The sequence below is a fragment of the Cetorhinus maximus genome, chromosome 3 (genome assembly GCF_964194155.1).
Source record: "Cetorhinus maximus chromosome 3, sCetMax3.hap1.1, whole genome shotgun sequence".
NCBI classification, from domain to species: domain Eukaryota; kingdom Metazoa; phylum Chordata; class Chondrichthyes; order Lamniformes; family Cetorhinidae; genus Cetorhinus; species Cetorhinus maximus.
In genome coordinates this window covers 51,186,740-51,247,687 of record NC_135881.1, presented here as the reverse complement: position 1 = coordinate 51,247,687, position 60,948 = coordinate 51,186,740, and the positions used below count along the sequence as shown (strand labels likewise).

At 42.6% G+C, this 60,948-nt stretch overlaps 1 protein-coding gene, 1 long non-coding RNA gene and 1 pseudogene across 2 annotated transcripts; 2 read left to right on the top strand and 1 right to left on the bottom strand.

Annotated features, from left to right (window-relative positions):
* Positions 1–6,074: 6,074 nt before the first annotated feature.
* Positions 6,075–53,199, top strand: msrb2 (methionine sulfoxide reductase B2). The gene is made up of 5 exons (XM_078538223.1): positions 6,075–6,240; positions 25,539–25,645; positions 48,085–48,161; positions 51,427–51,574; positions 52,194–53,199. The coding sequence occupies exons 1-5, from the start codon at positions 6,129–6,131 to the stop codon at positions 52,299–52,301; spliced, it is 552 nt and encodes a 183-aa protein (XP_078394349.1). The 5' UTR covers positions 6,075–6,128; the 3' UTR covers positions 52,302–53,199.
* LOC144678452 (uncharacterized) lies at positions 6,523–16,222 on the top strand. Its single transcript, XR_013576100.1, has 3 exons — positions 6,523–6,692; positions 14,408–14,548; positions 16,090–16,222. It is a non-coding gene; the product is annotated as an uncharacterized LOC144678452 (long non-coding RNA).
* LOC144679222 (U11 spliceosomal RNA) lies at positions 29,456–29,601 on the bottom strand (annotated as a pseudogene).
* Positions 53,200–60,948: the final 7,749 nt, after the last annotated feature.

Sequence of the window (60,948 nt, the reverse complement as noted above, 5' to 3'; positions counted from 1 at the left end):
TTTGAACAAGCAATTGAAATGAAAAAAATTGAACTAGAGGCAGCAGGAAAAGAAAGGGAGGAAGTGAGATTATTTCAAAGAGAAATGGAAATGTGAAAACTTGACCTGCAGAGGGAAAAGTTAGCAATGGAAGAGGAGGAGAAGAAAAGAGACAGAGAGTACCAACTTAAAAAACTGGACTTTAAAAAAAGACCTCAGATGCCGAGGAGAGTTCTGATGATGAAAAAACCTTTAACCTAAAACCCAGTGGGGAAATGTTTAAATTTGTGCAAACTCTTCCGAAGTTCGAAGAGAGGGATCTAGAGGCGTTCTTTATGTCATTTGAGAAGATAGCTAAACAGATGAAATGGCCACAAGAAAACTGGACATTGCTTTTACAGTCTAGGTTAGTGGGTAGAGCTCATGAGGTTAACGCTTCACTGTCAGAGGAAGCGTCAGTGGATTATGAAGTGGTTATAAAGGCTATTTTGAGTGTATATGAGTTGGCTCCTGAGGCATACAGGCAGAAATTTAGGTATATAAGGAAACAGCCTGGTCAGGCTTATATTGCGTTTGAGAGAGTAAAATAAAGTGAATACAAGCATCAAAGGTAGAGACAACATATGCAGCTCTTAGAGAAGTAATTCTTTTGGAAGAATCTAAAGATTCAATTCCTTCAGTAGTGAGAACTCATGTGAAAGAACAGAGAGTTAAAACGGTAAGACAAGCAGCAGAGATAGCTGATGACTATGAGTTAGTTCATATATCTAAACCTTTTTTTTGTCACCCTTTTAAATCAGAAGAGGGTAGAAAGTGGGAAGGTGAAAGGAAGGTAGGTAGTTAGGGAAGAGAAGATTATAGTTGGATATTCCCAGGAAGTTTTTTTTCTCAGACTAAAAAGGAAAGTGCTGAGGGTAGAAGTGACATTCAAAAATTGAGGCGCTTTCATCATAATAAAGTTAGGCACACAAAGTCAATGTGGTGGAAATTGCAGGGAAAATCTGTTATTATTGGGATGCGGAAAGGTTCTGGAAGTAAAAGTACTGTGGGTTCTTAGGTTCAGACACAGGAGAAACCAGTGGTTTGTGTACAAGTAAAAGCAGGAAGAATCAGTGATAGGTAAAGAGGTGGGAATGTGTTCATAATTTACCAAAGGGAGTTCCAAGGACCAGGTTGCAGAAATGTTTAAAGATTTTGTATGTGAAGGGAAGGTCTTTTGATATGTACAGGGTGGAACAGAAAGATATTAAAATTTTAAGAGACACAAGGGCTATTCAATCTTTAATGTTATGGGGTAGTGATATTTCTTGTTCAGAAGGAGTATTGCAGGGACAGGTGATAATAAGTGGGATTCATAGAGATGCTAAACCTATTCCATTGTGGAAAGTAAATTTAAAGAGTGAGTGGAAAACAGGTGAAATGATTGTTGAAGTAGTGGAAAAATTGCCCATTGCAGGGGTTCAATTCATTTTAGGTAATGATATAGCTGGGTCACAAATGTGGATGATGCCTGTGGTAATTGAGCAGCCTGTAGAGGCATTTTCAACAGAATTGTTGCAGAAAGAGCATCCTGGATTGTTTCCAAACTGTGAGATAATGATATCACAAGCTCACAGGTTGAAACAGGAAGAAGAGGAAGTTAAAAGGCAGGAAAAAGGTGTTGAAGTTCAATCTTTGATAAGATTGTTCAGGAAGAGAGAATGGAAAAGAATGCAGCTGAAGTGTTTAGCTCAAGGCAGTTGGTAGAGTTACAGCAAAAGGATCCATGATCTGGTTAAGAAGAAGAGAGAGGTGTATAGCAGGTATAGGCAACAAGGAGCAAATGAGGTACTTGTAGAGTATAGAAAATGTAAGAAAATACTAAAGAAGGAAATCAGGAAGGCAAAAAGACATGAGGTTGCTTTGGCAGATAATGTGAAGGTAAACCCGAAGGGTTTCTACAAGTATATTAAAAGTAAAAGGATAGTAAGGGACACAATTGGTCCCCTTGAAGATCAGAGTGGTCGTCTATGTGTGGAGCCTCACGAGATGGGGGAGATCTTAAACAGTTTTTTTGCATCAGTATTTACTCAGGAAACTGGCATAGTATATAAGGAAGGAAGGGAAACAAGCAGTAGCGTCATGGAGATTAAAGAAGTGGAGGTGCTTGCTGCCTTACAGTGAATAAAGGTAGATAAATCCCCCGGGCCTGACATGATATTCCCTTGGACCTTGAGGGCGACTAGTGTAGGAATTGCAGGGACCCTGGCAGAAATATTTAAAATGTCCTTAGCCACGGGTGAGGTGCCAGAGGATTGAAGGGTAGCTCATGTTGTTCCGTTGTTTAAAAAAGGCTCCAAAAATAAACCAGGTAATTACAGGCCAGTGAGCCTGACGTCAGTAGTAGGTAAATTATTGGAAGGTGTTCTGAGAGATCGGATATACAATTATTTGGATAACCAAGGGCTGATTAAGGATAGTCAGCATGGCTTTGTGCGCGGTAGGTTGTGTTTAACGAACCTTGTAGAGTTTTTCGAGGAGGTTACCAAGAAAGTAAATGAAGGAAAGGCTGTGGATATTGTCTACATGGACTTTAGTTAGGCCTTTGACAAGGTCCCACATGGGAGGTTAGTTCAGAAGGTTCAGACACTTGGTATCCATGGAGAGGTTGTAAACTGGATTCGAAATTGGCAGTGTGGGAGAAGACAGAGAGTGGTAGTGGATGATTTCTTCTCAGACTGGAGGTCTGTGACTAGTGGTGTGCCTCAGGGATCTGTGCTGGGACCATTGTTGTTTGTTGTTTATATCAATGATTTGGATGATAATGTGGTAAATTGGATCAGCAAGTTTGCTGATGACACTAAGATTGGAGGCGTTGAGGACAGCAAGAAAGGCTTTCAAAGCTTGCAGAGGGATCTGGACCATCTGGAAAAATGGGCCAGAAAATGGCAGATGGAATTTAATGCAGAAAAGTGTGAGGTGTTGCATTTTGGAAGGACAAACCAAGGTAGGACATACGCAGTAAATGGTGGGGCACTGAGGAGTGCGGAGGAACAAAGGGATCTGGGAGTTCAGACACATAATTCCCTGAAAGTGGTGTCACAGGTGGACAGGGTTGTAAAGAAAGCTTTTGGCATACTGGCCTTCATTAATCAAAGTATTGAGTATAGGAGTTGGGATGTTATGGTGAGGTTGTATAAGACATTGGTGAGTCCAACTTTGGAGTATTATGTGCAGTTCTGGTCATCTAACTACAGGAAGAATATCAGTAAGATTGAAAGAGTGCAGAGAAGATTTACTAGGATGTTGCCGGGTCTTCTGGAGTTGAGTTACAGGGAAAGATTAAACAGGTTAGGACTTTATTCCTTGGAACGTAGAAGGATGAGGGGCGATTTGATAGAAGTTTACAAAATGATGAGGGGTATAGACAGAGTAAATGCGAGTAGGCTCTTTCCACTTAGATTAGGAGAGATAAACACGAGAGGACATGGCTTTAGGGTGAAAGGGGAAAGGTTTAGGGGGAACATTAGGGGGAACTTCTTCACTCAGAGAGTGGTGAAAGTGTGGAACGAGCTGCCATCTGACGTGGTAAATGCGGGCTCACTCTTAAGTTTTAAGAATAAATTGGATAGATACATGGATGGGAGAGGTCTGGAGGGTTATGGACTGGGTGCAGGCCAATGGGATTAGCGGAATAATATTTTGGCACAGACTAGAAGGGCCGAATGGCCTGTTTTCTGTGCTGTAGTGTTCTATGGTTTCTATGGTTCTAAAGCAGTTATATCAGACTGCTTACTCAGAAACAGAAGTAGAGTGTATTCGAGAATGTTATTACCGTAAGGGTAATGTGTTAATGAGAAAGTGGTGACCGTACCAAGTTTCAGCAGTTGAAAAATGGATGGAAGTGCATCAGGTTGTTATACCATCTGGATATAAAAATGAAATACAAAGAATAGCTCATGAAATTCCAATAGGGGGCCATTTAGGAATTAAAAAGACACAGGCAAAAATACAAAAATATCTTTATTGGCCTGGATTGCATTGAGATATAGTCAAACTCTGTAGAACATGTCACACATGTCAGGTGATAGGGAAACCATAAGCAGTGATTAACCTGGCACCAAATCAAACATTTGAGGAGCCTTTTACTAGGATCTCCCTAAGACTAAAATTAGTACTTGTTGACAATAATGGATGTGTCTACATGGTTTCCTGAAGCGATATCTTTGATAAATATTACAGCAAAGAGAATTGTGGAAGAGTTGACTAATGGACATGCAAGCACCTGAATTGAGAGATACTCAGGGCAGGAAAAGGATGAGTGAGCTATCAGGCTGGGAAATGCTCAAGATTGTTAGGAGAAAAGCAGGTAGAACTGAGAAGGTGGACAGAACTGGAGTGGATAGGTGACTGGGTAGAAGATTGGGAAGCATATGGGTGGTAGGCTAGCAAGTAAAAATGGAAAAAATGCATTCATATACACCTTTCATGGCCACAGGGTGTCCCAAAGCACCAGTGAAGTAATTTTGAAATGTAGTCTTCCTTTCCATCATAAGGTCTGAAGTGGAGATGTTCGCTGAAGATTGCACAATGTTCAGCACCATCCACAAATGGTGGAAACAGACCATATCCATATGCAATAAGATCGGGACAAAATTCAGGCTTGGTAAGTGATAAGTGGCAAGTAACATTCACGCCACACAAGCGCCAGGCAATGACCACCTCCCATTGACATTCAATGGCATTGCCATTGTGTTGTGAATCCCCCACCATCAACATCCTGGGGGTTACCATTGCCCAGAAACTGAACTCGACCAGCCATATAAATATCGTGGCGCAGGTCAGAGGCTGGGAATTCTTCGGCAAGTAACTCACCTCTGGACTCCCCAAAAACTGTCCACCATTTACAAGGCTCAAGTCAGGAGTGTGATGGAATACTTTCCACTTGCCTAGATAAGTGCAGCCCTAACAACACAAGAAGCTTGACAACATCCAGGACAAGGCAGCCCACTTGATCCACCATTGACGCACAGTTGCAGCAGTGTGTACTGTCTACAAGAGGCACTGCACCAAGACTGCTTCACCAGCAACTTCCAAACTTGTGACCTCTGCCATCTAGAAGGACAAGAGCAGCAGCCACATGGGAACACCGCCACAAAATTTTAGCCAATCAACCATTTGTGCCTCATGATCGTGCCCTGAAGTAGGCCACTTTGAGATGCCAGACCCAGAAATGTGACACTTTCAGGTGTGACATCTTCAAAGGCATGAAGCAATGGCTGAGCGCCAGATGGAGAGTTAACAACTCAGGTGGTCAACTTTTTTCCTACAGCTCTCACCTTTTGCCTTACATAGTCTATTCACTACAGAAGAAATCAATGTTTACATTCATATATCATATTATCCTAAAATTAATAGCACAACATGCCAACCCAACAGTAATTGTTGTTCTCATTTTTCTAATTACAGCCATAAAATGGAGGCATTGCTGACAATGATTAACTAAGACAAAGCTTAGTTTGATTTAAGTAACACTGTATATCACTTTCAGTGTAGAGTGGGTCTAAGTTACTTATAAGTACGGTTTTATATTCCAATTCAATTTCGATAAGCAGACTTTCCCATTCATTGAACCACTCGAATACTAAAGCATTGTTAAATTGCTGTGCTTGGCTAAAATGAATACTGACGAAAACAAGCACAGAAGTAAAAATCCCCTTAATTTATCTTCGTCATGCACCTGGAAAACCCCCAAGGATTGTCCAACAAGACCTCAAACAGGGTTATCAGAGATAAAGCAAACTCAAGTCTTTCTTTGTTCACAGGATCATTCCTTTTCTGAAACAACAGTTATAATTAGAGCAAAGGGGATATACACATTTGAAGGCAATACACGTTTAAACATGCACACTGAAACAAACGCCACTCTATTTCGGCCTGGGAATGAGGTAAAGAAATGATAATCCAATGTTTAAAAAGCACCATCATCCAGCCCTTTCGCTTGCCTCTCTGCACCCAGTGGGGAATCTTGCTGTATTCCCCTTTGACACTGACAAATATGGTAAAAAATGCTAATAAGCTGACGACGTCAGCGAGGCCGCGGGGGGCGAGGGGGAGGGGCTGAGTGGTTTCTGAGGCTCCAGTGACTGGGGAAGGAGACTGTGAGAATCATGGCTGGGGTTGTTGCTCGTTTTTCCAAAGTTTTCTTCAGGGAAAACTTTTCCAAAGCCCTCATTGCATCGAAGAGTTTTCAGTGGCCACGACATGTTTATACAATGACGGGTAGGTGGAGCTGATGTTGGTTTGTTGGGATCTGACCATCAGTTAAAAGCTGGATACGCTGCAGCAGGTTGGAGTGGAAATTTCCACTCTGCGATTCTGGGGTTTTGCGGGGAGGAGCTGCTTTTGAGTAGAAAGATAAACAGCTGGTCCGCATATTGATGTGAATGCGTTTACCAAGTGATTTGAAACACTACGCTGGATGTTGGTTGGAAATGTGACGGAATGTGAAATTTTAATCCTCTCGAGCGAGTCATGCAACATATCTTCAGGGAGGGCAACATATTGCCGTTTCACTGGTCATAAAGTTAAAATGTCAAAACGAAAACATCGGGACAATGCATTCCCCGGCTCTTATTTTTAAAGCGATCGTATATGAGCTTTTCCTGCCGGCTCGAACGGAGTGAGCGGTCAGGAATTATTTGGGACTAACTCGAGAGGAGGGATTGGCAAATGTAGGATTTTTTTTTTATTTTTGTTTACTTTGAAGCGACATTCTTCTGAGCTGGTCTGGGTCAAAGCAGAGAACAAATGTATCTGTCTGTACTTAAAAGTTGAAATCCTTGGATGCTCGCGCTAATCCTCGGATGCTCGCGCTGCTTGAAAGATGCCTGGGAAGATTTGGTTTGACATACGGGATGGTCAGATCAGATCAGATCACTGTTTCCCATTCAACCTTATCTTTATATTGTTGGGTAGAAACCCTCCTCACGGCCACACCTCATAAATAGGGAGGAGAAGGTACCTGCAGCCGTCATGTGTTTTGATCGTAAATCCAAAACTTTTATTGTTTGACAAAAGTATAGTGGGAGTTGAAGTTCCTAATTAGCCCTGTATGATGTGATCAACAATAGCTCCCCCAATATACACAGCACAGCTATCAGCCTTGGCCCTTGGTCGGCGGTAGCGTTCGCACCCCTGTCCCTGAGTCAGAAAGCTGAGATCCAGTTCAACTCCAGAAAATGGAGCACATAATCTAGGCTAGTAAGGGGAAGGCGGTGGTATAGTGGCATTGTCATTGGACTAATATTCCACAGACCCAGGGTAACGCTCTGGGGACCCGGGTTTGAATCCCACCACTACAGATGGTGAAATTTGAATTGAATAAAAATCTGGAATTAAGAGGCTGATGATAACCATGAAACCATTGGTTTGGTTCACTAATGCCCTTTAGGGAAGGGAATCTGCTGTTCTTACCTAGTCTGGCCTACATGTGTGACTCCAGACCCACAGGAATGTGGTTGACTCTTAAATGCCCTCTGAAGGGCAATTAGGCCAGCGATGCCACATCCCATGAACAAAAAAAAAGGCACTGTACACTGTCAACCCTGCTGTCTTGCAAGTATTAAACCAAAACACGATCTGACCTCTGACCTCCAAAAGAACATTAAAAATAGGAACTGGAGTAGACCATTCAGCCCTTTGAGCCTGCTCCACCATTCAATAAGATCATGGCTGATCTTCTTGTGTTTCGATTTCCACATTCCCAGCTAACCCCGATAACCTTTGATTCCCTCGCCTAACAAGAATCTATCTACCTCTGTCTTAAAAACATTCAATGTCCCCGACTCCACCATCAGAAGCAGAGAGTTCCAAAGTCGCACAATCCTTTCAGAGAAAAAAATTCTCCTCATCTCTCTCCTAAAAGGGTGATCCCTAATTTTAAAACAGTGCCCCCTAGTCCTGGACTCACCCACAAGAGGAAACATTCTTTTGACGTCCACCTTGTCAAGGCCTTTCAGGTTCTTGTATCAAATCAAATCACCCCTCACTCTTCTAAACTCCAATGGAAACAAGTCCAGTCTGAACCTCCTCCAATACATTTACATCCTTCCTCAAATACGGAGACCAAAACTACACACTCTATTCATGGTGCGGTCTCGCCAATGCCCTGTATAACTGAAGCATAACACCCTTACTTTTATGTTCAATCTCTCTCGCAATAAAGGATAGCATTCCATTAACCGCCTTAATTACTTGCTGTACCTGCATATACTAATTTTTTGTGACTCATGTACTAGAACACCTAGATCCCTCTGCACCTCAGAATTTTGCAGCCATTCTCCGTTTAAGTAATACTCTGCTTTTTTGTTCTTCCTGCCAAAGCGAACAACTTCACATTTTTCCCACATTAAACTCCATTTTCCAGATCTGTGCCCACTCACTCAACCTTTCTATATCCATCTGCAACCTCATGTCCTCTTCACAACATACTTTCCTACCTATCTTTGTGTCATCTGCAAATTTAGCTACCATGCCTTCACTCCCCTCATTTAAGTAATTGATGTAAATCGTAAAAAGTTGAGGCCCCAGCGCAGACTGCTGTGGGACTCCACTCGTCATATCCCGCCACTCCGAAAAAGACCCATTTTTGCATACTCTCTGCTTTCTGCCAGCCAGCCAATCGTCTATCCATGCTAATACGTTACCCCCTACACCATGCACTTTTATTTTCCGTAATAACCTTTGATGTGGCACCTTATCAAATGCCTTCTGGAAATCCACGTACAGTATGTCTACAGGCTCCCCTTTATCCACCACATATGTTGCTCCTTCAAAAAGCTCCACTAAATTAGTTGAACATGATTTTCCTTTCACAAAACCATGCTGACTCTTCCTGATTGCCTTGAGCTCTTCTAAGTGCCCAGCTATAACCTCCTTTAATGAAGCTAACTGGCCTATAGTTTCCGGTTTTCTGCCTCCCTTCTTGAATAGAGGGGTTATATTTGCTACTTTCCAATCTGATGGAACCTTTCCAGAATCTAGCGAATTTTGGAAAACACCAGCGCATCAACTACCTCATTAGCCACCTCTTTTAAGACCCTAGAGACCCGGAGACTTGCCAGCCTGCAGCTCCATCAAATTGCTCAGTACCGTTTCCCTAGTAATTTCAATTTCACCAAGTTCCTCTCTCCTTTTCACGTCCTGATTTGCAGCTATTACTGGAATGTTTTTTGTATCCTCTATAGTGAACACAGAAGCAAAATATTTGTTCATTTCTTCTGCCATTTCCTTATTATCTACTGTTAGTTCCCCACTGTCACTCTCTAGAGGACCAACACTCACTTTACTTACTCTTTTCCTTTTTAAATACCTGTAGAAACTCTTGCTATCCATTTTTACATTTCTAGCTAGCCTTCCCTCTTCCTCTAATTTCTTTCTCCTGGCTAACCTTTTAGTCATTCTCTGCCATTCTTTATATTCTGACCAATCATCTGTCCTGTCACTCATTTTTACAAAGTCGTATCTTTTCTACTTAAGTTTGATGCTTTCCTTAACTTCTTTAGTTAACCACGGATGGTGGGCCCTCCCCTTAGAATTGTTCCCTATAGTAGGAATGTACTTATTCTGAATACTCTGAAATACCCCCTTAAATGTCCTCCACTGCTTCTCTATTGATCTATCCTATAGCCTAGTTTCCCAGTTCACTTCAGCTAGCTCAGCTTTCATCCCCACATAGTTGCCCTTATTTAAGTTTAAGATACAAGTCTTAGAGCCACTCTTCTCCCTTTCAAACAAAATGTAAAATTCAATCATTGTGTTTGCTGCTACCTAGGGGTGCCTTTACTCTGAGGTCATTAATTAACCCTGTCACATTACACAATACCAAGTCTAATATAACCAGCTCTCTGGTTGGTTCCAGAACATGCTGCTCGAAGAAATTATCTCGAAAGCATTCTAAGAACTCCTCATCCAGGCTACTACTGCCAATCTGATTCTTCCAATTTATATGTAGATTAAAATCACCCATGGTTATTGCCGTCCCTTTATCACAAACACACAATATTTTCTCTCCAGTACTTTGTCCTACACTGTGGCTACTGTTAGGGGGCCTGTAGACCACTACCGCTAATGACTTTTTTCCCCTACTATTCCTCATTTCCACCCAAAGCGATTCCACATCCTGATCTCCTGAACTAAGGTCATCTCTAACAATTGCACCAATGCGCTCTTTGATTAACAGTGTTACCCCTCCATCTTTACCTAACTTCCTATTCTTCTTGAATGCCATATACCCCTCAATATTAAGGACCCAATCTTTGTCTTCGTGCAGCCACGTCTATGTGGTTGCTATCAGATCATATTTATTTACTTCAATGTAGGCCATCAATTAATTTAATTTGTTATGAATGCTACGCACATTCAGATAGAGAGCCTTCAGTTTTGTCTTTTTGTTACCTTTGTAACATCTAGTCTTGACAGTTGATGTATTCTTAGGTTTTTTCTCTCTGTTCCTTCCTGTCACTCTCTGACCCTAATTTCTAACGTTACTATTTTGCTGTCCTGTCTTGACTCTACACCTTGAATTGTTACCTCTACCCAAGCTTAATCCCTCACCACTCTTATTTAGTTTAAAGCCCTCTCTACTTCCCTCGTTATGCGATTTGCGAGGACATTTGTCCCAGCATGGTTCAGGTGCAGACTGTCCCAACTGTAATGCCCCCACTTTCCCCAGTACTGATGCCAGTGCCCCATAAACTGGCACCCAGTTCTCCCACACCAGTCTTTGAGCCACACATTCATCTCTCTAATCTTATTTGCCCTATGCCAATTTGCACATGGCTCAGGTAATAATCCAGAGATTATTACCTTTGATGTTCTGCATTTCACTTTGGTACCCAGCTCCTCATACTGGCTTTGCAGAACCCCTTTCCATGTTCCACCTATGTCATTGGTACCTACATGGACCACAACATCTGGATCCTCCCCATTCCACTGCAATTTCCTTTCCAGCCCTGAGCAGATGTCCCAAACCTGGCACTGGGCAGGCAACATAGCCAACTGGAATCTTGCTCTTTGCTGCAGAGAACAGTGTCAATCCCCCTACTACTCATACATTCCTTTTTGACTAAGATCAAACAAGGTGTTTTGTGAAAATTGGCTATGCTACCTTTCCCTACATTACAATAGTGACAATGCTTCAAAATACCACCCCTTCCTGTCCCTCGGACCCCATCCTTTCTGCTAATCCCAGCCTTGCCGTGTATTCACCATACCCTCTGACCTTCCCCTCTCTGATACTGAATGTTCTATACTCAGCAAAGGACTCAGTTTCACCCCCTTACACCCTCACCTCAATGAATTTCAGGCTCGGCATGACCCAGAACTCTTCTTCTCCGTGCTCACTTCTTTGGGCAGCGGCATAATGGTATTATCACTGGACTAGTATTTCAGAGACCTACAGTAATTCTCTGGGGACCCGGGTTTGAATCCCACCATGGCAGATGGTGAAATTTGAACCCAGTAAATATCTGGAATTAAAAGTTGGATGATGACCATGAAACCATTGCCGATTTACGTAAAAACCCATCTTGTTCACTAATGTCTTTTAGAGAAGGAAATCTGCTGTCCTTACCTGGTCTGGGCCTACCTGTGACTCCAAACCCACAACAATGTTGTTGACTCTTAGATGCCCTCTGAACAAGGGCAATTAGGGATGGGCAATAAATGCTGGCCTAGCCAGTGATGCCCATATCCCATGAACGAATAAAGAAAATGTGTCCTCCCCCGGTTCAATGGATCCTTTCACCCGCCTCCAATATTCTCCCTCTACCTGGACCCATCCCTCTAGCCTCTTACCTGCTCTTGATCTTTTAATTAAGAACTGTCGGCATGACATCGGCCTCTCAATTTCTCTGCTCCCCTCACCGACTCCAACCTGTCTCCTTCTGAACTTGCTGCACTCCGTTCTCTTAGATCCAACCCTGACTTTGTTATCAAACCCGCCAACAAGGGTGGTGCTGTTGTCTGATGTACTGACCTCTACCTCGCAGAGGCTGAGCGCCAACTCTTAGACACTTCTTCCTACCTTCCCCTGGACCGTGACCCCACCACCGAACATCAAGCTATTGTTTCCAGGACTGTCACTGGCCTCATCTCCTCTGCAGATCTTCCCTCCACAGCTTCCAACCTCATAGTCTCCCAACCCCTGACAGCCTGCTTCTACCTCCTCCCCAAAATCCACAAACAGGACTGTCCCCGGTAGACTGATCGTTTCGGCCTGTTCCTGCCCCATGGAGCTCAATTCTTCCTATGTTGACTCCATTCTCTCTCCCTTGCCCAGTCTCTTCCCATCTACATTCGCGATTCCTCTGATGCTCGTCCCAACCGCCACCTCTTCCCCATGGATGTCCAATCCCTCTACACCTCCATCTCCTACCAGGATAGTCTGTGGGCTCTCCGCTTCTTCCTCGAACAGAGGCCCAAACAATCCCCATCCACCACCACCACTCCTCTGTCTGGCTGAGCTTGTTCTTTCACTGAACAATTTTTCCTTTAACCTGTCTCACTTCCTCCAAATAAAAGGTGTGGCTATGGGCACCCACATGGACTCAGTTATGCCTGTCTTCTTGTGGGGTACGTGGAACGTTCCTTGTGGGGTACGTGGAACATTCCTTGTTCCAGTCCTACTCAGGCCCCCTCCCACAATTCTTTCGGCACATCGATGACTGTATTGGTGCCACTTCATGCTCTCACCTGGACCTGCAAAAATTTATCCATTTTGCTTCCAATTTCCACCCTTTTATCACCTTCATATGGTCCATCTCCGACACTTCCCTTCCCTTCCTTGACCACTCTGTCTCCATTTCTGGTGATAGACTGTCTACCAATATTCATTACAAGCCCACCGACTCCCACAGCTATCTCGAATACAGCTGCTCACGCCCTGCTTCCTGTAAGGACTCCATCCCATTCTCTCAGTTCCTTCACCTTTGTCGCATCTGTCCTAATGATGCCACTTTCCAAAGTAGTGCTTTTGGCATGTCTCCATTCTTCCTTAACCGAGGTTTCCCCGCACTGTGGCTGGCAGGGCCCTCAACCTTGTCCGGCCCATCTCCCACACCTCTGCCCTCACCCCTTCCCCTCCCTTCCAAAACCATGATAGGGTCCCCCATGTCTTCACGTTTCACCCCATCAGCCTCTGCATTCAAAGGATATCCTCCACCATTTCTGCCAATTCCTGCATGATGCCACCACCAAACACATCTTCCCCTCACCCCCTACCAGCATCCCAAGTTCTGTCCGTGACAACCTAGTCCATTCCTCCATCACCCTCAAAACCACATCTCCTTCCCACGGGACCTTCCCATGCAGCTGCAGAAGGTGCAACACCTGCACCTTTACCTCCTCCCTCCTCACCATCCAAGGCCCCAAACACTTCTTTCAGATGAAGCAGCGCTTCACTTGCAGTTTGGCCTACTGCTCCCAATGTGGTCTCCTCCACACTGGGGAGATCAAATGCAGACTAGGAGACCACTTTTCCTTCGCTCAGTCTGCAAGCATGATCCAGACTTTCCTATCGCTTCCCATTTCAACACACCATCCTGCTCTCATGCTCTCATGCCCATCCTTGGCCTGCTGCAATGTTCCAGTGAAGCCCAACGCAAACTGGAGGGACAGCACCTCATCTTCCGGTTAGGCACTTTACAGACTTCTGGACTTAACATTGAGTTCAACAACTTCAGACCATGAACACTCTCTTCTACCTTTACCCCTTTTTAAATCCTTTATTCACATTTATTTTTATTTATTTTATTTATTCTTATTCATATATTCACTTTTTTTTATCCTTTCCCCCCAAACACCTCTCCCCCCCCCACCGCCACCACACACACACGCACGCGCACACACACACACAGGGCCATCTGTCACTTGTTTTTATGTTGCTCTTTCACAGAGTGCTGACCCTTGTTCTGCCATTAGCACATTCTGCTTTTCTTACCTTTATGCCACTATCAGTATCTTTAGTCTTCCCCACTTCCATTAACACGCTCTTTGTCTTATGTCCATGACATCTTTGCCAATCTCTCCTTCGCCCCCACCTATTGCTGATCTATTTTGCTTCACCTGCTCCATGCCCCCCCCCCGCCCTAAACTGTATAAAGTCCATCACATTTCTACTCTTTAGCTCTGAAGGAGAGCCATGTGGACTCGAAATGTTAACTCTGTTTCTCTCTCCACAGATGCTGCCAGACCTGAGTTTTTCCAGCATTTTCTGTTTTTACTTCAAAGTACCTCATTGGCTTTGGAATGCCATAAAACATCCTGAGGTTGTGAAAGGGTGTACATAAATCCACATTCTTTCATTCTGTTCCAGTCAGGCACTACCTAATTTATATTTGAAAAGTCGTATGGGCTTGAAATGTTAACTCTGTTTGTCTCTCCACAGATGCCGTCAGACTGCAGGTTTTTCCAGCGTTTTCTGTTTTTATACCTAATTTATACTGCCTGGCTCCATTTACAATGTCCCCGCTCTGGAGAAAACTCTGCCATTAAAATTGGAGAGCACGATTAGGTTCGCCTACATTTGGTAAACACTAAAATCAATACTGAATGTGATGTAGAAGTGCTCAGAAAGTACTCCCTGAGTTTTTTAAAACCGATTTGACACTGCGGTGTCAAACAAAAGTGCTGTAAGACTGACTCCTTCAGGGCTTTCAGACAAATGAGAACAACATGTATATTCTATGTTTAAAAACAAGTGTGTAACATTTTGGAATGTATAAAAGAGATGCCTTAAAGCAGAACTCTTGATTTGCCATATTTGAACAGCCAAATTTGCAAACTTTTTTGCAAATTGTTTTTCATTTGTTTTCCCTTTGGAAAATTTACAAGGTGCTAACTGGATGAAGAGTTTTCACTTATTCCTTTACTCTTACATTGGAAGTAAAAACATAAGGTTTCCCATATTCATGTTTCCTGAAGGAAGAGCAGAATGTCAAACAGATCAGGTTACACTACACCAATAAACTATCCTCCAAGCCACATCTATAAACTGGTGCCAATAATGCCTCAAAATGTTGGCCACCGATAGGCATACACACTAAGTGACTGATACACTGTTTGAAAAGCCAGCGAAGTGATTTCTATCCTAGTAGAAAAGAGTGACAAATGTAATTCTGGTTTGAATGGCAGGATTGTCTCAATTCAAGGGGATGATAGCTGAAAAACATTTGATCCCAAGGCAATGTGTTAATTATTTTTATACATGTGTCTTGAGATTGTATAAAACTATAATTCAAAAATAATTCTAGGAAGATACACTCCAGAGTTGTTTCCATTGGTTAAAATGTAAGCCTTGTTTTTGAAGTCTGATTCTATTTATTCCTCACCACAAACCAGATGTTAATGTGCCTCATGATTAAAGCATCAAAAAATTAATAAATTGCTTGAAAAACTCAGAATGTAATATCTAACCTTAGATTGATTCTGCGATTGGACAATACTTGCTGAATAATTCCAAGTGTGCTAAGAATTACGCTAACAACCAATTTAAGATTATCAGTTGGGTTCGCAATGTGGCTCACTTATGCTTGCTAGAAGCTACATATATTCATACACAAGGACCTGTCCTCTAGAGGCAAAAGAAACATCCTCAGGCATTGTGCCTTTTTTGAATTAAGTAAAAGCATGGATGACAATAGTTCCATGGTTCATTCTCCATGGCAATCAGAGCTGACTTTTCAACCAATCAGCACCCTTTACTCATGCAATATAAATTGTTTCTCCTTTTGAAATTTGGTATTCTTGCATCTGTCCTGATGAGTGCAAGATATAAAGCTTTGACAGCATGTCTTTTTTTTTAGCAGTACTCAAGTTCTGTACTACCAAGCGACTAAACTAACAGATAGTGAATCTCTGGTTGAAAAGTGCCAGCCAGAAGCCATCAGTGCACATGAACTTTAAATCTGCACTTGAGGACCATTTGATTCAGCCAACAGTCAGTAAATGAGCTTCACCACTTGTGTAGCCATAGGAAGACTTGCAGCTGCAACATGTCCCTACATCACCTGTAGAGATCACTGTTGACAACTGGTTAAACCCTAGGTCTCTTGGTATGTTTCTTCATAGGATCATAGAGAGTTTTGGCACAGAAGGAGGCCATTTGGTTGCTCATGTCTTTGCTGGCCCAAAAAGAGCAATCCAGCCTAACCCCACTTTCCAGCTCTTGTCTCTTGACCTTGAAGTTTACAGCATATCAGGTGCGTATCCAAGTACTTTTTAAAAATAATGAGGGTTTCTGCCTTTACCATTCTTTCAGGCAGTGACTTCCATAGCCCCACCAGCTTCTGGTGAAAAGGTTTCTCCTCAACTCTCCCCTAATCCTTCTACCAATTATTCTAAATCTATGCTCCCGGTCATTCACCTCTCTGTTGAGAGAAATAAGCCCTCCCTATCAATTCCTTTGAGGCTTCTCATAATTTTATACAACTCAATTGAATCTTTCCTCATCCCCCTCAGCCTGTTGAATCTTTCCTCATAGCTAAAATACTTCATTCCTGGCACCATCCTCATTAATCTCCTCTTTATCCTCTCTAGTGTATAACATCCTGTAATGTGTTGATGAGAATAACACTTTATCTGTGGCCTAACTGGAGTTTTATACAGCTCTAGCATTACCGCTCTGTTCTTATATTCTATGCTTTGACTAATACAGGAAAGTATCCCGTATGCCTTCTTATCCACCTATCTACCTGTCCAGTCCCCTTCAGGAATCTATTGACATGTCCTCCAAGGTCCCGCTGTTCCTCTACACTTTTTAAAAAATTCACTCATGGGATTTGTGCCTCGCTGGTTAGGCCAGCATTTATTGCCCATCCCTAATTGCCCTTGTTTAGAGGGCATTTAAGAGTCAACTACATTGCTGTGGGTCTGGAGTCACATGTAGGTCAGACCAGGTAAGGACAGTAGATTTCCATCCCTAAAGGACATTAGTGAACCAGATGGGTTTTTTTTACAAGAATCAGCAATGATTTTGTGGTTATCATCAGACTTTTAATTCCAGATTTTTATTTAATTTAAATTTCACCATCTGCCATGGTGGAATTTGAACCCAGGTCCCCAGAGCATTACCCTGGGTCTCTGGAATACTAGTCAGTGACAATACCACTATGTTACCACCATCTCAATATCCTGCCATTTACTGTGTATTTCCTCGCTTTGTTTACCCTCCCAAAAATCATTACCTCACGCTTCTGCAGACTGAATTCCATTTGCCACTTTTCTGCCCACCTGACCAGTCCATTGATATTCTCCTGCAGCCTACTGCTTTCTTCCTCAGTATGAACTATGCAGCCAGTTCCGTAAAGTTATTAATCATAAACCCTTCATTTAAATCTAAATCATTGATATATACCAGAAAAAGCCTGGGACCTATAACCGAACGCTGTGAAAGCCCACTGGAAACAGACTTCCAGCCATAAAAGCACCCATCAATCTTTGCCTCCTGCAACTGAGCACTTCAAGATCCAACTTGCCACTGCCCTTGGATCCCACGGTTTTTATTTTTCTGACCAGTCTACTATGCTAAGATCCATGCAGACTATATCAAACGCAGGGTTCTCATCAACTGTCTTTATTAGCTCAAATATTCAACCAAGTTAGTCAAACACAACTACTACTTAACAAATCCACGATGACTGTCTGTGATTAATCTGTGCCTTTCTAAATGGTGATTTATAGTGTCAGAATATTTTCCAACAATTTTTCAACAATCCATCGCAAAGGTTAGGCTAACTGACCTATAATTACCAGTTTATTCCTTTCTCCCTTTTTAAATAAAAGGACAACATTAGCAACCCTCAAGTACCATACCCACAGCCAGGGAGGATTGGAAATTGATGGTTAGAGGCTCTGCTATTTTATCCCTTACTTCTCTTAGTAACTAATGGTTCGTTTCGTCTGGGCCTGGCAATTTATCCATTTTCAAGGATGCTAAGCAACTCCCTTAATATTTCCCCTCTTGTTATGTATCTCCCATCCAATATTTCAAAATCCTCCTTAGCAACAACCACATCCACGACTTCCACCTCCACACACAGGTTACCATTTTGATCTCTAATAAGCCCTACTGTTTCCTTAATTACCCTCTTGCTCTTTGTGTATTTACAAAATATCGATGGGTTTTCCTTGATTTTACTTGCCAACTTTTTCATGCCCTCCTTAATTTCCTTTTTAACTTCATGCCCGCACTCTTCAATACTCTTCTAGACTTTCTACAGTATTGAACTCTTGGTATCTGATACAAGCTTCCCTTTTTTACCCTGAATGTTCCTTGAGGTCAAGGGCTCAAGATTTGGGAGTCCCACCCTTTTTGTTTGAGAACATATTTGCTGTGAACTCTCAGTATCTCATCCTTGAATATTTTCCACTGCAGTAACACTTATTTATCTTCAAATAGGTGTTTCCTGTCCACTTTTGTCAAGTCACAAAGATAAAAGCAAAATACTACAGATGCTGGAAATCTGAAACAAAAACAGAAAATGTTGGAAAAATTCAGCAGGTCTAATAGCATCTGTGGAAAGAAAACATAGTTAACGTTTCGACTCCGTATGACTGAACCCTGAAGAAGTCATACGGACACGAAACGTTTACTCTGTTTTTCTCTCCATAGATGCTGTTAGACCTGCTGAGTTTTTCCAGCATTTTCTGTTTTTGTTTGTCAAATCACATATCGGCCTAGTAAAATGGGCCTTTCTCCCAATTGAGAACTTTTACTACTGCTAAAATTGGTCTTTTTCCATAACTACGCTAAACCTAACTGAATTATATTCACTGCCACCAAAATGCTCCCTCACTGCCACCTGCCCAACTTTACCAGAACTGCCCCTTATTGGCTCAAAACCTTTAAAAAAATTTCCACCCTCAATATCTTTTACACTTAATATTCTTTTACAGTTAATATTAGTGGTTGAAGTCCCTTACTATTACTGCCTTACTGTTACTGTATTTCTCAGAAGGCTGCATCTACTGATGTTTAACATTAGGGGAGCACTTCTCTCTCTTGCACACCTGCGCGCGCGCACACACACACACACACACTCCGCAGTTAGGCAAATGAGCAGTTTAGTAAATTTCATAGTTACAGTGCTGTTTTGAACCTACCATCTATATCCCCAGCAACAAGACATCATAAATGAATGACATTTCACTGCATTTAGTGCAAAGCAACAAGTTACATCTAAAATCCTTTCTCAGGACCTTTCATTTAATTGATCCTCATGTCAATCTGGGATTTGATAATCTGAATCCTGAGACTGTGTCCCCAGGTTCTAGATTCCCCAGCCAGGGGAAACAACATCTCAGTGTCTACCCTGCCAAACCCCTTCAGAATCCTGTATGTTTTATTGAGATCACCTTACATTCTTCTAAACTCCAGAAAATATAGACCCATATTACTCATCCTTTCATCATTGGACAATCCTCTCATCCTAGGAGCTAATCCAATGAGCCCTCACTCTACCACCTTTTAGTCTCCATATTTAAGTCAGGATATCTTTGCATTGGAGGTGATAGAATGAGGGCTCATTGGATTAGTTCGTGGGATGAGTAATATGGGTCTATACTTTCTGGAGTTTAGAAGAATGTTAGGTGATCTCAATAAAACATATAGGATTCTGAAGGGGTTTGGCAGGGTAGACACTGAGAGGTTGTTTCCCCTGGCTGGGGAATCTAGAACATGGGGACACAGTCTCAGGATAAAGGGGTTGGCCATTTAGGACTGAGTTGAGAAGAAATTTCTTCACTCAACAGGTTGTCAATCTTTGGAATCCTCTACTCCAGAGGATTGTGGGCGGGAAAGTGGAACTGAGGCCAACGATCACCCACAATCATATTGAATGGTGCAGATTTTGGAGGTGGCATCTTGTCTCTTAAAAGGACAAGAGCCTCGATGGCAGCTAATTAGTGTCTGATTGCCACAGATTCCACTCAGTGCTCCGAGAAGCGGATGAAGCAGGTTTGCGCCTTCCTTTCCAGCCCACTGTAAGGGCACTCCGACAAAACTCAGCCTGCGGTTGTCCAGGGTATGAGAAGCATCTTGGAGTTCCCACATGGTACACAACGCGATTGAGGTGCCCTGCCATACCTCTAAGTTTAACAGAAATAAATTTAAGATTTATACATGATATGAACAAAAAAAAACACAGCTACATACCAATCAGCTTCCCTTGTACTGATACCACTTTGGGTATTTTTTACCTCTATCCCTGATGCTCCTCTTCCCTGATTTACGGATTCTCCTTTAGCCAGTTTCATCTTCTTTAGAATTGCAATATAAATTACACAGCCACAAATCCTTTCTCCCTTAATGCCCATGTAAAAGCAATTGAAGCATATGAGGGCTAGGATTTCCCAGCCCCGTCGTGGCAGGACCCGCCGTGGGAAGTTTGGCGGCCCAGCCGAAAGTCCATTGACTTTCGGTGGGACTGGACAATCCTGGTGGCGGGCAGGGCCAGAAAATCCCGCCTGAGGTTTCCTACCCACCACCTTTTGTGCTCCCACTACTAGCTTGTTTCTTTAATGCTAATGAGGCAGTTACAGCTTTCTGAAGGTGTCAGATTAACTTTGACAATGTTGCATCTATTAGATTTCTTAAAACCTCCAGAATACCAGCGCAGTATAGGCTTTTATAGAGCATAATTATCTCAATTTATGCTAGTAGGGATTGGGGATGCCATGTTGTTTAGTTTTGTAGTATTGTGCGTGAGCTGCCATCGGGGCTCTTGTCCTTTTAAGAGACAAGATGCCACCTCCAAATGCTGCGACATTCAATATGATTGTGACTGAACCTAGGCCTCAATTCCACTTTCCTGCCCACTCCCCATATCCCCTGATTCCCTGAGAGACCAAATATCTGTGTTCGCAGCCTTAAACATATTCAACAATGGAGCATTCACAATCCTCTATAGTAGACAATTACAAAGTTCACAACCCTTTGAATGAAGAAATTTCTCCTGAACTTATTTAATTAAATAATTGGATAAGCTAACTGTATAGTTTAGTCTCTCGTACATGCGAGCATATGAAGTTGGAGCAGGAGTAGGCCACTAGGCCCCTCGAGCCTGCTCTGCCATTCAATAAGATCATGGCTGATCTGATTGTAACCTCCTGCCTAACACAGTAACCCTTCACTCCCTTGTTTATCAAGAATTTATCTATCTCTGCCTTGAAAACATTCAAAGACTGTGCTTACATTGCCTTTTGAGAAAGGGAGTTCCAAAGACACTCTACCCTCTGAGAGAAAAAATTCTTCTCATATCTGTCTTAAATGGGCGACCCCTTATTTTTAAACAGTGACCCCTAGTTCTAGATTCTTCCACAAGAGGAAACACCCTCTTCATGTCCACCCTGTCAAGTCCCCTCGGGATCTTATATGTTTCGATCAAGTCACTTCTTATTCTTCGAAACTCCAGCGGATACAAGCCTAGCCTGCCCAATCTTTTCTCATAAGATAACCTGCCCATTCCTGGTATTAGTTAAGTAAACCTTCTCTGAACTGCTAATGCATTTATAACCTTCCTTAAATAAGGATACCAATACTGTACACAGTATTCGAGATGTGGTCTCACCAGTATCCTGCACAACTGAAGCATAACCTTCCTACATTTATATTCAATTTCCCCTCGCAATAAACAATAACTTTCTATTAGCTTTCCTAATTACTTGCTGTACCTGCATACTAGCCTTTTGTGGTTCATGCACTAGGATACTAAGATCTCTCAGAGCTCTGCAATTTCTCAACATTTAGATAATAAGCTGCTTCTTTATTCTTCCTGCCAAAATGGACAATTTCACATTTGCCCACATTGTACTCTATTTTCCAGATCTTTACACACTCACTTAACCTATCTATGTCCCTTTGTAGCCTCCCTATATCCTCTTACTTTCCTATCTTTCTTTGTATCATCAGCAAATTTAGCAACCATAACTTCGATCCCTTCATCCAAGACACTTATATAAATTGTAAAAGGTTGAGGGCTCAGCACTGATCCCTGTGACATACCACTAGTTACACCCCACCAACCAGAAAAAGACCCATTTATGGTTACCCTCCGTTTCTTGTTAGCTGGCCAATCTTCTATCCATGCCAATATGTTACCCACCATGAGCTCTTGTTTTCCACAGCAACCTTTGATGTGGCACCTTATCAAATGCCTCCTGGAAATCTAAGTGCAATACATCCACCAGTTCCCCTTTATCCACAGCACATGTGACTCCTTCAAAGAACTCCAATCAATTGGTTAAACACGATTTCCCTTTTTCAAAACCATGTTGACTTTGCCTGATTGCCTTAAATTTTTCTTAGTGCTCTGCCATAACATCTTTAATTATAATTTCCAACATTTTCCCCATGACAGATGTTGGACTAACTGGCCTGTAGTTTCCTGCTTTCTATCTCCCTTTTTGAAGTAAGGAATTACATTTGCTACCTTCCAATCTAATGGAACCTTCCCTGAATCTAGGGAATTTTGGAAAATTAAAACCAATGCATCAACCATCTCACTAGCCACTTCTTCGAAGACCCTAGGATGAAGTCAATCAGGATCTGGGGATTTGTCAGCCCGCAGCTCCAACAGTTTGCTAAGTACCACTTCCCTGGTGATTGTAATTTTCCTGAATTCCTCCCTTCCATTTCCTGATTTAAAGCTATTTCTAGGATGTTATTTGTATCATCTGCAGTGAAGACCAATGCAAAATACCTGTTCAATTCATCTGCCAGCTCATTATTTTCCACTATTAATTCCCCAGACTCACTTTCTATAGGACCAGCGCTCACTTTATTAACTCTTTTCTTATTTAAGTATCTATAGAAACTCTTACTACTCGTCTTTATATTTCTAGCTAGCTTTCCATCGTACTCTTAATTTTCCCTCCTGGTTAATCTTTTTGTCGTTCTTTGCTGTTCTTTATATCCTATCCAACCTTCTGACCTGCCACCCGTCTTTGCGCAACATATGCTATTTCTTTAAGTATGATGCTATTTTTTTTTTGTTAACCATGGATGTTGGGTCCTCCCTTTGGATTTTTTCTTTTTCATTGAAATGTATAAGAACATAAGAAATAGGAACAGGAGTAGACCATTAAGCCCCTCAAGCCTGTTCCACCATTCAATAAGATCATGGCTGATCTTCTAGTGTTTCGCTTTCCACATTCCCATCTAACCCCGATAACCTTAGATTCTTGTTAGGCAAGGGAATCAATCTACCTCTGCCCTAAAAATATTCAATGACCCCGCCTCCACCACCTACTGAGAAAGAGAATTCCAAAGTTGCACAACCCTCTGAGAGAAAAAAATTCTCCTAATTTCTGTACTAAAAGGGCAACTCCTTATTTTAAAACAGTGCCCCCTAGTTCTGGACTCACCTCAAGAGGAAACATCCTTTCGACGTCCACCTTGTCAAGGCCGTTCAGGATCTTGTATGCTTCAATCAAATCACTGTTCACTCTTCTAAACTCCAGTGGAACCAAGTCCAGTCTTGTCCAACCTTTCCTCATAAGACAACCCACTCATTCCAGGTATCAGTCTAGTAAACCTCCTCTGAACAGCCTCCAACACATTTACATCCTCCCTTAAGTAGGGAGACCAAAACTGCGCACACTATTTGAGGTGCGGTCTCACCAATGCCCTGTATAGCTGAAGAAAATATCCTTACATTTATGTTCAATCCCTCTCGTAATAAAGGATAGCATTCCATTAGCTTCCTTAATTACTTGCTGTACCTGCATACTAACTTTTTGTACCTCAGAATTATGCAGCCGTTCTCCATTTAAGCAATCCTCTGCTTTTTTTGTTCTTCCTGCCAAAGTGAACAACTTCACATTTTCCTACATTCAGTTCCATTTTCCAGATCTTTGTCCACTTGCTCCAGTTATCTATATCCATCTGCAACTTCCTCATGTCCTCTTCACAACATACTTTTCTACCTCTCTTTGTATTATCTGCAAATTTAGCTACCACGTCTTCACTTCCCTCATCAAAGTCATTGATGTAAATCGTAAAAATTTGAGGCCCCAGCACAGACTCCTGTGGGAGTCCACTCATCACATCCTGCCAATCCAAAAAAGACCCATTTATGCATACTCTCTGCTTTCTGCCAGCCAGCCAATCTTCTATCCATGCTAATATGTTACCCCATACACCATGTGCTTTTATTTTCCTCATTTCTGTCCTAAAAGGGCAACTCCAAATTTTAAAACAGTGCCCCCTAACCTTTGATGTGGCATCTTATCAAATGCCTTCTGGAAATCCAAATACAGTACGTCTACAGGCTCCCCTTTATCCACTGTGCATGTTAAAAACTCCAATAAATTGATTAAACATGATTTTCCTTTCACAAAACCATGTTGACTCTTCCCGATTGCCTTGAGTTCTTCCAAGTGCCCAGCTATAACCTCCTTACTGATCGATTCTAACAACTTCTCCACGACAGATGTCAAGCTAACTGGCCTATAGTTTCCTGTTTTCTGCCTCTCTCCCTTCTTGAATAGAGGGGTTATATTTGCTACTTTTCAGTCTAATGGAACCTTTCCAGAATCTAATGAATTTTGGAAAATAAACACCAGCGCACTGACTACCTTATTAGCCAACTCTTTTAAGACCCTAGTAGTCATCGGGACCTGGAGACTTGCCAGCCCGCAGCTCTATCAATTTGCTCAGTACCGGTTCCCTAGTGATTTCAATTTCTCCCTTTCACCTCCTGATTTGCAGCTATTACTGGAATGTTTTTTGTATCTCCTATAGTGAACACAGAAGCAAAATATTTGTTCATTTCTTCCGCCTATTATCTACTATTAACTCCCCACTGTCACTCTTAGAGACTTTGAATAACAGTTAGTGGTTTCAGTGTATTTCCCGAAAAGCATAATCATGGCCTGACTTAACATTTCTACCTGGTGAGGTATTTGTTTAATTTTGATTTTAGTTTCTTTGTGTGTTTTTTGCATTGTTTTCCTTTCTCAGCCACAGGGCAGAATCTTCTGCTTTGAAGTTTAAGGTGGGTGGCGGGCGTGGAAGTCAGAGTGATTCCTGCTGTTGGCGGGACCAAAAGACTGCCCACAGTTGCTACAAATTAAATATCTTTATAAATTACGTCGAATACAGAGTGGTCTCATTTTTGCTGAGGGTAATGTTTCATTAGCAGAAAAGAAGCTGTATAATCACTACAGTTTATGAAAGAGTTTTATTTGCATTCACCTGTACGGTTAGCTTCCACCTACATCAGTCTATACTGCCACTTTCAACCCATAGTTATGGGAGATAGATTCAAAACTTGAATATTCAAGGTTAAGAGCTGGAGCACTACATTAGAAGAGCATTCTAGAATCATAGAATGGTAACAATGTAGAAGGAGGACAATGCAGTTCGTCATGTCATTGTTGGCTCTCTATAAGAGCTACTCAGCTAGTCCCACTCACCTGCCTTTTTCCCATAGCCCTGAATTTTTTTTTACAGCCCTCTCATTTTATCAAATATCTTAAGATTAGTTTGTAGCATTTATCTCATTTTTATTTTTAAATAGGTTTGAGATCATTGACTCGATATGATGAAACAACTGTAAATGTTGATTGGCAAAAGAAGCTAACCCCAGAACAGTACTTTGTAACTCGGGAAAAGGGGACAGAACTGGTAAGTCAATTTTAAATTCGGAATCTTGACCAACTTTAACTCTGACTTTTGTAAGACCACGATTAAAACCATTGAACGTGTTTTTTTCATTATCTAGATGAGGGATATTAGTGCTATAGTCTGAAATTTTCAGATTTCAGTCACACACTGTCAGCATCAGCCACTCCCAGGTCAGTTGTAGCACAGCCAGCTTAAAGTACCTTCTCCTTTGGCTAATCAGCATTCTCCAGCCCAAGTTCAGAAGAGCTTCTCAGTGTGACATTTTTCCCTTTTCCTACACCAGCCAGCTTGTGACCTTTTGGAGTCAGATTGCCAATCAGTGCCAAATCATGGACTGTTTGGTACTATAGACTCTCACCCACTTGAAACTGGATTAAGACAACCTAAACTAAATTCACAAGGTCGTTAAGTGTAAGAAATACCATTTCAGGCTTCTTATCTTATCCAGAAAAACGCTACATTCACCCAATTCCATTTCATTCTTAAGTAGTTCCCAAGGTTTTTGCTCGTACCATTCTATCTGGGTTTTCATTCCATATATTGCTCACTCTTGTGTGAAGGTCTTCCTGATATTGGTCCTAACTTTGCCTTTTATTAGTTTGAGCCTTTATGGTCCTCTCACAATTGAGTCTAAATTTCACTTACGGCTGTCACAGCCAGCAAACAAAGGAGGTTATCAGTTAGTTTATAAAACATGTAGTATTTGAATCCTGTTCCCAGACGTAAAAGGCTCTGTACTTTGTCCTCTGATCCACTCTGTCCTTTCCTCAGCTTAGTGACTCTCCTCACTCTCCTATTCATTTTGTCACCAATTATTTACTTTTTGCTGAAAAAAAGAGACAGGAAGAGGTATTTGCTGAGTTCAAACTCCTCTACTCCCAACTGTCCTGCCACAAACAGTATCTACTGAAGACACTGAACCCTTGAAAGCATGCCTACCTAATCTAGCGCACGCATATTGCGGGACTCCGAATGATATGGCCGATTTTCACAAGTAACGCAAATGTCTGGTAGCGTTGGAAGGCATCAAGGCCAACTCATACATATATGTAAACCTGACAAAGGGAATTGTCATCCTTAACAAGTGTGACTAGATCAACAAAATGCACGCCATTCTTAATGTTGGGCCCAAATTCGAATCCATTGGACCTGCTGCTCAGCATAACCGGACAGCCTTGCTCGAAAGAAAGCTAAAAAAATACCCGCTTGTTGGACTTGTGTAAGCGCAATGAGCTGCCGGCTGATATATATGATAAGATTCATTCTCACAGCTCACTGCGTCCGCAAATGTATGGGCTGCCCAAGACACACAAAAGTGATGTCCCTTTACGTCTTGTCTTATCTATGGCTAGTTCTGCACAACATGAATTGGTCAAGTGTTTGGGCAAGTTGCTACAACCAGTTTGGAGCAAATTTTCCACACACACGGTAAAGGATTCCTTCACATATGCGAAGACCATACAGGACTTGCATATCGATAGCAATGCTGTGTCCATGTGCTCATTTGACATTGCTACCCTATTCATCAATGTACTGCTCAAGGAAGCCATAGGCATTCGCAAAGCTGCACTTTATCATGGCAATCTGGACCTGCCACCATTGTGTGAATCAGTATTCATTGAATTTATGAATTCAACAACTCGTACAGTTGAGCTCAGTTTTAATGACACCATGTATGCCCACATAGATGGTGTTGCCGTGGGATTCCCTCTAGGGCCAGATCTCGCAAACATCTTTGTTGGGTTCTGTGAGAAACATGTCTTTGATGGAATTACACCTAATCTCCTAACTGTTGCATATTTCCGATATGTTGATGATACATTTGCTACATTTGAATCCGCAGCCGCATGTAAGAATTTCCTTACACACCTTAATGGGCTCCATCCTGTGCTCAAATTCACCTGTGAAATGGAGCAGTCAAATGACCTCCCTTTCCTTGATGTGCTAGTTGTGAATTCTGCCAGGGGATTCTCTACTGCCATCTACCATAAGCCTACCTTCACTGATCAATGTACGCTTTGGGATTCCTACAGTTTCACGCGCTATAAGATTGGCCTTATCGGCAACCTCGTAAATAGGGCCCAGACCATTTGCTTACTGTGCAAGCTTGATGCTGAAATAGAATGCATCAAAGCCACCCTGTGAGATAATGGCTGCCCTGATCAGATCATTTTGCACTGTATATCACATAAACTCATGGGCCTAAGGCCGCCACTTTTGGCCCTGAGAAGTGCCCAGCCTACCTGAGATTACCCTGGAAGGGTAACGTATCGCAAAAATTTGAGCAACAGGCGAAGCTAGCTGTTTTACATTGCTATTATGCAGTAACAACATGTGTGGTGTTCGCCACTAATAGGATGCTGCCATCAAGCCAAAAAGGAGTAATGTGATATAAGAATTTCAGTGCCAGTGTGATCTTAGGTATGTAGGTCATACGGCCCAAAGACTGGCAAATCAAATAGTATGTCCCTTCTGCTGTTCACAACGGGCAAGGTACTGACCATACCCAACCAGCCCATGCTTGCAAAGCTCAAAACATTAGGTGTGATTCCGAGATTGGACAATATTTGCTAAACAATCCTGAGCGTTCTAAAAATTACGCTGACAATCAATTTAAGATTATCAGCCGGGCTTGCAGTATGGCTCACTTACACATGCTAGAAGCTACATATCTTAATACACAGAGCGCTGTTCTTTGCAGACAGGAAAGAACATGTACACACATTGCACCTGTTTCAACTGAACAAGATAGGCGACAGCCACACTCTAGTTCGTTCCCCAGGACAGTGCTTTGCCTGATTGACCAATCAGAGTCAACCTGTCTGGTTTGAATTTAAACAAAGTTTGGCAGTTAACTCTCAGTCATCAGTTAACTTGTGCATTCTCCATTACAATGCCTGTACCAATCAGAGTCCATTTGCCAACCAGTCAGAACTCTCTTCTCATGGAGTATAACTTGTTGTTTCCTTCACATCTGTTAATCTTGCAAATGTCCTGATGAGTGCAAAATGGAAAGCTTCAACATGTCTCTGTTTTTCAGCGATACTCAAGTTCATGACAGGCAAATCCCTGCGAGGTTGCTTGTGGGCTTCCGGGCCGGGGTGGAGGGGGGGTTCCCTCATTCAAAGGCACTCATGCCTGATCAGGAGACCTGGCATCGGAGAGGGAGGCCTGCTCAGAGCCACCTTCCACTGCCCTTATTGCTGACAACCTTCCCCCTGCACTCCCTGCCACCACTCACCTGTGGTTTGGTGACAATACTAGGCCTCAGGTGGGTGTAGTATGCCACCATTCAGAGACCAGCAGCTGTCGCCGGGTGGGACTTCCGCTGCCAGGGTTCTTGATCTCAGGGAAGGACCGCTGCTGTCCAGTTAAGTGCCTGAATGCCATTTAATTCAATGGGCCTTCCCTAAAAGAGGCAATGTGGGGCCCTTGCCAGCTCTTCAGCCAACGAGCAAGACCCATGTCACCTCCATTAAATCCAGCCTGTGATGTCAGATTTCACATGTAGGCTGTATGACACCCACTCTGGATACCAGCTTTGAGGTGTCAGTTATGGCTCAGTGGTAGCGCTCTTACCTCTGGGTCAGAAGGTTGTAGGTTCAAGTCACACTGCAGTACTGATGGAATGCTGCACTGTTGGAGGTGCCATATTTTGGGTAAGACATTAAACAGATCGACATAAGAGATTCTGCGATGTTACAGTTCAGAAAGCTGGGTGGTGGTGGATGGAACTGTCACTAATCTTTGCACACTTCTATAAGCATTTATTTACAGTGTTACACATTACAAGCATGTGCCTCTTCTCCACAGTTTGTCTGTTCCTTTTTATTTTTTTTTCGGAGCGCCTAGACAAACGATCACCATAAATTGTGCTTCCAAAATCTCTTGATATCGATTCCGCTCGGATAAAGTGCAAGCGCCTCGTCCATGCGCTATTCATAGCAAAAACCATGGACACAGATGAATCTCCAATTAATGCCCACCATCTGCATACAATTAATTCAATTAACACATGACACTATTTTGAAAAAGAGCAGGGAGCTTTCTGTGGTGCCCTAGCCAAAATTTAACCCTTAACTTAACACCTAAAACACAGACATCTGGTCATATAACTCGAGCAATGATGTATTGCTGCTTTTCTTCTGTGTATGCTGAATTATATTGTGGCATTGTTCATGGATGTTGGGTTCCCTCTAGACATTTGGTGTTGGCCAGATATTTGACTGATAGGGTATCACAACTGAAACTGACCCTCCTTGTACCTTCAACCAGAGGTTAGGAGTGAGAGCCTTGGCTAGTGTTTTTTTTTTGCTGCACCAGTCCATGAGACCAATAAGGGCTACCCTGGCTTGCATTAACTAATTCATCATAACCCGTGTCTCAAACCTGCCATCTTCCTAGTTTGTATTGGCTTTGAACACACCAGATGGTGCATTTCAGTGAGCTGCAAGGGAAGCTGAAGGAACAGGGTTTCACTGCTCATAATATCACAGTTACAGTGCAGGCTTGCCAGTAGCAAAATCTCTTCCAAATTACCAGAGCCAAAGTTGCAATTCAGTGCTGAGAGTTTCATGTGAATATCAATTTGCTAGTGATAGTGAAACCTGGAAGTGGCAATGTACCCCAGCTGATGTACAACTGACTTTTAAATTGTAACCTTTAGGATGTATTACTGCTTATCTGTATCACCTTTAAAAGTAGAAAGACATAAAATGGCTGTGATCTTGTCAGCTTTCTTTCATACTTTATAATGAGTGTGGAAGAAAACATGCAAAGAATTCGTGCATTCCCAACTGAAGAGCAAGCAATAGAATCATGGTTGTCTGCCCATACCGCTCCTGATACCACATTACCCGCTGTAGTTTAAACTAGGTCATAAATAATGCAAAGAACAATTACCAGTTCGGTATTGGTGATACCTCATTCAAAAATCACAATAGGAGTACATTTTCATTTGTTCATAATCACATTTCAATCAGGGGTTAACAAGTTTTTTCATTTACATATGAAAAGATTTATATATAAACATCAAATGCAAATACCAATGTAAATTGAAAGCTTCCAGGTAACTGCTAATCCCTCACTGGTCTGTCTATATGTGAATGAAAAAAATGTCAGCTGCTGCAGCAATAACAATGATTAAATTTTGGCAAGTGATATAGAGCTGAGATGCTTTTCCACTTATGTATAGAGAGAGGGTCCTCCTTATCTCCCTTTTATATATTTTTAATCGTGTGCCGTTGCCCGGCTCAGCTGTGTGATGTGGAAACTTGATTACTACTGAATGCAAACACAGGAGTGGTTCCCCGCATTGCCAGCAACTGATGGCAGATTTGTGGATCTTGGATGCCTGTTGTTCCCTGGGCACCAGGATTTTCACAAGGAATGCAACTGATGGGGAGACAACTATGGATTTGCTGTCAGTTATACTTCTGAAATATAATATTCCTTTAGTTTCAAGGGCCCTTACTTCCGAGCTCTGGGGCGTTGTAACTGGGGGGGTACCCCCAAAATCTGCGCTGCGCAAGTCCCCAGGTAAGGATTGCCCAGGAAGGTCAACCTTCTGTTGGGCAATTGCCCTGCACTGGGAAACATCTGAAATGTGGTTGAAATCACAAACTTCAGATGGGTTCCTACTGTCTTACGCTAATAGTTACGCAGGAGTTATAAGAATTGAAACCATGTCTAAGTCCTGGGTAACTATAGTAATGCCCTCACCCACTGGACTCCACCTGACCACCTGACACCCCAACTAATCACCCAGATGACCATCTGGACCCCCCCACCCCCACAACCACGACCACCGCACACCCCCATCCCCTAGCTGACTACCCAACCCCCCCCCGACCACACTCAGACACCCACTCAGACCATGCAACCAGCCACTCGAACCCCCTCCATGACCACACGATCCCCCCCCCAACCTGACCCCTCCCCCACTGACCAACCGACCCCCTCCCACCACCCAATCCTATCCACTTATCTTACAAACTTAACTTACCCCTGGCTTCAGAAAGCGGCTGGACCTTTAGATTTACCTGCTTTATGGCAGCTAGTGCTGTAAAACAAAGGGGTGTGGCTTCCTTACCTCCGACTCACCAGCTCTCAACACAAGGCCGCAGGAGCACTAGCGAGTTCTTGCCCGGCCTGAGTCTGAAGGTTGGGCAAGAAAGGAGTGGCTGGAGAAATGGAGTAGGAGGGAGGGCTTTAGATTTCTGAGGCATCGGGGCCGGTTCTGGGGCAGATGGGATGTGTACAAGTTGGACGGCTTACACCTTAACAGGACTGGGACAAATGTACTCACGGGGGGGGTTTGCCAGCGCTGTTCGGAAGGGTTTAAACTAGATTGGCAGGGGGATGAGAATCGGAGGGGAATTTCAGAATGCAGAGGAGAAAAGCTGGCAATGGGAAGTAGTGAAGTGTCAACTGATAACGAGGATATATCAGAGAGTAGTATCAAGATAGATAGAATACTTGGAGAGTTTGATAGAATTAGAGTAGGCAACAGTAAGTCATTAGATGGGGTCAGAATAAGGTGGAAAGTAAAAAAGCCTGAACCATGGCTAATGTGCATATATGTGAATGCGTGGAGTGTGGTTAATAAGATTGGTGAACTGCAGGCACAGGTTCACAATTGGAATCAAATGTTGGCAGAAAAGATGGTGGCTGAACAATGGGCCACCTTCAAAGAAAAAGTATTGCAGGCAATGTCAAGATATATTCCTTTGAAGGGGAGAGGTAGGACAAATAAATCCAGAGCACCCTGGATGACGAGAGGTAGAAGTAAAGATGAAAAGGAAGAAGTACACGTACAACAGATGTTAGGTAGAAAATACAATGCAGAATCAGGCTGAATTTAGAAGGACCAGAGGGGAAGTGAAGAAACCAATAAGAAGAGCAAAGAGAGAGCATGAAAAGAGGCCGGCAGCGATTATAAAAGGGAATCCCAAGGTCTTCCACATGCACATAAATAATAAAAGGGTGGTAAAAGAAAGTGAAGGGCCGATTAGGGACAAAAAAGTGGACTTGCATGTGGAGGCTGGAGAAAAAGCGGAGGTATTGAAAGAGTACTTTGCATCTGTCTTTACAAAGAAAGAAAATGCTACCCAGGCTGAGATGAGAGAGGAGGTAACTGGTACACTAGAAGAACTTACAATTGAGAGGAAGGAGGTGTTGGAAAGGCTATCTTAACTTAAAATTGATAAGGAACCAGGACTGGATGAGATGCATCCAAGGGTATTGAGGGATGTGAGAATGGAAATTGTGGAGGCATTAGTGATAATCATCCAGTCTTCCTTAGACACAGGGTAGGTGTCAGAGGACTGGAGAATTACAAATGTTATACCCTTGTTCAAAAAGGGATGCAAGGGTAAAGCTGGCAACTACAGACCAGTCAGTTTGACCTCAGTAGTAAGGATAAAATCAATAGTCGCTTAGGCAAGTGCAGGATAATTAAGGAAAGTCATGACAAATTAATTAAGGGAAAACCATGTTGAACTAACTTGCTGGAGTGTTTTGAGGATGTAACAGAGAAGTTTGACAAGGGAACCACTGTTGATATGGTGTGTATGGATTTTCAAAAGACATTTGATGCAGTGCCATACGACAGATTTCTGATCAAAATTCTAGCTCATGGAGTAAAAGGGAAAATAGGCACTTGGATAAGAAATTGGCTGAGAGACAGGAAACAGAGAGTAGTGATAAATGGTTGTTTTTCAGATTGGAGGAAGGTTTGTAGTGGAGTTCCTCAGGGGTCAGTGTTGGGACCCTTGCTGTTCCTGATATATATTAATGACCTAGACTGTGGTGTGCAGGGCATGATTTCAAAATTTGCAGGTGATACGAAGATTGGAAATGTTGTCAACTGTGATGGAGATAGTCTTGAACTTCTAAAGGACTTAAACTTGTTGGTGGATTGGGCAGACAAGTGGCAGATGAAGTTCAATGCAGAGAAGTGTGAGGTGATTCATTTTGGCAGAAAGAATATGGTGAGACAGTATAAAATAAAGGGAGAGCCTCTAAAGGAGTTGCAGGAACAGAGGGACCTCAGTGTATACATACATACATAGGTCATTGAAGATAATAGGGCATGTTGAGAGAGCAGTTAATAAGGCATATAGTATCTTAGGTTTTATTAATAGGAGCATTGAGTACAAGAGTAAGGTGGTCATATTGAACTTGTATAGGACACGAGTTAGGCCTCATCTGGAGTACTGCATCCAGTTCTGGGCACCATACTTGAGGAAGGATGTGAAGGCATTGGAGTGAGTGCAGAGAGGATTCACAGAATGATTCCAGGGATAAAAAAGTGTAACTATGAGGATAGATTGCAGAGTTTGGGACTCTTTTCCTTGGAGAACAGAAGGCTAAGAGGAGACTTGAAACTTGATAGAGGTATTCAAGATCCTGAGGGGTATGGACAGGATAAATAGTGAGAAACTGTTCCCACTCAAGAGTAAATCAAGAACGAAAAGGCACAGATTCAAAATAATTGGCAAAAGGAGTAAATGTGATATGAGGAAATATTTTTTCACCCAGAGGGTGGTTGGAGTCTGGAACAAACTTCCTGAAAAGGTGGTGGAGGCAGGCTCGACCGAGATATTGAAAAGGGAATCAGATTGCTCCCTGAAAATAGAGAACATGCAAGGTTACTGGGATAAGGCACGGGAGAGGGATTAGGTGGAATGCTCTTTCAGAGAGCCAGTGCAGACATGATGGGCCGAATGGCCTCCTTATGCACTGTAAAGATACAGTGATTCTGTGATAATGTGATTTCCAGGTAAGAAACTTGGAGCAGAGTGGCAATCTGACTGCGATGGTCACTCCACGGAAGTTCAGGTCCAAGGTGTGTTTATCATCAATTGCATAATTTTGTTGCAGCTGATGCAAAGTAGATTGACCAATTTCCATTCAGGTGATGGCTGTGGAGACACACTTTTTCTTAGTTCTCCTAATCTGGCTGTGTAATAATGACCTGCTTCCCTGGCCTGCATTGTGCATCAGTGTACTTCTGTTATTCTGCAAAATAATGTTACAGTGAGAGCAGGCAAATTTTTTGGCTAACCAAACAAAACTCCTCCTTTGAAACACCACATATGATACCAAGAACATAAAAAATCCTTTTAGCCTCTTTAAACAAGTTGCCAGTTGAGTGCTTTTTGAGCTGGGAGCCCACGCCTGCTCAGAACTCCATAGATTGCTGAAGAGAGGAAGCTTCAATCACACTTAAACTGGATTCACACCCAGATCCTAGATGTGAAAGGGTCATATACTAACCCACTATGTCCCCAGTTCTTTATCTCTTCACCATATCATTATTGTACAATAAGCTGTATATATGAATGCACTTTGTTTATTTTATGTCATGCTAGTCCATGTGGAGGTCTTGTGGCACCCCGCCTCTGAGTCAGAAGCTCTGGGTTCAAGTTCCACTCCAGGACTTGTTGGCTGTGGCAGGAACGTTTATGACATGGTTCAACAGGTTCAAAATCAGCCTGCTAATCCTTCCAACACTTCCCCACTATTCCCCAAAGGAAAAAAAGTGTGTGTGAAGATATGAAACAAACAAATATGCCAGTCCATGAATAGTTGTGGTGTAATAATATTGAGGGATGCCTGTATGCCAGGATATAGAAAATACTACTTTATTCTTCTACAGACTCATATATAAATAATTGTATTCAGTTAAAGACATATGGCATTTTCTCTCATGTCATATTCCAGTCGTAAATCTCCTTGTTTAAAGATTTATTTTCCATCATTATAATGTAAGCATCTTTATTCAGTGAACATGTAAGTTTCATTTACTTTGGAATATTGTCAAAACCTTAAACTATGCAGATAAATTTGTGTATGTAAAACTGAAAAAATATCATTGGTTACCGCAACAATAAAGGTCCCACTGTGATTCTAGCATTTGAAATAATCCTGCATATAGTTCTAGATTAAACATTTAGTTTCTTCCATAGTGAAACACGTCATTACTGTTTATGTTACTGAGGAGTTATTATTCCCAATAGCCCACGCTGGATTCTGAACAGACTGCAGTTAAAAACCAAAAACATTCTAAACTTAAATATTCAAAGTTGATGTTTCAGGGTTTATTTTATTCAGCTTCTCCACAGTAATTGTGCCTTCCAAAGTGGTAAGAATATTAAACAAATTCTCCTCTGCACAATTGGTTTGTAGTTCTGAGTTTCCTACAGCAGGCTTTTAATCCACAATCCCCTTAACATTGACTCATTGCCGAATATCCCAGCATCAATGTCTTAGGGGTTACCATTGATCAGAAACTTAACTGGACCAGCCACATATGAAGACATATGAGATATTCTTTGAGATATTCTGAAAAAATAAATGCAAGTTCTTTCTTGTTCATTATCAGCAGCAGCCACACAAAAATTTTAATAGCTGTCCTCTACATGAGGAGAAAAAGTAGAAAATCTCACCAAGAGGACCCCACATTTTAATCACAATGTAGCTATTGCTAGAGACCTGTTAGAATGGAGATGACTCTGCCATGGGTTGCACCATCATACTGCCGCAGTGGAATGTTTATTTTCTTTCTGGTTAACCTTTACAAATTCCTCAGTTATCATTTGGCTGTATTGAAGAGGCAAGCTTTAAAGGGGCATGCTTTCCAGAAAATAACAATAGCTACCATCCAAACCATACTTAAAATAGAGAGCTGAGAGAGAGCCAGAGTATTTCAATTTTATTGTATTTGTTACTTGTTTGAATATAATTGAAAGAATAAGGAGAATTAGAGAAGCAGAGCAGCCAATGTATTGTCTTCAAGTCCCAATCGTGAGCACTCTGATCCACTGTGAGGTATCGGGAATAGGGTCACCAAAAAGCGTGGGACATATTTTGTCAACTTAACGGCAGTGATTTTTAAGGTTGACCAAATAATTGAAAGAGTAATTGTTTTATTTTGGATAATGGGGGAAAAAGAAACTCAAATCTTTTTTGGTGAATACAAAGCATTTTTGTCTTCATAAAGGTGCACATGACGAGAGGCCACACAAGTTGCTTTTCAGTGCAAAATTTTCACATAACTGTGGCCTACCCTTAAAAAAATGCAAATCAATTAATCAGGTTAATTAGTAGATCTAATCAGGCTGATTAGTTGATTAGTGGAGTGTACTTATCTCCATCTGATATCAAGAATTGGCTGAAGGCACTGGACATAGCAAAGGCTACGGCCCTGCCAACATTCTAACTGTAGTGAAGATATACCGAAGACTTGTGCTCCATCCCAATTCAAGCTTTTTTCAGTACTGGCATCTACCCAACAATACGGAACATTGCTCAGGTATGTCCTGTCTACAAAAACAGAACAAATCTGATCAGCTACGACCCTATCAGTCTACTTTCAGTCATCAACAAAGTGATGGAAGATGTCATTGTCAGTGCTATTCACCAATAACCTGCTCAACGATGCTCAGTTTTCGTTCTGCCAGGGTCTCTAAGTTTCAGCCCTCATTACAACCTTGTTTAAACATGGACAAAAGAGTTGAATTCTAGAGGTAAGGTGTAAGTGACTACCTTTAACACCAAGGCACCATTTGACTGAATATGGCATCAAAGTGCCCTAGCAAAATTGAAGTCAATTGGAACCTGGTAATGTTTGTATTACTTTTCTCCATATATGGCAATGACTTTCCCTGACTTTTGACTTGCTATTTAATTTACATACTTTCCTCTGCTTTTGGTTCCTTGCCTTCGGCTGCCTAACCTTCCTAGCTTTCACATTTGGATGCATTGGACAGCCTTTTACTGTGGCTAAAACAGTGTTGTCTATTAGTTCTTTAAAGAAGTTGCCCTTTCATCGCCTGTACAATTTTGCTTACTTTCTCACCAACCTGGCTATAAATTCTGTCTTTTCTTACTCTGATCCACCCTGGAAATGCTAATACCTGCCAAAGGTGCCTACAATGCTACCTTCCGAAGGGCTCAGTTAATATTTGTTACTGAGATAGCTCTTCTACTCTGATCACTTCTGCTTCAGGCATTACAACTTTGAGATTTTCCAACTGCTCTTACGAAGCCTTCAATGTCTGCTACATTTTCCAACTCTCACCTCCTGTATGCTACAGCACAGCTTTCAGGTACCTCACTCAAGCATCTATTCTTCATGCGTTACTTTAGGCAATGTGGATCAGCAAGCATGGAGAGACTATGAAGAGCATCTCAGCTGAACCTGATTCTATTTTCAACCATTCAGCATACACGCTTACTTCATAGTAGAAGCCCCAAGATAGCAGCCAGAATCTGTGCTGATCTTCTCCTTTCATTCAGGCCAACAAAGTTCATTGTGTAAGGTTGCAAATTGGCGCTGAGCGCTGTATCAGCATGCCTGCACCATGATGCTATTTTCTATCATTCTACAAGCAAGTTGATTCGTTTAATCAGCTGACCATGTTCAGCAAGCCACATAAGGTCACAAAACCCATATAAAAAATTGTTCCTTTTGTTGTCAGCCACATGGAGGTTGATCTATTTCATTCTTGTGTCTTTAGTGCCACAAGACCTGCATACTTGCAGTTGACCTCACTCCAGGAGGAGGATGACAGTGCATTCGTGTCAGTTATGGTGAGCACTTGCCACCTGTGAGAAGCTCCTGATAGCACCAGTCCACCTAGATAATGCTTACACTCCCATTTGGCATATGTCTAACAACGAACTATTCATCTTGGGGAGGAAGGATAAGCAAGGTCTCTTTGAGGTCTGTGATAGACTTAGTAATCTGATAGCAGAATTAGGTAGGTGTGCAGTACAGCAAAACATTCTTTATAATGCTGACCTGACTCGCCAATGGAACCTGGAGAGTAGGCGTGCAACTTAGGGCTAGGATTCAGATAAACCAGGTAACCCACAGCAGTAAGCTGGGCCGTTTTAATTGATGAAGCTCTGGCAGTGTTTTGTCCATCTAATAAGCTTTAGCTTTAAAAACAGAAAACACTGGGAAAAAAAACTCAGCAGTTCAGCCAGTGTAGAGAGAGAAACAATTATCGTTTCAGGTCTGTGATCTTTCATCAGAACTGGGAAAAGTTAGAGATGTAATAGGTTTTGAACAAGGGGTGGGTGGGGGCAAGGACAAAAGGAAGTTCTTTGTTAGGTTGGAAGACTGGAGAGATTGAATGACAGAAAAGTTAGTCCTCCAGGGCCAAGGGAATGGTAATGGGACAAGAAAAGAAACAACGAAACAAAAGACATGGCTAGAGCAGGTGTGCTGCTGTCTGAAAGAAAAAAACAAAACAAGGAAAGAAAATGGGGGTCAGAGTTTGTGGTCTGAAATTGTAGAACTGAATGTTGAGTCCAGAAGGCTGTAAAGTATCTAATTGAAAGGTGAGATGCTGTTCCTCAAGCTTGCGTTAAGCTTCACTGAAACAGTGCAGCAGGCCAAGGACAGAGATGTCAGTGTGAGAGCAAGGTAGAGAATTAAAATTACAGGCCACAGAAAGCTTGTGGATTGAATAGAGGTGTTCCACAAAGTGGTCACCCAACCTGGGTTTGAACTCCTCAATGTAGAGGAGATCACACTGTGAGCAGTGAATACAGTAGACCAAATTGAATGAAATACATGTAAATCACTGCTTCACCTGGAAGAAATGTTTGGGGTCTTGAGCTTGGAGACAGGAAGTAAAAGGGTAGGTGTTACATCTCCTGCATTTGCATGGAAAGGTGCTGTGGGAAGGGAATGGGGTGTTGGGGATGACTGAGAAGTGAACTAAGGCAATACGGAGGGAACGGTCCCTTTGGAATGCTGAAAGAGGAGGGGAGATAAAGATGTGTTTGGTGGTGACATCACACTGAAGGTGATGGAAATAGCAGAAACTGATCCGTTGAATTCAGAGGCTGGTTGGGTAGAAGGTGAGGACAAGGATAACTCTATCATGGTCCTGTGAGGGAGGGAAAAGGGCAGGAGCAGAGTGTGGGAAATGGGTCAGACACAGTTGAGGGTCCTATCAACCAGAGTTAAGGGGAATCCTTGGTTGATGAAAAAAGAGAACGGGCGGAATTTTCTGTGCCCGCTGGCGTTGGGCATCAAGGCAGGTGGGCAGACAATATGGCGGGAATGTCAAAAATCGGTTTCATGACACCGTGAAACCAGTTTGCAATCGTCCACTCTGCCCGTCAACGACGGGCCGCATTTCCCACCGCTACACGTTGGGAACTTAATTCTAATACATCTGCATATCAATATAAGCCCAGCTTGCCGGAATCATCCCCCGATGCTGGGTCATCCAAGCACGTTGACCTGATTGTACACTGACGTGTTTCACAACAGCATTTATAAGGCATTCAGCTGGCATGCTGTACTTTGAGGGCGACTCAGAGGTGAATGCAGCGCTCACAAGGGTCGTCTGTTGGACCTCGAGGTTGAGGCACCGCACATTCAGGTGAGGGCACAGGCAGGTCGCTTTTTCCCAGCTGCTGACAGTGTGGTGCTGGGGTAAGGGCTGCACTGTGGTTGAGGTGAGTTGTGGGGGGGACAAGGGCTGTACTGTGGTTGAGGCAAGTTGGGGGGGGCAAGTGTTGCACTGCGGTTGATGGTAGTGCACAAGCACATGCAGTGGGGTGTGGCCACGCATTAGGGAAACCTTGTATAAAGTGACCATTCCTCCACAGCTGAGACAGTTCAGATACAGCCACATTGACAAAGAGAGGGCACGAAAAAAAATTAGCAAGTAAAGTTAAAGATAACCCAAAGATGTTTTACCAATACATTAATGCTAAAAGGTTAGTTAAGGAAAAAATGGGACCTATCAGAGATGAAGATGGAAATTTGTGTGTAGATGCAGAGGCTGTGGGAAGGGTTTTGAATGAATATTTTGTCTCCGTGTTTACAAAGGAAAAGGAGGATGTAGATATAGTAGCCCAGGAGGAACACTGCGAGATATTGGATGGGATAGTCATAAAGAGAGAGGATGTACCCGAAGGGTTGAAATCCTTGAAAGTTGATAAGTCACCAGGGCCAGATGGATTGTTTCCAAGGCTGCTGAAGGAAGTCAGGGAGGAGACAGCAGATGCTCTGAGGATGATTTTCCAATCTTGACTAGATACAGGGGAGGTGCTGGAGGACTGGAGAAATGCAAACGTAGTTGCATTGTTTAAAAAGGGATCAAAGGGAATGCCAAACAATTATAGGCCAGTTAATTAGTCTTACATTGGTGGTGAGCAAATTAGCAGAAACAATCCTGAGAGATAGGATTAACTGTCATGCGGAAAGGCACGGACTAGTCAGGGATGGGCAGCATGGATTTGTTAAAGGAAGGTCTTGCCTCACAAATTTGATTGAATTCTTCGAGGACATGACAAGAGGGTTGATGAAGGTAGTGCAGTGGATGTTGTGTACATGGATTTTAGCAAGACATTTGACAAGGTCCCACATGGCAGATTGGTCAGGAAAGTAAAAGCCCATGGGATTCAGGGTAATGTGGCAAACTGGATAAAAGATTGGCTTTGTAACAGGAAACAAAGGGTAATGGTCGATGGATACCCTTGCGAATGGAAAGTTGTCTCAAGTGGTGTTCCACAGGGCTTGGTGTTGGGACCCTTGCTGTTTGTGTTATATATTAACGATTTGGACGTGAACGTGGGGGGGCACGATTGGGAAATTTGCAGATGATACAAAGATTGGCCGAGTAGTGGATAGTGTAGAGGATAGCCATAATCTCCAAAACGATATAGATGGATTGGTGGAGTGGGCGGTAAAGTGGCAGATGGATTTTAACATAGAGGAGTGTGAGGTCATACATTTAGGGAGGTCAAACAGTTACAGGAGTTACACAATAAATGGGAATATACTAAGAGGGGTAGATGAAGTGAGAGATCTTGGCGTACAGGTGCACAGGTCCCTGAAGGCAGCAGTTTAAGTAGACAAGGTTGTAAAGAAGGCATATGGAATGCTCTCCTTCATTGGCAGAGGTATAGAATATAAAAGTAAGGATATAATGTTGGAATTGTATAAAACACTGGTGAGGCCACAGCTGAGGCCACAGCTGGAGTATTGTGTGCAGTTCTGGTCACATTACAGGAAGGACGTAATAGCTCTGGAGAGAGTGCAGAGGAGGTTTACAAGAATATTGCCAGGGTTAGAAAAGTGTAGCTACGAGGAGAGATTGGATAGGTTGGGGTTATTTTCTTTAGAACAAAGAAGGCTGAGAGGTGACTTGATTGAGGTGTACAAAATTATGAGGGGAATAGATAGAGTGGACAGGATAAAATTGTTTCCCTTGGTGGAGTATTCTAGAACCAGGGGACATAGGTTCAAGATAAGTGGCAGAAGGTGTAGGGGGGACATGAGGAAGAACTTTTTTACGCAGAGGGTAGTGGGTGTCTGGAATTTGCTGCCCAAGTTGGTGGTAGAGGCAGGAACTAAACTCTTTTAAAAAGTACCTGGATCTGCACTTTAAGTGCTGTAAGCTGCAGGGCTATGGGCTGGGTGCAGGAAGGTGGGATTAGAAAGGGCACCTGGGTGTCCTCGGGCTGGCATGGACAAGATAGCCTCCTTCTGTGCTGTAACTTTTCTATGATCCTATGGACATGATTGAAGTCGGGCTTCGAGCTTATCTGCCCACTCAAGCAACGCAGAGTCATGAAATTGCCACCAAGTTCTCCAGAGCTTTTCACCCCTCGGGCATAGATTGCAAACTAATGAGCATTTCAGTCAACTGTAGAACAATTGGACGACTGGGCACTTTGTACAATCTCCTTGCGAAGCTGGCTATGGAGTGGTCACTGGTGGAGGTGCTCACAGCCCCTTGCAATGTCAGCATCCCGGTTTGGACTAGTCTCCCCCGTGGTTCAAGCTAACAGTGCAGCCTTGCAGTGTGGGTTAGGAGAATGCCTGCGCCAGAGCTGAGAGCACAACATGCAGTCCAGTGGGCAAGGCTGCCGCCAATCGGTCAGGTGGAGTGGAGCGGAGGTGGGTGGGGTTTCGGGCTGCCATGCAGCGCACTAATCTTTGGCCACCCAAGTGGTGGCCAGCACTCTCCAGGAAGCATTAAGGGGCCTTCAGACTTAATACGCCAAAACTAACCCACGCATCTCTCTCCCTCATCCTGCAGGAGGAGTACATCAGGAGCATAGAGCCTGGTGACCTAGCAAGATACCTCATGCTTACAGAGAGCAAAGACGAAGGAGAGGAGAGCGACTGAGGGGTCTGGAGATGGTGGAGCAGCACCCTTGGGAAGAAGGGGCGGCTGGGGCTCCCACACACACTGCTGATGGGCCACAGAGAGCGATCGCTGGTTGGTGCCTAGCTAGACCCAGGGTCTATAGAGGCTGCCTTTCATTCCTGCAGATGACCAAGAACCAGTGTTGCCGAAGACTGCACATGTCCAGGGAGCTGGTTGGTCACATCTACCACGCGCAGCAGGATTTTGTGCCACAGGGACATGGAGGGCATCCACTGCCAGTGGCTGTGAAAGTGACGGCAGTGCTCAATTTTTACGCCAGTGGCTCCTTTCAGGGCTCCACAGGTGACCTCTGTGGGATAATGCAAGCCACCACCCACAAATGCATCCATGAGGTCACGGAAGCCATCTTCACAAAGGCATTTTGCCTGGGATCAGGAAAGCCAGGATGAAAGAGCGCTGGGAGTTGCGTAGATCTCAGATTTTCCACAGATGCAGGGTGCTATTGACTGCACTTATGTGGCACTCAGATCTCCATGGCAACAAACGGCCAACTATGTCAACCACAAGGGCTTCCACTCGCTGAATGTTCAGCTGGTGTGCAACCACCACAAACACATCCTGCAGGTCTGTGCAAGGTTTCCAGGGAGTGTGCATGACTTTTACATTCTCAGTAGGTCTCAGATCCCTGACATCTTCCAGGGTCCAGAGAGGCTGCAGGGATAGCTCCTCAGGGACAAGGGCTACTCACAGAGGATGTGGCTGATGATGCCTGACGGTGGTCTCAGACTACAGCAGAGCGAAGCTATAACGAGGCTGATACTGCAACTCGCAACTTGGTGGAACAAATGATTGGAATGTTGAAAATGAGGTTCCGGTGCCTGGACTGGTCTGGTGGAGCCCTGCAATACAGTCCACAGAGTGTGTCATGCATCATTGTTTCCTGCTGAACCCTTCATAACCTGGCGCTGCAATGGGTGGAGGAACTGCATGTACCTTCCAATGAGGATGACCTCGAATGAGGGGGAGGAGGTCCTTGAAGGAGAGGATGACAGCGATGAGGCCATCACACTGCTAGACGAGCCAGGAGGCTTGGGAGGCCCTCATAGCTGCTAGATTTGTGGAGGATGTTGACGACATGCAGTGAGGAGACATCATGGATCCTCACATTGCATCTGTGCATGTTTGATTCCAGTCTGGCCAACGGCAGTGCACATACCCTCTGAGAAAAGGCCCCTGTCATGGAGACACAGCAGATGCCCATAGTTTCTACATTCCAGGATGAGGATGACGACATGCAGTGGGGACACCCCATAAATCCTCCTATAGCTTATGTGAATGTCTGACTCCTGTCTGGCTGATGGCAGCTTGCACTCGCTCTGTGAACAGGGTCATATCGTGGAGGTGCAGCGGGGATCCTATGGCATCCTTCATGAGCAGAACCCTTCAGGACCACACTGTCATCGGACACAGATGCTGATGAGATGGGGGTGCCAGCCGCAACTCAAAGGTGCTGGGAGCACACACAGAGAATGACGGAACTCTGTGCCACTGACCCAGGATATTCTGGCAGCTATGATAAGCCCCATCGCGATGCAGGCATGACTGATGTGTCCAGTGACTGTGAAGGCGCACCATTAGTGTGCTGGGAAAGTTGCACAAAGCACAGGGAAGAGGCCCTGGGGTGAGAGACCTGCCTTTATCTTGTGCAGGACAGGTGAACAACACGAACACTGCTCATCAGAACAAGGAGCCATAGGCAAAGCGACACTCTTGGGAGCTTATTAACAAGGTGAAATTATGTACAAGTGATTAACACACGTGACCAGGCTGCGCAACTACATCTTAACTTTCCTAACACTGCCGTTATGTCTTGGTGCTCCCCGGACATCCACAGCAGAGGTGGAGGCAGCCTGCTGACTGCCAGGCCCTATTTTTGATGACTTTGATGGGCGTCCTCTGGAGGGCCGAGACCTGGAGGGCCCCAGTCTGCTTTCGGTGTGGCAGTGGCACCCTCCTTGGCCTGTGGAGCTGGATCCACTGGGGTCACAGGAATTCGGATGGGCCGGACGCTCCCAGAGTCACCTGGTGGATGGCCCCGGGATGTGCACCTGCTGATCCTCCTCCCTATGGGTGCCTGAGAGCCCCTGACTGACTCCTTGAGGATAGGGGGAAACTGGAATGAGACTGAGCTGCCCTGCACCGCTCTCAAGTTGACACTGTTGGAGGCCAACTATGGCATCAGCGATGAGGTTCAGCCCCTGTGGCAGTACAGGACCGATGTCCTGCACCAAGATGCCATCCTACCAGTGTTGACATTGGCATGCCTGCGCTATCACCTCAGACTGAAGGTGAACGGACTCCTCCATCATGCCTTGCAATCTGAGGAGTGTAGCGGACATCCCTTCCTGATGTTCCCGAGCTTGCCTTTGCAGCTCCAGCAACTGAGGTATGACCGAGGCCAGAGGCTTGTCATGTGACTCGGGCTCAGCAGATTCCTGGTCTACAGCAGTCCTCCAAGTACCGGACGCCTGGGAAGTCCCTGCTTCCACCTGCTGTGGATCAGACAGTGTGATGTGCTCACCAGATTGTGACCCCGAGGCTACACTAAAGCTTGGCCCCACCAAGGTGTGTGTCTCTACACACAGCCGCGAGTGCTGTGATGGGGTTTCAATTTGGGTTTCAGCAGATTCCTCTTCTGAGGTGTCTTCGGGGCTTGAGTTGAGGACCTGGCTCATGGACTCCTCGGCTGTTTCCTACATGTGCCTGCGAAAGCAAGGAGATTTAATTAGTGCATGGCAGTGACCTGTGACACAGGACACATCACTCACAGGGTGGCTGCCTGGTGGATGTCACACTGCTGGATTCAGTACCGCCGACCTCACCATCAGCACAGAAACGGTCCAGATCATCACTGGCCAGCTGGATGACTCAAAGACCATGAGGACCTTGATTTCAGACATTCCTCCACCAGTCTATGACCTCTCCCTTTTATTGTGTGCCAGCTTGCCCTGCATGAAGACAGATGGAGAGAGTGTAAGCAGGACACCTGCCAGGCCAGATGGTTTGCATGGGTGGTGAGTGGTGCCATGGACGGGATGAGGACAATGACGGTGAATGTGTGAGAGTGAGTGGTGATGTCCCTTGAACTGGCAGTGAGTGAGGGCCCTGTGGATGTGTGATGGGTTTGTGAGTGTGAGAGTTGAGAGTGATGAGAAGAGTGACTTACCCTGGCGGAACGGTGGAGATCATTCATCTTCTTTCGGCACTGGGTGGCTGTCCTCTTTTGCAGGGTGTTGGTGCTGACCAATGCTGCCGCTGCCTCCCAAGCCAGATTGGTGATGTTGCTGGCCCTCCTGCAGCCAGAGTGGGGGTAGAGGACATCACGGTGGGCCTGCACGGCGTCCAAAAGGCATTTCAGGGACGCATCACTGAATCTGGCGGCTGCTGTTTTCTTTGCCTTTTGGGGCCGTGTCATCTGTGCAGCAGTCCAGGGCCGGAAGCACTGAGAAATGTGCTCACGTCTGCACTTTAAATATGGTGTCCAGTGTGAGGAAGCAGCGAGGTGATGGTGGGGTGGGTGAATCAGAGTCCGCTCGCCAGTGAAACGGCGTGTTTCCCAGGAATGCATGCTTAATGAGGCAGGCTTGGGACGATGTGGTTTGAAAAGCCGCCATTGCGGCCGGTGGGTAAAACATTCTTTTTCCCACCTGCTACTGCACTTTGTGCAAAACTGGGACGGTCCCACCCAAAACCCCAGAAACATTGGTGTGGAAGGTTGCATCATCAGAACTGATGTGATTGACATGGAGGAACAGGAAGAATGGGACCGAGTCCTACAGGGTGTAAGGTATGAGGAAGTATAGTTGGCATAACTGTGGGATTTAGTGATGATCTATAATGATTTTTAGTTGATAGTCTATCACCAGAAATGGAGACAAGAAGTCAAGGAAGGGAAGGGAAGAGTCAGAGATGGACCACATGAAACTGAGAGAAAGGTGGAAGTTGGAAGCAAAGTTGATGACGTTTTCCAATTCAGGGCGAGAGCAGGACATGGCACCGATACATTCATCAATGTGCTGGAAAAAGAGTTGAGGGAGGGGGCTCAAGTAGGAGTGGAACAAGAAATGTTCAAATTTCATTGACCCATAAGCAAAGATAAAATAGAGAAGTAAAAAACTTTACATTTGGAAAGATTTGGGTTTAAGAGCTGTGAAAACTATGGGACCTGAGATGAAAGGGAGCAAAAATGGTAGTTTTGAGATACTGTAGAGAGCTTAGAATAGAGAAAGCTGGAGCTAGATGGTGGAGTTGAGCTATAGCTGGAACTCTGGGCTGGGAGAGGATGCCATTTGAACCAGCCATTCGGTCAAGCCAGAAAGGTCTTGGGCTGCAACAAGCAGTTTTATTTTGAAGTGGATCCCACCGCAGAGTGGATGAGAGTAGAGGTCATGTATTATGCCTTTATTGAAGCTACAGCAGTTTGCCTTGGATAATATTACTTGATTTCATAGTTAGACATCTATAAGGGAGTGTTGCCTGGAAGATGCTTACTTGTGGGTTTGGCCAAGTCGAGAGTTTTTTTTGTAAGACTAAATTTCACTGTGTAACTGTAATCTTATGTGCTTAAGTTTTCTTTTATTTCTGTTAATAAAACTTTTACTTTTACTTTCTATCATCCCAAAAGTGTTACTGGACCTCTTACTCTTACTGCTGAGATCAGCATATTTTCTTCTCATTTTCAGAATGCAAAAAAAGGATTATGGCCCATAAGCCAAGCATCCCTCTGGGATTTGGTTTGTGCAGCAATTAACGTCATCTGTGGTCATAACAGTGGGAAGAAATCAGCTCAGTGGGTCAGGAACAGGCTGAAATGATAAGTCTATCAGGGCAGTCATGTTTATGGATATTGGGAAGGGTTGTGAAACTATGAAGTGGGAAGCAGCGGAGGGAAGATCCTCAGAGGAGATGAGGTCAATGACTATTCTTTAGTTTTGCTAGCTACAGCTGAACTGCCTACGTTCAGGCAAGTGGGTTGTGTTCTTATGGGGAGAGAATATGCACTCCATATCAGGCAGATAGATACGTCACCCATGTAGATATTTTTGAAACTTTGTTTAGAGACTTATAAAGACAGTGATGTGTATCAGACACTTGGTTGATGAAAAATATTAAATTTAAATAGTACATGAATTTTCTTGTCATCTTTGTCTACTCTCCATGGTTGCATTTTTTATGAAATGCAGATTGTGATTTTTAACGTTATAAAATATAATGTTTTACTGTTTGCAGCCTTTCAGTGGAATCCATCTGAATAATACTGAGCAAGGCATGTACCATTGTGTGTGCTGCAATGCTGCACTGTTCAGGTAAGCCACCAGAGCAAAGCAGAGTCGTATTGTCTGTAACCAGCATTAGATGTGGGTATATAAGGTCTTTCAGTATATGCGCTAGAAAATGGTTAAACAGAAATAACAATTTTAAAAACTACAAATGAATAGCACCAATGGGAATAGATGTGATCAAATCAAAGATGGCTAAGTTTCTTGACTCTGTCAGCAACTTTAGGTGAATATCATTGTCTTGAGGGTCATGTACAAAGTTTAAAGCATTGTTTTCTGCTTATTTGCATTGATCTATACTTGTGAATATTAACAGAGCTTGGAATTTGGATTTAGGATTTACCCACTAATGAGTCAGTAATGCTGCTTTGAGATAAAAACAAAAAACTACTGCGGATGCTGGAAATCCAAAACATAACAAAATTACCTGGAAAAACTCAGCAGGTCTGGCAGCATCGGCGGAGAAGAAAAGAGTTGACGTTTCGAGTCCTCACGACCCTTCAACGGAACTCGTAGAACAGTAGAACAGTTCTGTTGAAGGGTCGTGAGGACTCGAAGCGTCAACTCTTTTCTTCTCCGCCGATGCTGCCAGACCTGCTGAGTTTTTCCAGGTAATTTTGTTTTTGTTGATGCTGATTTGAGCCCTTTCCAGAACTGCAGTTCCATGAATTTAAACAGGATAGACCAGCAAGTATGAAAAATAGGTGCAAATGGAAAGTAAGACTGAAGTATCTGGTGTCACCACACCCTCCTGATTGCTACAGCTGTAATAAATGTTCAAGATCACTGGTCCATTACAGAATGGATAGAATCACAGAATGCGATTTCCAAAAATGAATAAGAATCCAAGACTTACAGATGTCAGCCTGCAGTAGTTAATGCAGATACTTTAAGTTTTTCAATAAAAATTGACTGCCCACATTTTCTCTGCGTTTTCAAAACTCATGAATGACTCTAAAGAGGATCAACTTTGCAAATAAATTTTTAAAATGTCAGCTCATTGCATCTAATTTTTTTCAGTTCCCTGCCCTGTTTTACTTTAATGTTTGTTTTTGCAGTGTTTTTGAAGTTTTTTTAACTAAAATAAATTAACTTAAAAATCCAGCAGGGAATCTGGATATGCTGCTTGATGGATTTTTGACTGATCAGGTAAGCGGGACGTTTGAAGGATGCACAGCCAATGGAATTGTGTGCTGTCTATTTTACTGATATTGGAGTAGAAGAGGTTTTCTAGTTGCTTTCTTCTATTTGCAGCCCCATTAGTTATAAACTTCACCTTCCTGAAAATCCCCAACATGAAATGCATAGGTACTGAATTTCAAATAAAGGAAAACTGGTGTCATGATTAGTACTTCCTCTATATTTAGGACACAGATCTAGAGATATTGTTGAATATCTGCTGGTTTGTTTCTTTTCTTTCTTAACCTGACCTTGCCCATCAACTGAAGATCATCAAGAGCTGGCTGAGATAGAGAAAGTGAATACAAACAAAATGAATGTGGGGGTCCTGAGAAATCTATTATTCATGAATGGCAGGAAATGGTGCAAATCAATGGAGATAGATTGGAGGGGGCGGGGGGGGGGGGGGGGCGGGTGGTGGTCGGCTACAGGGATTAGCACTAAACAAAGCATGTTGGAGGGGTATGGAAAGAGTCAGGAAATCTGATACAGACAATATACAATGTACAGAAGAGGCAGACAGACATAGAGGTCAGTAGTTAGTATGCATCATAGGTGGGTGTGTGGCTGCTACATCTGCAGTTATAGAGATGGGGTTAAATCTTCCAATTGGCAAAATTTGCATATCAATGCTTAATGTACTCCTACAGCAATCCTCTGTGAGTTTTGTTAGGCACTGCCATGGATTACCAACCTGCAGAAAAATATCTCACAGGAAAACATCTAAGCTTGTTATGTACAGCCATCTAGACCCTATGCTCTGGAATTCACTTCACCTTCTTCTTTCAAGAACCTCCTTATATCCCACCTCTTCGACCAGACTTTTGGTCACTCACCTCTGAATCAGCTTCCATGTTTTTTCCAATTACACATTTGTGAATTGTTTTGGGTTTCCTGTCCATATTGTATGCACTGTTAAGCGTTTGATATCTGAATGCCATTGAATGGAAAATATATCCCATAATCCCAGTGTTATATAACATTTTCTGTGTTGACACCTCTAGGAATCCCATGTAATAAGAACAGGATTGATTTAAAATAGTCATCTTGATTATAGGGAATAGCAGACAAGGCAGCCTATTTTGTATTTTCACTAAATGTGATTCCGTAATGCCAGTAGAAATCCCAGCATTCTGTGTAACAAAAATAATTGGTAAATTAATGAATAGAGAGCATAAATGTAAGACCTTCACCAAATGAAAGACTAAGAGCTGATATGAGATGAATGCCTTACCAGAAACAATGTTGGAAGCAGAATGAATAGCTTTTGAAAGTGAAGTGGATAAGTATTTAACAGTATATAAAGAGAGAGAAAGGAAGTGGAACTAAATGGATAGCTTTTTCAGAGTGCCTTGCAAGCGCAATGGATGAAATAACCTCCTGCTATGCTGTAATATTCCAATAAATATCAAATAAATTTTGAAATATCACGTGTACATTTAGTGCTGGATGTAAATACATTTAAATTCATTGTTGGGTTGTGAGTTTTTTTATTTATTGCCCATCTCTAGTTGCCCCGGGAAGGTGCTGGTAGACCTTCTTGTTGAACCACTGAGCAGCAGTTTTGATACAATTGAGCAGCTTACTAGGGAGCAGTTCAGGGAGCAGTTAAGACTCGACCACACTGGAGTAGCACTGGAGTCACACATAGATAAGGACAGCAGATTTTTTTCTCTAAAGGACATTAGCGAATTAGGTGGGTTTTTATGAGAATCCAGCAGCTTTGTGGACATTGTTACTAATGAGAGATTTTATTTCCAGATCCTCTTTTAACTGATTTCAAGTTCTCTAAAACTTTAATAATCTGATTTGAAATTGCGTTCTTTGGGTTCTTAGTCAAGGGCTCGGGATTATTTGTCCAGTTGCATAACATAGCCAGTACACTACCATAAACTGGTTGATGGCGGGATTCTTTATGATCACAACTTGGGTTAATTTCTAGCTGATCTAGCACGTTTTTCTATTTTAATATCTTAAAAGCTTTATTTATTTGCATAGATTGCAGTATTACAGCATTTCTTTATCTGTTTTTATTTGATTTGTGAATTATTGAGATTTATTGATACTGTGTTTATCATAATGAATTTGTTACATTTTATATGGTTAACAATAGCTCTGAAACCAAGTATGATTCTGGCACTGGTTGGCCTTCTTTCTGGCAAGTTCATGGTACTGTGGATAGTGATGAAACCAATACAAATGCATTACGTCGAACAGATAACTCCATGGGATCGACTGGAACAGAGGTTATTTGTAAAAAGGTAGATATAAACAGGACACCAATGTTGCTAACAGTGTTACCAATTTTCAATCAAAATTCCTTATTGTGGTTAAAGTACCAAATTTCCTGTCAATATAAATCATTGGGGAAAACCAGTTCCTCTCAATGAAAATAAACATTGATTGCTATGAGACAAATGTGCAGAATCCAGCTTTTAAAAAGGCCACATTCTCTGAACTTTGTAGAATGTAATTCCAGTTTTGCACATTTATTTTTTTCTAAAAGGAGCACCTCCTGGCATACTTAGTTAAAATGTGAGATGGCCATAGACAAGATTACAGTATTATCTTTTTGCAAATACAGTATGCTACTGACAAAGTTTATACGATAACTTTAGAACTTATAATTATAACACTTATCTATGTATGATTTATAGCATCCAGCTACTTTTAAAAATGGTTCTGAATACTTGATGTTAATGGCTCATGTTATTGCATACCATAGGGTGGGGGATGCTGGGAGCCCGTCCCCATAAAAATATACATATTTAACATGCATAAACACCTGACAATTTAATTTTGAAGATTTAAGCCTGCAGCTAAGGTATTCTTAGCATCATGTAAGTCCACTGAACTCTTTGTTTTATTTTCACCATTTAGTGTGATGCGCACCTGGGCCATGTGTTTGATGATGGACCAGAACCTACAGGACATCGATTTTGCATCAATAGCGTTGCATTAACTTTCAAACCCAAATCTACACAGTGATTTCCACGGAATGTTATGTAGCAATATGTTATGTAATAACTGGTTTAACCTAGATTGAGTGTCCAACAGTGTCAGTGCCATAATTTAGTGCCACTACTTGCTTTCATAGTGGCTTCTCCTGTGTGGTACCATTCTCTAAAATATTTATTTTGCATTAACAGAAAGAGCAAATTGTATGTACCAGTGTTTGTGCCAAGATATTGGAGATACACTCCTTATAGTTCAAGTGAAGGTCATATTTCACTTTATGCTACAAATCTATTAATCATGTAATTTTGTAAGAAATAAATGTTAACTTAATATCAGTGATTTTATTTATGCAAATAATTTTTTTAAAAATCAAATAAAAAATCTGTGATATTTCTCATATATAAAACAGAAAATGCTACATATACCAGATATAAAATGATATGTTAATATTTTGAGTAGAATCATCAGAACTCAATCCCACCTGTAATATTCTATCCTTACTTCTTCTGGAGGCTGCCTAAAATGATGTGTTTCTGGAATTTGAAGTTTTCTTTCTATCTTTGCTGCATTAAACTTCTAATTTCTCTAATTTGAACTAATCCATGTTTAAGATGTCATGTAGATGTTGTTCTTATTAACCTGTTGGCATTCATTGAGATAATATTTCTATTCAGTATTCAAAAGGCCAGCCAAAAATTAAAATTTCACTTATTCAAATGTGTATTCAGTCAATTGTGATTTCCTGGTTCAACAGGATCCGAGACTCTTCAATCTGTTTCCTGTTTGATGTGCTAGAGGTTAATTGTGTGATTTATAGTGTGAATAGATGTGATATGTAATTTTAAAAATCTACATATCTATTCCTGAAGTTCATGAATGCCATTTAATACATTAAAATGGGTAGTTACCCTGAGCTATTATGAATGAACATTGTAAAAGGTTTCTCTAATTAATGAATTAAAACAAAGAGGTAAAGATTACAACTAGGCAGGTTATGTATTAATCAATACAGTTTGTTTTAATAATGGGTGACATCTAATATCAGGCACCCAGTCACTCCTAAGCAAAGAACTTAGGTTAACCATATATTATGTTAAAGATAAAATGCCACAATTCTTCAACTGTAAGATAACCTTTAATTTGCATTCCACTACTACTTCCTTGGACTTTGCCAGCAGATCATAACCAGATTTCTCTCCAGGATTCACTCATGAACAAGGTCCTTGCTGCCAATGACCTTATTGTGAATGGCTACACGGATGTCCTGGCTTTTGGTGAAACTCACCTCATGGTGGCAAAACATTGCTCCTTGCTGAAGCCTGCCTGCCTGGATACGTTTTCCACCATCAAGATCCACTGTATCATTTTAAGACATAGTGTATTTGAACCCTCGAGTCTCACTTTCATCTACATCTTTCAGTGGGATCGGAGATAAAATACCCAGGACCCCACCTTTGGGGGTCCCAGCTCTACCTGCTACTAATTTGAAATGGTAAAGCCAAATGTTCAGGCACTGGTACCAGTAACTCCCATCCCCAAAGATTCAGCTCTTAACCAAGAGTAATAGATGGGCAGGTAGTCAGACACTCGGGAGTAGTTGAGAGAGGGGGACAAAAGGTTCTTCAATGCTAATGGACGTGTCATTCCTTGTTAATGTTTCCCTTCCATACAATTTCCTTTTATGAAGCACTTACAACTTCGCCTGGAATATAGTACGGACAGCAAAGACCGCACTGCCCCTCTTGTGTGACCTATTTGGAGACAATCCTTTATGATTGGTCCTAAAAGCACTCTATGCTGGTAGGATACTCACTTGATCAAAATACAATGCCAACAATGACATTCTACTTTAGTCTTAAACATTAATGATGTGTATAAAAATCAAATAGATTATGTGATGGTGTAACAACATTTTAGAAACAGTATAAAGAATATTCATATATATCCCGGAGCGGTTATAAATTCAGATCATTGTCCCCTTGTGGCAAAAATTGAAACTGAAAATACCAAAAAGAAAAAGATCATTTAGACCTTGACATGTTGAAGGATGAGGACATCACTCTTAAAGTAAAAAAACAAATACGAATGTCTCAGAATTTAGGAATCAGAACAAAAAGAGGTCTGAGAACTAGAAACAGAAAGCAAATGGAAAAACATGAAAGAGAGTATACAACATGCTGCAAAGGAAATATTACCAGAACAGAAAAGGAAAAGAGACAAGGGGCAGAAATGTCCCAGAATTGCACTAAGTACAGTAGCAGGCGTGTGAAAAAAGACGTTTTACCCGCTGGCCGCAATGGCGGGTTTTTGAGCTACATTACCCCCTTCCCACCTCATTACACATCCGCAGGGAAACATGCTGTCTCGCTGGTAGGCGGCCTCCGGATTTCCAGCCACGCCGTTACCTCTCCATTTCCTCACTCCGGGTGCCATATCTAAACTGCAGCCATGTTCTCAATGCTTGCAGTCCAGGTTTGCTCCAGTGGAGACATAGCCCTGAAAGCCAAGAAAAGCTCAATGACCAATCACTAGAATGCCTTTTGGAGACCTGCCAGGATGTCCTCCACCCCCGCCTTAGCTGTGGGATATCCAGCAGTCTCACCACTCCAGTTTGGGAGGCGGTGGCAGTGGTGGTCAGTGCCAAAGTTGCACAGAAGAGGTTGGCCATCCACTGCAAAAAGAGGATGTATGATCTCATCCGTGCCGCCAGGGTAAGGCAACCATCTCATCGCTCTGAACTCAAACACTCACAAACCCATCACATTCACTGGCATCTCACTCACTGCCAGCTCAAGGGACATCACCACTCACACACACACACTCTCACATCTCCATCTGGCCCCACCTCCTCTAGAGACTGCCTCCTCAGCCCTTACCCTCTTGAGGCCACTTGCACAGATCAACATGTGCTGCCACACACATCCTAGGATACCCCTCTTCCCCAGTACAGCTCTCACCCTGCATCACATGGACTGCAGCAGTTCAAGAAGGCAGCTCACCACCACCTTCTCAAGGGCAACGAGGGATGGCCAATAAATGCTGGCTTAGCCAGTGAAACCCACATCCCCTGAATGAATATAAAAAAAACTCTTCCCTTGCCTGATGCCACTTCTCCCCCTTCCCCAAGCAAGCTATAGCCCTGCAGCCATTGAAAAGCCACTTTATAGCTGGTCTGGTAGGTAGAGACCTGCCCGTGAGCCCCCTTAAAAATGCGAAGCCTGCGCTGATGACCACGAGTGCTGCCCGAAGCAAGGTAGGCAAGCAAACCTCAAAGCCCTGAGCAAAGTGCAACTTGCCAGGTGCACGTCGCCTATGTACAGTTGTGAAACACGCCGACGTGCCCAGATGATCTAGCTTGAGGGGATGATTCCAGCAAGTAGGGTTTAAAATTAAATGCTGAAGTATTGGAATTAGGTTCCCGATGTGCAGCAGCAGGAAACACAGCCCACCATCGACAGGTGGAGTGGACAATCACAAACTGGTTTCAAGATGGCGTAAAACCGATTTTTGGCCTTCTCGCCATATTGTCCGTTCATGAAACCAAACATGCCAACGGGAGCAGAAAATTCCACCCAAGGAGTGGATGACAGATGAGATACTAGTAATGATGATAGAAAGGGTAAAAAGATACACACGTGAGTATGAGGGAATTGAAAAGAAAAAAAGAATGCATTTAGACAGGTTAAAGAGAAATAGTGTAATGAGATATGTGTGATGGAGCTGGAAAGAAATCACAAATGAGTTATATGCACCAGAAGGTGAAATCTTTGACAGATAGAAAGAAAGGGACAATAACAGATAGTGGGTGCATAAAAGACAAAGATGATAAAACATTGTTCGAAAGAGATGCAGGAGCAAAAAGGATGGATAGAACTGAATTGTACGATAATCCAAATCGAGGGAGTCCTCAAGACATAGAGGCAAACATTCTGATATCAGAGAAAAATCATCCGGCATAGATGAAGTAACAACAGAACATCTGAAAGCCCTTGAAGAAACAGAATTAGAAGTTATAATAAAAAATTGTGATCAAAGATATACCAAAGGAAACATTCAAAGTGACTCAAGATATTCACAATTTGTTAAATTACCTAAGAAACCTAAGTAATGGAGTACAATCATTTTAGAACTATAAGCTTAATCAGCCATCTCATTAAAGCAATCTTGAAATTGTAATAGAAAGAAATAATGACACATTTGAAGCAGAAATTGGTGAAACACAGTCTGGATTTAGATAAAAGCAAAAAACTGCGGATGCTGGAAATCCAAAACAAAAACAAAAATACCTGTAAAAACTCAGCAGGTCTGGCAGCATCTGTGGATAGGAGCACAGTTAACGTTTTGAGTCTGCATGACTCTTCAATAGAACTAAGGAAAAATAGAAAAGGGGTGAAATATAAGCTGGTTTAAGGGGGGGTGGGGGGGGGGGGACAAGAAGAGTTGGGTAGAGGGCCAGTGATAGGTGGAGATAACCAAAAGATGTCATAGACAAAAGGCCAAAGAGGTGTTGAAGATGGTGATGTTATCTAAAGGAATGTACTAATTAAGGGTAGAAAGCAGGATGAGCAAGGTACAGATAGCCCTAGTGGGGGTGGGGTAGGGTGAAGGAATCGAAAAAGGCTAAAAGGTAGAGATAAAACAATGGATGGAAATACATTTAAAAATAATGGAAATAGGTAGGAAAAGAAAAATCTATATAAATTATTGGAAAAAACAAAAAGGAGGGGGAAAATCGGAAAGAGGGTGGGGATGGAGGAGCTCATGATCTAAAATTGTTGAACTCAATATTCAGTCCGGAAGGCTGTAAAGTGCCTAGTTGGAAAATGAGGTGCTGTTCCTCCAGTTTGCATTGAGCTTCACTGGAACAATGCAGCAAGCCAAGGACAGACATGTGGGCATGAGAGCAGGGTGGAGTGTTGAAATGGCAAGCGACAGGGAGGTCTGGGTAATGCTTGCGGACAGACTGAAGGTGTTCTGCAAAGTGGTCATCCAGTCTGCGTTTGGTCTCTCCAATGTAGAGGAAACCGCATTGGGAGCAACGAATGCAGTAGACTAAGTTGAGGGAAGTGCAAGTGAAATGCTGCTTCACTTGAAAAGAGTGTTTGGGCCCTTGGACGGTGAGGAGAGGAGAAGTGAAGGGGCAGGTATTGCATCTTCTGCAGTTGCATGGGAAGGTGCCGTGGGAGGGGGTTGAGGTGTAGGGCGTGATGGAGCTGTGGACCAGGGTGTCATGGAGGGAACGATCCCTACGGAATGCCACTGGGGGGGTGAAGGGAAGATGTATTTGGTGGTGGCATCATGCTGGAGTTGGCGGAAATGGCGGAGGATGATCCTTTGAATGCGGAGGCTGGTTGGGTGATAAGTGAGGACAAGGGGGACCCTATCATGTTTCTGGGTGGGAGAAGAAGGTGTGAGGGCGGATGCCTGTGAGGGAGATGGGCCGGACACGGTTGAGGGCCCTGTCAACCACCATGGGTGGAAAACCTCGGTTAAGGAAGAAGGAGGACATGTCAGAGGAACTGTTTTTGAAACTGGCATCATCAGAACAGATGCGATGGATTTAGACCTGGAGTTGGAGCAATATGGGGAATACTTAACCTAAGAACAATCTTTGATTAATATCTAGAAGTAAATGAGCAATTACAAATGCTTCATAGATTATGAAAAAGTATTGTGTTTATCACTGTCATGAATGTGTAATTATGGTATCACAGATTTTAAAGTTAAAGCTCTTTTAAGGGTACATTTCTGTCTTCAAACATTTACATTGAGTTTAAAAGCCTTTTTGAAAATGGAGATATAGACACAAGTTGGCATCTTTCTGTATTAATTCAAACCTTGTCAGACTCGTATCTCTAGAGCTGTCTACGAAGAGTCATTAAAATGCAAAAAGACATCCAGGGATGTCCAGTGTATCCTTGAAAATGTGAGAAAACTCCTTGGCTTCAGAGGGAACAGGAAACAGGAAGGGGCTTCAAAAGACCTCTTTGCCTGGTGGAACAGTGATTCATTAAAATTAACATAGCAGCCATTTTGTTCTTGGTTGTGATAAAGGCAGGCTGCAAAAGCCATCTGTGCAGGACCCTCAGGAAGAACTCTGAGAGACATCATCAGAGGGGTTTTCTCTCTGTCAGTGAGAGTCAAAGAGGGAGGTATGAAGAAATCAACTGTCATTCTGCCAAGAGAGTCCAGGAAATCTGCAAGTGCCGTAACCATAGAACTAATGAGGAACAAAAAACATTCTCTCTCCGAAAACCTGCTTGACCTGCTGAGTCCACCTGAAAAAGGCAAACACAGACTAGTCAACTGCAGAAGTCATCACATCGGCTAAACTGAACTTAAGGGTTCAACCCCTTCACTAAAGAAGGAATTCATTAACAGGCCCACAATAATATCTCGCAGAGACTGATTTGAAATCTAATCTTTAATGTATTTTTTCCTTCATCTGCATTTTAATCTTTGTATCTGTATTTTAATTAATAACTTTATCACTTTTACTTAAGTAACTTTCAATGGTAGTTCTGTAATAGTCTTGCTTAAGACTAAAGCTTATCTGCTGGATTTTTAAAAATTGAACTAATCATAAATCCACCCTAGGCGGCTGCACACAAATTCTTAGTTCATGGACCATTTTGAGGAAACATTTTTGATGTGGTTATGACAATCACCGAAACCTAATGGACATGTTGCTGAAATGTGACATTGACAGTAAAGATGTGAGTTTTACCTAGGGCCTATGTTGGGACCAAATAGTGAGCATTAAGCTAGAAATGGGACAATCAGATATGTTTCAAATGAAGAGTATGAAAAGGCTGTGTATTGTTGCCAAAATTATTCCAAATATTCAGAGAATTAGATCGACTCCCAGGGTAAAAATTGGAGACAAGAACATAACAAACTTGTGGTATGCTGACGACACAGCACTGCTTGCAGAATCAGAAGAGGCCCTACAAGATATTGTAAATCAAGTAAAATCCAGAAGTTTAGAACATGGATTAAGTATAAACACCATAACGACAAAAACTTTGGCCGTTGGAAGGGATACAGTAAAAGAAACTAGAGTGAAGATTGAAATGGATGGTGTCACACTGGAACAAGTAGATAATTTTGTCCATTTAGGACAAATGATAACAGAAAAATGACAGATGTGGTGCCGAAGTGAGAAGAAGGATAGAGATAGCCAGAAGTAGTTTTGTGAAGATGAAAGATGTGTGAACAACAAGAAAACTCAAGCTTGTAACAAGGAAAAAAATCTCATAAGATGCTACATTCCATCCACTTTCCTGTGTACCCCAGAAACCTGGACCATAAGTGAAGATCTGTGGAAGAAAATAGAGGATGTGAAATGTGGGTGCTAAGACTTGTGATAAAAAGTCCATTTACAGACCATTTGACCAGAAGAGGTACTTGAAATCGCATGAACAGAAAGAACACTAAAAAGTGACATCAGATAAAGAAAATGTCAGTATTTCGGCCATTTGATCAGAGATGAAAAGCTACAGAGATCTCTTCCAGACAGCAAAGAGGACAGCAGTAGAAAGAGGGGTCGACCTAGGCGCAGATGGATGAGGGACATCACAGAGCAGTTGCTGACAAGCTACAGTGCATGTGTGAGGATGGTGCAAAGCAGACGAGCGTGACATACCATGACAGCAGATCTCCTAGCAGGCGTAGCTACAAGCAGCAGCAGCAGCTATTGGTGATTTGCTTCAGGTCTAATCTAAACTAGCTTTGGGATGATTGAAAATAGTAAAATCAGTTGGTATGTTGACAAAGTACACCTTGTCAATCGTTCAGACAGCTGTTAATGATATTTGTTTATTAAATAGCTCTCACATGAACAGAAATTTTATAAAAGCTGTTACATTTGAGGTCTAAATTCTTATTTAGGATGGAGAACAAATCAAAGTGGTTGCAATAGGATAGAAAAACTTACAGTGGACAGTAAGCAGATTAAAACATAACAATGCACACACACTTATTACGGACCTATATAGTTATATAATCTCAAAATAAAGCTACAAGGCACATCAATTATTTATTTCAACTTCCAAATTTCTTTACAGCTTTTCCCACAAGTAACACCGAGAGAAAAACACGACTGAGGCCCAAGCCTTTATTTTTTTATATGCCGATTCCCATGAATATAAACAGCAAGAGAATTTTAAACGTTAACTAAGGAGATTAGAAATGCTTTATTCAAATTCAAGTCTATCTTTTATAGCAGAGAGTGCAGAAATCAATGGCTGGTCACTGTTATTGAAAGTTCTTACTGAGCTGAGACTTAATAATTTGTTAACATTTTCTGTTTCCTGAAAGGAAAACAACTGCAAAACATAAAGGTCAACAAAACCAAGGTCAAGCCCTTGATTCATTCCCATAGACATTATAATATAGATTATATGTTTTCGCAGTACAAACTGGAGGACAAGCCAAATCGAATTCTTAGATCAACTGTTCGAAATATAGAAATTTTGGATTGTACTTAATCATTTCCTTAATGCTTTTTATGTCCATATGTTATTAGAAAGTTATATTTTACGGATTTTATTAAATATCACAAGCAAAGGCAATCTGACAATGATCTACAGTATTTCATTGTTGAGAGCTGTTTTATCTATTTGTTTTTTAGAGTTAGAACTACCATCTAACAAGGAGAATGATGCAAGTGCTAGGT

What these genes read in the sequence shown, in the direction of transcription:
- msrb2 (XM_078538223.1), top strand. Translation starts at nt 6,129, where the DNA reads ATGGCTGGGGTTGTTGCTCGTTTTTCCAAAGTTTTCTTCAGGGAAAAC. An exon ending in TGCAATGCTGCACTGTTCAG is followed by an intron (nt 48,162 to 51,426) that starts GTAAGCCACCAG and finishes GGTTAACAATAG; the next exon opens with CTCTGAAACCAAGTATGATT. An exon ending in CAGAGGTTATTTGTAAAAAG is followed by an intron (nt 51,575 to 52,193) that starts GTAGATATAAAC and finishes TTCACCATTTAG; the next exon opens with TGTGATGCGCACCTGGGCCA.